The sequence below is a fragment of the Lepisosteus platostomus genome, chromosome 7 (assembly GCF_059453375.1).
Source record: "Lepisosteus platostomus isolate fLepPlt1 chromosome 7, fLepPlt1.hap1, whole genome shotgun sequence".
In the NCBI taxonomy this organism is placed as follows: Eukaryota; Metazoa; Chordata; class Actinopteri; order Semionotiformes; family Lepisosteidae; genus Lepisosteus; species Lepisosteus platostomus.
The window spans coordinates 3,452,315-3,513,262 of NC_142617.1; the positions used below are offsets into that span (position 1 = coordinate 3,452,315).

Sequence of the window (60,948 nt, forward strand, 5' to 3'; positions counted from 1 at the left end):
GATTGTGCTCAATCGTATGCAATTAGGCACAGCTGCTAAGAAATGTGCTGTTAAAAGGTTGTGCTAATTGTGCATATTTGTCTAGGTGAGCTTCAACTTCATTCCTTTATCCCTTATAGAATATGTACAACCTATGCCCAGGGTCTAGAATGTCATGATGTGATGTTCTGTCTGAGCTTCCACTATAAGCTTCCTTAAATGAAGCTCTAATTCCCTACTTGACTCTTTTTCTTGATATTTCAAACAGTGACAAAAGAACTAAAAAGGAAACTGTGTGTTTCTTCAAATGTATTTCTTCAGGGGCTCCACCACAGGTGACAAGTTCAGGTGACAACAAGATTCGAATCTGAACGAGCTACACACAAGGCTTAACCCTCGACAAGTAAGCAGTAGATGTAAGAAGAAGGGAAAATGTTCCTAAGAACTGCTGCGTCGCTGAGGGGTTTCGAATGGGAGGACTGACTCTGGGCATCTGCTGCTGGTTCTGTTCTGGGACCGCTGCCAGATCAGCGCCTGTGAAATCTGAGGCATGGGCTTCTCTATATTTTATATGAAATATGGCCCTGGCACAGTGTTGCTGGGGTTTGTATTTCAACTTGTCCCTAAATGAACCTTACTGGACCTGTACAATAACAGCCAGAGGCAGGGGGAGGGGATGAGGTAATGTTTCTGTTCCGTATCAATTTTTTATCATCAGAATTCTCCCCTGGAAACAGAAACAATGCAGTTTTTTGTATTGTTTGCCTTTTCTCCTTTTTTCAGCGCTGCCAGTTTTCATGGAATAGTTCCGTCTGTTAACTATTGAAGTAGGGGTTATTTACAGGGGCTGTTCCAGAGAGTGGGGAATTAGTGCAGACGTGTGGATAAGTTTAAGCACATACAAAGATATATCTCTTATTGTTTTGAACTTTCTAATGTTTGTATGTCATTTCACAAAACACATTTTCATCCGTTATGTAGTGTAATGAGCTTGCCTGACCAGCAGGGGGAAGCCTTGGTATATAACCTAATGCGTCTTTTTCAATGCGATGATTTACGACAAATACGTTTATTACTGTTCATTTATTTATTGGTGTTCTCTGATGTAGGAAGAGGCGTGTACTTTATTTATTTAAATGTGTTCTATACTGTACTCTTCGTTCAAACTGCAGATTTATTACATTATTTTAATAAACTACCACACTGCTTAATAATATTTTATAGATGCCTTTTTTATATTTGGTAGTACACTATTTCTTAATTTGATCGCAAATGAAAATTGTGATTTTGTGATTGTGATTGTTTTTTTAAAAAAAATAGCATTCGAGATGCGAGCATTGGGAATGAATTGCACAAGAAATAGTGTTGCCGCTTTTGGACAGTAGGCGGCGCCATATACCTTTTTAAAGGCTGGAGCTCTGAGCCGAGACGGATTTTTGATTAACGGCTTAGGTCACCTCTGCTGTATGGGGCGTTGTCTGTATCTCATTGTAACAGTGGGAGAGGCTGGTGTGATGTGAACAAAGAGCACCAGACTACAGCAGGGCGTTTCTCCCTGCTGTAATGCGTCTACTTCTGCAGGAGAGACAGAGAATAAGTCAAGAAGGCTGAAGCTACAATTTACTTTCCTAAGAAAAAGAGCGTTCGGATTACCTTATGAGAAACAAAATTCCTGCTGCTTTAATCAAATGCCATGTTGATCTCAGTGCATAGGCATTTTGGTTGAGCTACGATAACTGAATTGCTGAATTAAATAGATCTCTGCATCTTCTAGGGTTATGGTATGTTTTGAAAGCAAACTGTGGCTTGCTAACTTTGCCTTTACATCGCAAAGTGGAATTAAAGGTTTTATTAGGCATTTAGGCAGTCTTGCTTCTCAGCATTGTGAAACAGTACAGGCAAATGAATATCTAAACCCCTATTATCTATCACACAACTGCTGTTATAGCTAATTAGTTTGTTCGCCCATACCTTTTCTGTGGTATAAACATGGTTATTTCGAACAAAGAGACCAAATGTTTTATTGGAAAGAGATAAAGGGACACTATCACCCCTGATTAACGGAGTGCTGTCCCCTGAGACCCTACCAGAGTAGCTTAGCAACTCGAGAACCAACATGTTTTTTTTTTTTTTATTAGGGAGGAGCAGACCAAGGAACATTATCCTAAATTAGCTCCTCATCTTCCGTGAACATTTCCTTGCTTCCTGATGTTGATCACTGTCGTTAAGGAGGAAGATTCTGGAGAATTCTGGTTTGGGACCACACCTCAGAAAGGAAGAATGTTGTAGGTTAAAGAAATACAACCCAGTCAATGTGCTTTTGAAGCTGGGGCTCATGTTGACCTTACTAGGGTTAAGGTGTGCTCCTTAGTACCACATGTGCCATGTTGTTTGGCACCACCAAATACATTCAGTTTAAGATCTTTTTTGAAAAATAATCTGTCTTAAAAAAAAGTTCTATATAAAGCTAAGAAGCAGCCCCTGCTAGTAATCCTTTTTTTTTGTATTCCTGCCAAACCTTGTGCCAAATGAATGGGTGTCATTATGATATTCTGGAATTGTCTTGGAACTGCAGCTGCAGGGCTGTCACATTGGTTGCATTGCTCTGGGTAATTTAAAAATAAAACTTTCTAAGTCTTTATTGTCCTATGATAAGCCCGTAGTATATACAGTACCAGGCATATATTCAGAAAAGTGAATTGAATTATTCGCATATTTTTGAAAGTACAATCATGAATGAATTATTATATTTTGTAAACGTTACACAACAATTTATATTTTTTTGTAGGAAAATGAAAAGCGTTTTATTATTATACTGTATATACAGTATGGTAACAGTAATATAACAGCATTTTCCCCTTTTTACTGTAGAACATTTTTAACCGTTTGTTAAAATGACTTGCAAAATAGAACCCCTTCACCTTACTTGGGTCTCCAAAGCGTTCTTTGTATTAATCGCTGACAAAATTAAAGGCAGTTTGGTCTCTGAAGCAATCTCCATAAATAACTCCTCCACAATTTACCACACAGTGAAAAAAAAATATTTGAATCTTTAAATCAAACGTCTTTCTATCTTGGCAAAATGCCATTGGTGTCACAGTGAAATGGTTCCCCATTAAAGAATAAATAATTGCCCACTGTCCAGAGTGGAAGCAGAGAGCCCCAGTGATTGGTTCCATGTTTTATTGATTAGAGTGCTGTGATTAACAGTCCCCGAGGGGGTTCCTGTCTGGACAAAGACAGACATCAGTGAGCAGAATTTTAATGAGGACGTGTGAGGTGGCTCAGCGCTGCGCTGAACTGGAACGGAGATGTCACACTGGCACAGTATAGAGCAGAGCTGCACAGCAGCAGGTGGTTCCACACACGTTCCTGCCAAAACTAGAAGCCTTCCGGTCCTCTTGAGGTTTATTTAGGGAGGGATGGGGGTGCCAGAGCTGCCACTAATGCATTTAACTGTAATTGTTCATGATATACTGTGCCAAATTGCTTAGCCAGTTCCAGAGTCATAAATGCACGGAGAAAAGATCAGACTCAATGCAAACCATTCTGGAAGCATCGATCTGTTGTCTGACTGCAGACATACAGTACACATGACGGAAAGGGTTACATACACCAAGTCATGTTTTTGTATCCAGAGTATGGACGTTACTGAATTTGAAAAAAATCACTGCAACGCGTGTGGTGTCGCAGTCCGCGCTGTGGCCTCACAGCACCGCTCAGAGCCCCGGTTCCTGTCTGTGCTCCCAGAGACATGCTGGCCACGTTCGCTGGACCAGGAGTTGTCCTGGTGAGCTTGTGTGAAAGTGTGTGCGAGCTGTAGTCTCGACTTGTGCTGGTTTTTCCAAGATAGGTTTCAGGTTGCTGTAACCCTTACTTTCTGTTACTTTCTAGTAACAGATGGAAATTCATTATCTTTGAATCCATTTGTTACCTAATTTGATATTTTATAGTGATATCCAGTTCCCAATTACATCAGAGACCTTGGGTGATTTGATGGGCCTGTAATGTTGCTTTTTTCTTCAAGGTGATTGTAAAGGGATACGTGATATGATCTGACCAAGCGGGACCTCCTTCCAAGTCTGGCAGCCCTTAGGTCTCAGAGACCGGAGACCAGAGTCCCCAGCTGTGATTCTCTCTACTTTTAGAGCAGCTCCTCATTTTTCTTGGGGGGGGGTCTTTCTTCTTTCGTGCAGACACATCCCGTCAGATTGACTGACTTGAGGAGACCAGGCTGAAAGAGGCTGTGGCTTCAGGCTAAAAACAAAGTGAACTGCCTGTTTCTCCCTGTGGTATCAATTGCATTTACTTTCACCTCCATTTGGCCAGATACAATAACAGTTTCAGCATGGTGGCGTTTCATTCTTTCCATAATTTATCATCGAAGTTGTGAACATGAACTGTGTATGTAAGTCTATCGCATCAGTTCTGAATGTAGTGTTTTTTACTGAACATTTCCTATTACCTACAATTTTCTGCTCGTCATTTTCGCCCAGCATTAATTTGTGTTGATTAAACTGCACAAAAGACTGGAATGAATGGACTTGGATTCTGCTTCATTAAGACAAAATTCTGTGAAATGGCAAATGATCTTGTCTTTTTCCCTTTTTTAAGACCGTACATCTTCTTTGGTCTGAATGAGTACACCTTAAGTAAAGGAAATGTGTTTTCGATATGAATATGCTTCACATTTCATAAACCTGTTGAAAAACTATAAACATTCTTATCATTCTGAATATTCATTTTAATGTTATTCATTTTCCATTATAATTACAATTTATGAATTTAAATGAATTTAAGATGGAAGTCCTGAAGGTTAGATTTGTCATTTTCAGTGTTCTCATTTATTTATTCTTCTGTACTTTGAAGCTGTGAAATATCCACTTGATATTCTGGTTTTGTTTTCATCTCATATTCTATTTTAATCAGAAGCAATAGTGCCAACATGTTCTTGAACTTTGAACTGTGTGTCCTGGCAAGCAGCAAGTACAGTAAGCCTTTAAGCATGGAGCATAATAATAATGTAGAAGAGCAGCTACAGAGCAGGGTGAGGCTGACAAAAAGGGTGTTATTGCACAGATACCACAGGGCATCTCTGGCAAATGGGTTTGCAGTACCTTCCATAAATAAAGCATTTGACTCATTATTGAACAGGTATGTGTTTCAAAATTTAAAACAATCATGCTTATTACCAATATAGTCTTTGTAGTGCTTAGCACTTGCAAAGAAGCAGGTACAGTAGTATTGGTCATCTAGATCACATCTGGTACTTCAAGATCTCGGCACAGTGGTGGTGGCTCTCGAGTTGTGTTTAGATAACAAGGCAAGCCTGACATGAGATGGACTTTGTGTTCCTGTTCCTGGGTGGTTCTTGAAGGTGGTCAGTCAGTGTTCCTCTTTGATTAATGGAAAGATTTGCCAACAAAGGGGCAGGACAGCAGACTGAACTTAAAAACTAGGGCGCTAGTCTGGTCTTACTGTTTTCCCAGCAGATCTCATGCCTGCTGTTCCTAACACCAGACTTCAGGAACCCGGGAGTTTGCACAATGTACAAATTCAAAGTTTACACTTGGAAAGGGAAGCAGTTTTTTTTACATTAACACCTGGCCTCTGTTCTGTGCTTGTTTTTCAGGACCGGGGACAGGGAAGGACATTAACGGGTCGGCTTGCCTCGCCCAGTCCATGTGGCTTCTACTGGCCTCCATTGCCTGCCTTTTCTTCAAGTGTTAATAATACCACAAACCCATCGTACGGAGTTACATTGAGACTGTTTGTATAACAACAACCTGCTGCGATTAAGCGCAATCAACATGAGGAAAAAGAGAATGGTCTATTAAAATAATCCTTTAGTTAAACACAAAAACAAAACGGATGAACAAAGGTTACTTAAGGAACAAACGGCGATGTTCTTGAACTTCAGTTATTGCAGGCTTTTTATTTCCCTCATTTTGCAAAATCTTAGCACCGTGCTTTCCTGATCCTTTCAGTTTTATTTTATTTGACTGGTTTAGATTAAGAAGTAAATTAAAGTAATAAGAAAACATGTTGTCAACTCAGATATGGCAGGGAATTCAAGTCACGTACAGTAGCCATGACTGACAGCTCAAATCATTGTGTTTTTTGAGTTTCAAAGGGGTAGATCATAGACATTTATTTATAAACAAGGTGACTGCAGTCGTAAATTCAGTCTCATTCGCCTCCACGCAGTCATTAAGTTTCTTTCCCAGTTTGTAAAGAGCAGTTGAGCATCACTCAAAATGTTGTTAATTTTATGGATATACATTTCTGTGATGATATTTCTGCCTTTGGACCATATGAGAAAAGATAAAGGCTACTAACTAATGAGAGCAACTGAGAAGTTGAATAAGAAGCAAAATAGCATCTAAACCCGCATACAACATACAGTATTGTACTGGAAAGCATTATAGGACTGAAAGAAAAGAGTGAGGTTTTAAAAGAACAATACTCTGGGCATACATTAGCCTAGTCATATATCCTGATTTAAATAGATGTAAATATTGTTGAATATAGCTCACTGATGGTGCTTGTTAAGTAGTTCCTCACTTCAGAAAGGCCTCATGTTTTAATGCTCTAGAAAGCTGTGGGGCTGCAGCATCTGTACGTGGAGAGTGATTTGTGATGCACAAATAGACTAGCATGGGACAAGCTGAGTGATGTATATCTGAATTGCACATACTATAGCCTATTATTTTATTAACAGTGAGATTCATTCCTGTGAAGAGGGCTTGCAACAATTAACAATCCTGTACAGAATTAATTTGTAAAAAAAAAAAGTTTTTATTTGAAAAGCAAACAGGTTGTGACCAGTTTAAGAGCAGCAATCCATGTTAAAACATTGACAAAATTGCAGTTGTCAAATTGCTGTAGATATTAAAGGAAAAGGCTAACAATTCTGTGCATTCTTCTCTGGCAAACTGTATTTAAGCTTCTGAAATTGCCTGCCATATTTGCTGTTGCTCCTTGAAAATGCCTGCTAGTGAGGTGAAATCGTCTTAAGACAGGTTATTTGTAAGAAACCTGAATTGGAATGACGTACTGTAAACCCATAAGATATCAGTGTAACCTACACTGTTCCCCTATTACTCTCTACCTAGGACTTTTTACTTACTGAGAATACTGAAGTTTTAAGGAATGTTTTCCCCGTTTATTCATGTACATATTTGAAAACAATGTCCATATATACAAATGAAAGATTTAATATATGTCCACATTTCTGATTAGGTTAGTACTATGTTGAAGATTAACCTTTAGTGGTCTATGGTAGCATAATTTTGCACCATCTGTTAACAGGTTGTAAGGAATAACATTTAAAAATGGGATTGCTGCAGTTATGTTTTGTGCTTGTCAAAGTTGTACCTTTCAGATTACAAGAAAATCTGATCTGGATTATCTGTTAATCCAACTGAAAGAAATAATACATTATACAGTATATGATGCTGAGAATAGTACCTGGCATAGATACAATACATCACATTAAGTATTAGCATAAGTTTATCAAATGCCAGAATAAACTGTGAATAAAGTTGTTTCAAGTGTACAGCAGAGCCCTATATTGGTTAGGAAAAATCTCTTGTTCTCTAATTTCTGTCAAAAAGCATTATTCTATAGAAGTGTAAAATGTTTATAAAAATAAAGTATCATGAATCTATATTCAAAACAATGCACACATAATCTTTTTCAAACAATAAGCAAATACATATTCACACATACATACACTTGCTCAAGAGGTTACTTACACCCATATCATCCCTTGCCTGTAAAGCAAAAAGTAAGTCTCTATTTTTCACCGAATTTGCAATTTAAGACACGAAATGCAAATCTTTGCCTTAGACTTTCTTTACTGTCTGGAAGGCCAAATGTGGTATTGTTTAGCATTTTCTCTGCAAAAATATTAGACTTTTCTCAATTTAAAAAATAAATCCAATCAAAATGAGAGAAAAATGAACGTACTTTTCTCTAAATTTTCTTAAAATGCAAAGAGAGGGGTTCACAAAAAATACAAAACCTCTAGGTTTCAGTCTGAGCCTGGACTTAAAACTATAAAATAATCATTAAAGAGTGTTGAATGTCATACAGTACCTCTGTTTTACACAATGTTGTCTTTGAAATGGGGATTTGAAAGGTAGATCTCAAATCCTGTCATGGTCATCTCCTTTTTTTCCCTATTTTTCATATTGAACAAAATCTTTGTTGACCTTTTAAAAGTTCTTGGAAGTAAAATACTGTACTTAAGACCCTTTTCATGATTAAAAACAGGACTGTTTACATTCAGTCTGAATTATTTTGATACAGGAGTAAAGAAAATACTGTAGTATTTTTTTCCTTTATGAAGTTAGCTAGAAAGTCTTACAAAGGTACAAATGTTTAGTGCCCTGGAACATGCAAATAAAAATAAATGCATATTGTAGATCTCATTTGAAACGTCCAGCTGTTTTGAAGGTGAAAGTTATTTGTTATTTATCTGCTGTTTTCACAGCATCGGTTTGATTGTTTTATTTCAGATTCACATGCTTAACAGTACATTTCTCTAGTAGTTATATTACATGATACTGCAGAGGGTGATTGTAGAAAAAAATATATATAAAGGATTTTAAGAGATGTTCAAACAAACCCCATCTACTATGTCTGTGTTTTTGTGAGTATTCATGTCTAGTATTGAACTCTCTGTGTTTACATGGAAGACCTCAAATGTTATGAGAGAAGAACATGTATCTGTCTTTTTACATACAGTATATGTACAGTATACAGTACAGTGTATACATGTGGCCTAACAGAACCCATTTCGGATATGTTCCCTTTTCTTTAGATATTTTGAAATTTTATTGGTACAAATATTATTTTCCCCACTTTATTCTATAAATAATACATACACAAAATAATGTATTGTGATGGTTTACTTAGTGGACAAGCAAATGCAAGCATGCAGTGTATTGCAAATCTTTATTACAGTAATGTAGAATCTTCTGAATCTCTAATTCTCACCCTAAATTCAAGTGTGTTGAAGTGCCATCATTTTTGCTTGGTTGTTACTTGCAGAGAAATATGAAGTATGAATAAAATGATTTTTACTCATTTTCAAAACTGTCTCCACCCTCCCGACATTAGCAAAAAATAAATCCTTTATTTTCTGCTTTTGGGTCACAAAGTGCACCCTCATTAACGGCAGCGTTTGAGTGATAATTGTATTGTGTGTATCTGTGTAGTAACTATTGCAGTAATTGCAGGTATGCTGCGTGACTGAGTGACCGAAGGTATATTTATATTAGTATCTTGATATACCTGATTACATTTTATTCTGCATTATGAGCCCTCTGTAATGTAGTCTTTGATTCATGTGCTACACTACTACCGTGAAATAGTTTCTATGTAGAAAACATGCAAATAAGCATTGAATTAAAAAATAACTTGGAATTTCAGTCATAAGAACACCTGGTATGTGGTAATGTTACAAAACGAAGAACAAACGTAAAAATAACAGAACTGGTCTGAGATTATGATGGAACCAAATTTGACAGACTAAACATCCAGAAAATAGATGCGTTTAAAACTAATTTAATGCAAAATGTCTGTGGAGCCAGTTTTGAAAAGGACATTTATGTAATTATTTTCAGTGTAATTCTTTCCCTTTTTGGTCTCTGGGTGTGAACTATGGCTCCGAAGTGGAAGAAAAAGTATTAGAGGCCATAAAATGTCTTTATTTTGCTTTATTCCTTAAATAGAATTAATTATAACAATATATTATGATATGAATAATATGAATATTATGATCAGTTTGAGTTCTTTTTTGAGTGTAGGATTAAGTCTTATTTTGTCTTTTTTTTAATTTTGGTTGAGCTATGCATAGCATCTGTGATTGGTGTAAAGCTTTTTTGATAATGATAATGGGACATGGTCTCAAAAAACAGCTCTAGGGCCAAGCTGTCAGGATGGCACTCTTCAACGCCCACAGTTTTGGACTTCACCGTTTGGGTATTTTGTTTGCTGTGGCTTTCAAAGATTTCCCCAGAATGTTAAATTCACATTTCAGCTTTGCATAGACCTGTAACTAATAAGTTCACGTTCTTTCTCCTGAAATATCGCAGTCATCACAGAAATATTGGCAAAATAGATTTGTGAACTGCAGTTTGACATTGCACACATTTCAATAATTTATTTGGACAGAGTGTTTAGCTTCAAAGAATGATGAGTGTTACTCTTATACTTTGCATGACCAGCATTGACAAATAATATCATCAGCAGACATTCAGTTTTTCTCTTCTGCTAATTTATCGCTAAGCTAAGGATTACATACAGTAGCCAGTTTTATTTTTTTTCTCTTTTTGAACTTAACTCTTATAAATGTATTAATATTGTAACCTAATAACTGAATAAATGAAACATGATTCTTTCCCTTGTAAATGTAGATTGTTTGGTATAAAACTTGATATCTTCGAAAAACAAGCTTTGAGAACCACCTGAATCATGTTTGGTTTTATAATCGATTTCATTGTAATGGGCTTAATCCTCATCAGTATAAAGGTTTGGCTCCTACCAAAAGAATAGTTTTTGAAACAGGTAGTCAGCGGTACAACATCGAGTCTCTACTGCTACTGTAACATAGCGCTGTTTTTTGTGTACCCTGACTGTGTCCCAGCATCCTTTGCACAGTTTCTGTGAGATTTTCTGTGTGATGAAGAATTTATTCTGTAGAAATAATTGTGTATAGCAGGATGGATAGCTGACTTATAAAATGTTGATATCTGGAGCATGCTTTGACCAATCAAGAAAAAAATATGCAGCTGTTAATAAATAAAAAGGGGTACTTTCAGTAAGGCTGACAGGAACTAGTGTTGATTCAAACTTTCTCATTTCATTATTCCTTTATGTGTTATTCTTTGTACTAACAAAACAGTTTAATCCTGAATAGTCAGGAATTTCTTAACAAGCCTATTATGCACAGTCACATGTTGTATAATAGTAAAGATGTGTCTTTTTTATTCAGTTATTTTAAAAGAAGGTTATAATCAATAAAAGACAAAGAATGGGTAAATGCCATGAACATCTACATATACTGTTAAATAACATAAACCTTGCATATTGGCCATTTGAATCTGAACAATGTGAAAAACTGATCATGTGAAAATACAACATATGAAAAGCCATGTGAAAAGTCGAGAAGATGGGTTTTTTTTCTTGGAATCTGTGAATGAAGGACTGTAAATGACTGACATGCTGATATTGAAAAACCTGGGGACCCGAGTAGCCAAGATTTGTGGCCAGCCAGCTCGGGCAGGAGCACTGCTCCACACTAGCTCCAAGATGGACATCCCCAATGGCAACATTGTTACAAGCAGACAAAAGCTATTGCCAGAGGTTTACTCCTTCTTCTCTGTTTCCACAGTGAGTTTCTACCAGGCCTAGTTCACCCACATCCTTCCAGATTTACCCCTAGCGCAGAAGTATATTACACTCTCTGTACAGCTGCCAATAAAACATCCACTTCGTACAAGTGTGTTGCCGATTCCTATGTATATTGTGTGTGTGTGACTCTAAACTTTACTCCAGTGGGTGGATTTTTTTCTACTCTCACTGCTTTCCACGGGCTTGTGTTGCTTTGGGTTTGCTAACATAAATAAATTTTAAAAATGTTTTAAAGTGACTTACGTGATTTTTCTTCTGGATGGATTAGGACTGCGTCACATGATCCCTGTTAGAGTACAGCAGGTGTGGCCACCCCTGTTCCTGAGTCTTGTAAATACCTGAAGCATGTGGGAGTTCTCGTCAATTTAATCAACCATTAGACGTTTTTGTGTTCTTGATATACTGTATTCATTTTCAGTCCAGTATTTTCATTTTCATCAAAGTAGTACAAACTGCACTTTTTTCATGCCCTTGATAAGTTTGCCCCATTGTGTCCCAGTTTTCTGTGCTAGGAGCCAAGGGAGTTCTCTTCTCCAGCTTTGTTCTGAAATTAACTGACTGAATAGCTGTCAAGCTTTTACAGTGCCTTTTGACCCCAGCTTCCCAGAACCTGCTTTTTGTCCTTCCTGCGCCTCTCTTGTCATGACACATTCACATGTTTCTGGCATAACCTTGGAGCAAGATGCTACAGCAGATAGAACAGGTTTCAATGCATATATTTATAACTTCTTAAAGCCTCATCTCTGTGAACTTGGGTGAACTTGCATCTCTCATTACATTCAGGAAAAAGTGAACAAAGAAGAGTTTTTAAAACAAGGAAACAAAAGGTTAACTGACATTTTATGTTACCAAGTCAGTATGTCTGGTTTCACAGGTAAAATATTATTCATTTGTATTTTTGATTACATGGCTTGACCCTAGTGTGTTTCAATGCGGCAAAATTAAAATAAATCCCACTGCCTTTTCATTTCAGTAGCACGTGGTGTTTAACTTATATGGCAGCAATTGCATATTTGAATGTTTTATGTTGAATTACAGGATTTTAAGCTGTTTGAAGCCGAAATTTGAAGACCTCAGTAGACGTCAATTAGCAGCTGTGAAAGACAGGAACATGCTTGGAAGAAACCTTTGCTCGGAAACATGAACGTAATAAGGCATAAAGCAATGAGGAGCTGTCAGGCTGGGAATGACGCTTTCTCTGAATGATTTTGAGGATGAAGCATTGTGAGGAAATGAAAAAAGTTAACTCCCAAATACACGGCAGCTTATCTTTTCATACGATAAGCTTTGACTTGGCAATGATATATTGTCCTTAGCTAAATAAAAAAAACCTTAAATAAGAACTCTAGGTATACAAGTAATAATTTTTTTCTTATCAGATTTCCTCAGTGTTCTTGCTTTGATGTACAGTACAGTACTTCACGAATACATGCCGGTACTTCAGATAGAACACATTCGTTCTCACTTTACCGCTCTTCGGCGCAGCCCGTAACAGGTGACTTGTTGGACTGTTTGAGAGATTTTCATTTCAAGCTGCTTATTTTAGTTTTTTTTCAAGCAATGCCATTTGTATGAAAGTGATAGCCCCCCCCAAAAGCACACTTGTATCATCATTTTAGGCTCATGCAAAAGGGGAATTTCTTTATTTCTATTTACTCTATAAAATCAAGTTGTTAACTATAATACAGTTGATAAAAACGAACATAAAAGGTGTTCAGGGATTTGGGGTGATCAGACAGTCGGCAATCAGAGCAGTTTGTTCGAGGGAAACACTGCGTATTCCTTATTTGAGTAACTCAGAGGAGGAATAACTTTATCAGACTAGCCTTGTCTGTTTATAGAAGGAAGTGGAGGTGGTATTTCCACCTCCCTGGAGGCCCTATAAGGACGATGCAGGTACAGGATGAAGAAGGAGGCTGAGCTTCCCTCCCAGCGGCAGTATTCCTGCTGTCCCAGCAGCCAACAAAGCGCCGGCCCCGCATGTTCCCTCGCAGAGCACTTTGTGCCAGCAGGTCCGTCATTAACAGTACAACCACATGCTGCAGCAGACAGCTCCTTCCTCACTCGCCTACGCAGGGGGTAAGAGCAAGGGGTTTGGTTTTTTCATTAGGAGACAGGCGGCGCATATACATCTCTTGCAGAGATATACAGGACATCATCACAATAGGGTTTGTAAAAACAGTGAATAGGAGTAGCTCCTAAACTAATAATTATAATAAAAGAATAGTAGGGCTATTAGAGTACGTCTTGAGTACTAATGATTATTTCAGTAATAATTATTTGAAATTGATCCGCTGCAGGGACAAACTCCTATGATAGGTTTCATTAAACTACAGGAATGTTATTTTAAAAGTAATAAAATTAAATCACCATTTCTTTTGCTTACGGCTCTCTCTCAGATTAAAAGTAATCAGCTTAATCAAACCCTTTGCACAAAAAAAAAAACAACTGTTCCTATCCAGTGTTATTTTTTTAAAATATTTTTGCGGTACATTTTCCAACTCAGGACATGGGAATAGGTACAAATATGGTTTGGCTTGGGCAGCATTGTGGCGCATTTTTCCAGATTCCTCCCACAGTCCAAAGACATACTGGTAGGTTAATTGGCTTTCGTTAATTGGCTTTTTGGTGTGAGTGTGTGCATGTCTGTGCTTGTGAGTGCCCTCTGATGGACTGGCGTCCTGTCCAGGGTGTATCCTGCCTCGTGCTTGTCGCCTGCAGGGATAGGCTCCGGCTCCCCCACAAATCGGAACTGGATAAAGCAGATGGAAAATGGATGGATGGATGTTTTGGCATCTTGGCCTTCATCAGTCGCACCAACTGTTTAAATAAATTAATCTGAGCGTGATAGTTTAGGTTAGTTTACAGTGGGGGAAAAAAAGCAAGAGAGCTGAAAGAATACATCTAATTCTGCAGTTAAGTTACCAAACACAGAAAAGAAAAAAAAATGAGTAAGAATAAACTGAGTAGGTGCTTATGGAAATCAAAGCTGTAATTTAAGGAAGCTTATAAGAAAACAGTTCACTTTTTATTATCTTTTTCCTGATTGAATATGAAATGATTGTCTAGAGAAATCAAGCACTACAGTATGTCTGCCCGAAAGGTCTTAATACAGTACGTGCTTCGTGAAACATTACACTCATTTCATTTAGAAGCATTTTAAAAATAATCTGTGCAATAAATGCACTTTACACATTGCTGTAAACAGTTGCAAAACCTCCAGACCATGGGTGGAAACAGATGCAAAGCCATTACAGGTGCCTGGAGAGGAGACAGATAGTTCACTTCTTTAATTGCTTTGCTTTCAGTCAACATGGTGCAGACGTGTGATGAAGCCAAACACAGAAGACAGACAAATGCTGACCACTCAATGGCTCCTGGCTTTGTAGGGTTTTTTTCTGCTATAAATCTTTCCTTGAACATTATTGAAATGCATTTTTTCTCAAAGATGAAAGTAAAGAGCAATCCTTGGCACAAGACTTGAAAACTTGGCATACATCACTGTAAACGAGAGACGAGAAAAAAAAGGAGAAAAAAAGGAGTTGGAAATGATCAAGGGAATATCAAAATACCGCAGCATTTGATCAAAGCATGGGTGAGCAAAAGGCTCACAGTTTATCTACTTCAGAATGTTTTCTTTGTACAGTTCTAGTTTTTAGGCTGCAAATGACTTATCAACCAACAGACTGAGGATTCGAAATAACTATTACAAGTACCACTGAAAAAGATATAGGTTTAGGCCTTAATAATATTGTATACAGTAAAATTCCAGTTAGGTTTAAAATGAATTGTTTAGATTAATCTACTTTAAAGAAAGATTTCTTGCACTGCTTGTCCACGCTGTTTTTTCTATGCGTTAGAAACAGGGGATGTAACGGCCACCAACCTTAACATTATTCCTAGTACCCATTATTCTGTATTGATTCTGATTTCACATTATGATTAAAATGAAAAAAAAATAGATCAATTGGGAAAGCTTAAAGTACAATGAGGTTAAAACATTTGCCTTAGGTTAAAAAAGCACATGTCCGCACAATGATTTTCTCATATTTTCATGCAGTGAGCTTAAGATGTGTATAAGCATTTTTTTTTTGTTTTTTGAAAAAGTACCATGGCCAGAGTATACTTAGTGCAAACACATAGAATACATATGTGTATTTATTCTGTATACATGCATTTTCTTATTCCAAGCCAAACAGAACATTAAACAAGTTGCACTACCCATGGTCAGTTCAAATGTGTTCTTTGTGACCACAAAAGAAATAAGATCTCTCCCCTGACAGATTAGATGGTCATTCATACATCTGAGATTGACATGGCACAAGATGTTTAGGCCTCAGAAGAACATAAGCTGTAATGCTACTGAACAATTAGTCTGAAGTCAGATCATTCAGAAAGCTGAGGCAACACTTTCTTTGTGTTGATTGATGCTGATGTGACCAAATTACCAGTAGAAAACATTTGTCAGACTCTAGTCAATACAGAAACACGTGAAGGAATCAGCCTGATGTTATTGATTGTGTTACAAAGGTCACTGTTTCTATTACTCATTGATACATTCGGTCTTTCACCTCATAAGGTATATTTTTACACCGTGTTTCCGGGTCTTTCTGCTTCACATGTGGTGAAGGAGACCAGCTCCTACCATAACGCCAGACCTTTCAGATTCCAGGACCTTCATGGAACATAGGGTGCGGTTGTTGATGTTTCCTTGGGAGTAGTAGGTACCTCTTTTTATTTAATGAGCAATATTTTGTTTTCTTTCTTACATTCACTGGTATCCAATGAAAAGGTTACACAGAAACCATTTGGTTTTATTTCAGTGTAAGGCCATGTTTACTAATTTGGTGAAAACTGCTACTATATTGTTACTATATAACCTGTGAAATACAGCTGATAACCCCCCACCCCAAAAAGTCCATGTACTGTAATAAAGTGCTTATAGATTGAGAAGAACAAAACGCAACAGGCAGAAGCTGCTGCATTAGCTTGAGATTGCGATATTGATTCATCACCAGTGTGATGGTGAAGAATACAATATTAGGGGAAACGCAGAATTTCGGAGAGGCAGGACGGATGAAAGAGGTGAAACAATATGACTCAAAAAAGCATTCAGGCACAGCAACCTAACCCAGATGAAAAAGTGTCTCAAACTTAGAATAAATATTCATACATCAAGCTATTAGGTGTACACTACAGTACAGACCACCAAATTCAGATATCAATTTTAACGCAGAAGTATGAAATCAGGAAAATATATTTGCATAAAGAAACAGTTATCATCATTGGAGATTATGAATTTCCCCTCCATGATTTTGGGAAAAGTCTACTGGGACATCAGCAGGTGAACCTGAAATGACTAATTAAGGCTTTTTTTTTTTTACCGAGATTGTCAGAACACTTACTAGAGTTCTTCTGCAGGGTCGTCCACATGGATTTAGAAAAGGTAGATCTCACTTTAATTAACTTATGCTGGGTACAAGCAGCACATATGATGTGATACTGAGATTTTCACAAGGCATAATCCTCACCTATTAGTGCTCAGATTGCATTCACATGGAATGGTTAAAGGATAAAAAAAAACAAGGAGTTCAGATAAGAGGTGAATGCTCAGATTGGGGTGATGTAATCAGTGGAGTATATATAATTCATAGTCTAGTGAAGAAGTTACAGTACGTTTGCAGATTATATCAAAATAGGAGAATAATCAAGTATTCTAAAATATACTGTACAAACGAAATTCCATCCATCCATTCACTAAACATCATCCAGTACAGGGTTGCGGAGGAGTCGGATGCTAGCTCAGCAAGCAATGGGCACAATGTGGGGTAAACTCTGGATGAGACTCCAGTCCATCCAGGAGAACAAACAACATTCAAGAGTAAAACTGTAAAACCGCGAATCCGGGAAACCTACAGGTATATTGAAAATAGTCAACTTGTAGTTTAGAATGTGTGCAATTGCGTTTACTGTGTTGTAAAAACTCAACAAGAAAGGATATTGGTGCTCTGTAATACATTCAGAAAAGAGCAGCCCACTGCCTGCAAAGTCCAGGCTGCCTCTCTAACTCTAATGAACTGAAAGAATGTCTTGAACACAGAACCTTATGTGAGACCCTGATTCAAGTATTTAAAATCCTCACAAACCCTCCTGCAGACCACGCAGTAAAGGACACAGGTGGAAGTCAGATTGTGGGAGCTATACTGTCAAAACTATCCCTTCTTTCAGGATAAGGCTTGATGAGAACCTTGGATCAAAGAACTACTGACAACCAAATGATGGGCCAAAGCCCTTCTTTACTTTCTAACCTTTCTCATGTTCCTGTGGTCTTGACCTTACAAAATTAGAACATTGATCACGGACCTGTAAATGCTTGTGAACGTGAAGGAATCTGTTTTACATTATGTTATCACATGTATGTTTCAAAGGTCAATTCTTTCTGTTGTCTTGTAGCCATGTTTTTCCTATAGTACTTACAGAATTCCCACAAACTTCACATTTGTTCAAAGAATGAACAATCATCATCATGACCATCATCATCATCAGGGTTTGAGTTTGCCCCAAGCTAGTGGGTAGATTTAAACTTATTAAGTGGGCACATTTGGTCTCAGTTTGGAAATGTTTTGTATTGATCTGTGCCTTTTCATGTTTCCTGCTGGCTTTTAGCATTCTTTTTCTGGTAGTGTATTTTCAGAGATTCCCTTCTGAGGCAATCCAAAGAGTTTTCCTGTTTCACAATTATTTTGCTACTGCCTTGGCCTTGCAGTTTCCTCTGTTGCAACTACAGTTCTCCAGGAGGCCCTTTCAGTTGGTCCCCAGTAGGTTTCTTGCTGCCAGGAAACATCAACACATTACCTACAAATTATGAGACATCCTCATCAGGAAGTGTTCCTGGTTCTTTTAGAATTGTTTAGCCCACAAGATCAGGCTCCCAGCAGTATATCACATGGATGAAGCTAAGACTAATGCACTGAGGGTGTCTTGTAAGCCCTAGGTACACCCATAAGGATTTCACTGTACAGCCATTTCTTTTTTTAGAACGCCATAGTTGTGGTCCTTGTGTGAAAACTCTAACGGGGCGCGTCCTGTAGGATCAATAAAAAAACAAAACAAACTAAGCTTTTCCCCCTACCCAAGATGGTGGCGCGCAGATCCCGGTGAGTCGATGGGCCCAACGATCACTGGAGCAGGATCAGCTATAAATCCTGCTCCAGACAGAACAAATCGAGCGCCGTGTGGAAGACGGTGTTGGCGACGAGTTGATTCACAGACGCGATGCTGCCCGGATTTCTCTTATCGGGGGGTTTGCAGAGAGGCGTTACCTGCCCGAATTCGGGTGAGGAGTGCGGCAACCTTGCTGCCGAGTAACTTCCCCATCACTGACGGGAAGAGTTGCTCTTCTACCCCGTGTTGTTTCCCCAATTGATAAAAAAAGCAGTGCTGCTACTGAAGTTTATTTCCCCCAGCGCTGCCGCAGCGTTATTTCCCCGGCACTGACAAGAAGAGCTGCTGCTACTCAATATGGCTTTCTCCAGCACTGCGGAGAGAGCGGTGTTGCTGGTGAGAGATTTTTTTCCCAGTCTAGGCAAGAAGAGCGGCACTCCAGCTGGGCGTTGTGTTTATTTTCCCCCCCTGGTGTGGACTTTTTTTTTTATTTTCCACAGGACCAGGCTTATTTTGTAATAAAAACTTGTTCCTTTCCCTTTCAATTTTGTGTTTGCGGTGTGTGCAAAGAATCTGTACCCCTATGCGTGCGGCCCCATTTTTGGTTTCAGAAATTAGAGTTCGGCATTTTCTTTCACAGGCAGAATTCCTATGGAGAATCAGGAATTATACATGTATGCATGAAGGAGGATTATTTTTGTATATGGATTGTCATCCTTAGAGATGTTGCTAACTGATGAATACCCATAATTCTGGTAATCTGGTCATATTCGAATAATGATGAAAGAAGCCAGTGATAAAGGGATAATGTCTTTAGTACTTAACTCTCCTGGCTGAGCAAATGACAATCCAGTGAGTCACAACCCTCTTTCAAGAAATGAATTAGGGAGCTCCTGCCATATTGAAGTTTGGATGGAGGGAGGGGGGCTTGAAAAGTTGAGCACAAGTTCTGAGTAGCCAGAGAGTGTTTATATCGAGGAGAGAGCAAGTGTGAGGTTAGAATTGGACTTTCCCTCAAATGTCTATTGTTGATGTTAAATAACACTATAAAGTAAAACTATAATGTTACTTCAAGAGTCACTGGCATTATTTGCAGAAAAATTCAAAACGCTTTAGATTTCAATGAAACGATACCATATAAATGGTATCTCCCGATGCTGGTTTAAAATTGTCATGATCTTAATTACAACATAAGAAGTGCAAATCTTTTTTTGGCCAAAAATAAATGTTTGAAAAACAAAATGCTGCAATGAAATCATGAAGGTTTGCTATCACAAAAATGGAATGACCATAACGGTATCTTAATGTTACCATTGAAAAGCAATATTAATTTAGTGTGCCCTCACACTTGCATTTGGTTTCTTTCAGTGTGTAGACTTCCTGGGTATTTATGAAATCTCTTTTACTTTTTATGAAAAGTTTTCTTTGATCTAGAGAGTTCAAAAGAATAGCAGAACAATGGAAAAGAGTATCACAAGAGTTATTAATGATAATGATGAGCAGTAAAAACAGCTATATTTCAGACAGAAAAACGAAACTCACTCTGAATAATTGGCACATTGCTTTATTTTGAAAACAAACAAAAAGTTGTTCATTCCCATCACATTGAAATGAAACCATTTGTTCACTAACAGTTTGAACTCCTTATATTTAAACTGAACATTGCACGCACTGGAACATAGAAAATAGCCAGGATAATTTTGTTTCTTTGTTTTTTTTACAGTGCAAGAATAATTCCAAATGATTGGTCATATCAAACTGTCATAACAACACCAAGAACACCTAAATGAAGCCACACGTTTTTTTTTGACTGCAAAATTTTTCCGCCAATTCTTAAAAAATCTTTGCCACACAGAAAAAAAAAATACGAACGTCCTCACAATCAGAAGGCTAAGAGTGGCCTACTCTTTTACTTATTTTTGTTATTAGTAGTAGCATTATTTCAGACATTCTCTTGGTCAGCCTTGATGTCTTCCGCCTTGGTTTCCTCTGTATGGTCACTTTCAGCTGGTTTGGATTCTTCTACAGCATCTGAAGAACAAAAATACTTTCTGTTTAGCCCAAGCAGCTGAAATTCCCAGTTATACCCATAAACAACCCTTAAAAAAAGCTTCTTAATCTGCAGATTCCTTACATTGGAGAAAATCCCTAACAGGGACTAATTTTTTCACTGGGGCTCAATGTTTTTTCTTGTATCTCTGTGCTGTTGGTTTTCAGCTTTTGAACTACAGTATAATTGCACAGTGGCTTACTTAATTTTAACAAAAAAAAAATGCATTACATTTTTAAAGTAATTATATATGCATGATAAGAAGAATCATTACAGCAACTACCGTCCAAAAACATAATTAATGCAGACTTCTAATGTACTCAAGTACTATACATTTATGACCCAATAATCCATTATTTTAGCACATTAATCATTCAAGACATTTAAGCCTCAAGGAATCACAAAGGGGTAAGAAAGGCAGTTTTGGTTTCCAACCTTTTTTTTAATGAGAAATTATTGTACTTCTGGTGGAAAAATGCATATTTTTTTCTCAGTACTTAAGCATTATTTTCTTAGTCTTCTTTGCTGGGGAAAAAAGGCTTATCAGTTCATTCTAAAACTACCAGACATGCCTCCAATGGGCTTTGTTCCCAGGGCTTGACAATTCTCTAACGAATTAATGAATAATGCTGAAATTGGGCCTCACTCAATGCCAGAGTCCTGGCAAAAATGCCCTCTTGCGAGAATCTCTCTGATCACCGTGGGGCCAATTAAAGAGAGGATGGAGCCATGTGCTGACCTCTCCTCTTTAAAACAGTACAGCTGTAAAATACACTTGAGATTAAATTCCCTTTTGACACAAAATACTAAATCTACAACAGAAAAGTAGGGGTGGCAGTGCTACATTTTTCTTTTTTTTGTAGTTGTTTTAAATCCCTCGAAATACGGCTGCAATCCTTCTCCCTCCACTTTCTTCAGTTGCCTCTGTTGCCTGTATGTGCCTGCCTGCCACAGGGTGACACTATCTCTCTGCTTGTGTCCTCCAGTCAAGCTCCTCAACTGATTCTCCCTGTTCTGAAGTTCTCAATATGCCTTTCTTAGAGTGGTATTGGTGCAAATCACTGCACACATTCTCCTGTTTGGAGAGAACCAAGTGCATAATGAAATACAAACAAGGTCGCAATGATGTGCAATGCTTATTATTCAACAACATGCACCCAAAGCCCTCTTCACCAAGAGCAACAACAAACAGGTCCTAAATATTTTCTATTCTCGATTTACTTTAATCATGTATAAAAGTTCATCTGTGTCTCAAGAGGATTCAATTTTTTTTATTTTAGACATTCTTGCCTTTAAATGAGTTTAATTAAAGAAGTTTAACATCTCTCATCACAATATGTCTTAATGGGATATGCTGTATATATGATATTTGATATGTCACACCAAGATACTAGTTCAGGTGTAGCAGGTGTAACCAAAAATGTAATGTGGTTTTTATTAAGGACAGTACCAGGCTGGAGATCATGAGTCTATGTGGCCACTAGGGGGCAAGTCCCACACAGTGCACTGGCTGTTCTGCCTGTTCCTTTTCCGAAGGGCCACTCCTATGCTAGATACTTCTCAGAGACATTACAACACCAACAATGAAGGACTTGGAAAGAGCTTTCAAAGCTGTGGGAATTGAGGGAGTTTTCAGATGTTGCCAGCTTTATAAATAATGTAATGAGGGTGTCCGTTGCCGGAAATGGGAAGCACCCCCGACATCCATTTAAAGATAACAGAGGCCTTTCTAAGTTAATGACGAGTGGGTTTTCAAGCCTGGGAAACACATTGGAGAAGCTGCCAACTGACTAAGAGGCTTTTTAATTTTTAATTCTTTTCCACAAGCTATCAGCCAGCTCAGACTTCTTCTGCCTACAAGCCTTTTGGAGTAGCTGTCAGCTACACATGATGAAACTAGTGCAGGTATTTGATGTACAGTACAGCCTGAAAACGTATGGTTTTCAGGTAGAGATGTTTGTCTGAAATGCAGTGGTGAATCAAAAAATATTTATCTGTCAGTTTATATACTGTGTGCGTGGAAGAAACAAGAGCAGATCAATTGCTATACCTTACAATAAAATTTAGCTGTTCAGTATTTCTCTGCTGGAAATCATAAAGGTTTACGATTTAATAAAACTTCAATAATTTTACATTTTTTGGTCTGTAAAGATTTACGCAATGAAAAAAGACAAATTATTACCATCATACAGAGAGTTTGTGCAGCTACTGTATGTTGTTTAATTGAAGCAGTGCTTGTAGATCTTAATACATGTTAAGGAACAAGTAAATGTTTGTTTCATCCTGAAAACAGAAGAACAGAAACACAACGATTCAGCTGTGGAGCCTTCTTTGGGTGTGAAGAAATGTTGTATTTCTTTTCTTCTCTTCTTATCATGAAATAAACCTTAACTTGTTCCTGTGCAGCCTACGCATGCTGACGCAGCTCCCTACTTGAAAAACTTAAGTTTTATATCCTTTGACGTCTTTGGGTTTTTAATCAGAATAAATTGTACTTCCACAGATTGTGATTCAACAGTACTTGTGCAGTACCATACAGTACTGTATGTGTCTGTTATGTGGCTGGATCGTCTCTGCTTTTTGTATGAGTTCTTTAAAACTGATATGAAAAGGTATCACTCTGCAATATACAGTACAGAGAATTTTTTTAAAGGATTTCCTTATGGTAGAGACATTTTCTTAAACCTTCTTGAGAAGATTGTGCACATACAGTATTTCACCTCCTCTCATATTGCTTTAATTTCAGTTTCACTCTGAGGAGCACTGTAAATTCATGTTTCATTAAGTTTCAGGTCCTTTTTCCAGTGTATAACAAGATAACAGTTGAAAGGAGACTTATTCCACAAATGCAAATCAATACCATATGATCCTTTGAAACACATGTAGCCAATTGAATATTTAAGAGTAAAAATGATGGATTCTTTATAACAAATCAACATCTGCCCACAATATAACTGTGTGTAAGAAAAATATAAAGTAGAAAGGTGCAATGGCAGAATAATGTTTGTCTGTCTGTGGTAGGGACACACTTCTAAGAAACCGCTGAAAACTCTGGGATTTCACTGTTTCAACTACCAGAACATTTGTTTTGTACATATCAATGTGTTATTAAAAACAATAGTTTAATTTTTACTTATAATTGTGTTTCATTGACCTTGAGTATTTGGAAGTGCTATTAATATATTATACCATAGTAAGAACATGTTAATAACATAGCAATAATACATTGATCATTTGTCATTTGAAACCAATAATACAAAGTACATCCCAAAGTGGCTGAATGCACTTGAAGAAGCTGGTGACTCAGCTAGAACTACATTTATTACATTCAGCAGAGCAAGAACCGATTGAGAAATGGTCATGCATGTTCTTAATCGGCAACCAGCCTTCTTGGTCTGGCCTTAGGGTTTTGTAAGCATTGCAATTGCTTGCTTTTAACTTGAGTCACAGGCTAACAGAGGCAGCCGTAGAACAGTGGTTAAGCACTGACCTCCAGATTGTCATATCCTTGAGGCAGGTACTTCACTCAAATCTCTCAGTGAAAACTCTCCTCTAAAAATTGTAAGTGAGAATTTGCTCTCCATTGACTTATCTGGCTTAACAAAAGATTACATTGAAAAATAAAATAAAGTAAAGAGCATGTACAGTATTTGCACATCCCGGTTTTGCTGGCCTATTTCTCTTAGCATAGGCTGGGGAATTTAATAGCGAGTAATAAACTTCATAACTGTAACATGTTGCATTCTTTTGTTTTATGCATTGTATATTTTTGCATGTTTTTTTAAATAATAATTATAATAACAATAACAATAAAACAAATGGTTGCATTGTTTTCCTCAGTGTATAGCTGTGCGAAACCCATTGCTGTGTATAACAGTACAGTAAATTAGCATCTTGGAAGCAGGGAAGCCAGACTTTGGAGGCTTAATTGCGAGGCACATCTTGCCTTGTCTAGACACCGACAGCACTGTTACCACGGCAACAGGGCACCTCTGGCTGGTGCGCTGAGGTGTCTCCTGGGAGCTGGAGGAGATTCATTAGGTCGTCAATTCAATTTCCACTCTTGTTGCTTCCACTACAGCTCACTGTATCACTGGACTCTTTAATGCCACTGGCTTTCTTTCTTCATAGTTTTAGCCTAATTCATCGCAACTGTTTTTAATGTCTAGTGTGGTCTTTTTAGGCCTTTAGATGTTGTACACCTTCTGCAATTTAGCTTCAGGTTTCCACAGAGACAGACAATTGTAGGATTTTCCTTTTCCCTGTTTAGAGGAATAAGTTGAAAATGACTGAAACACCGTGTAGGTTATGCTTTGAATATTCATCTTATTTATTGTTCTAGTCTTCTTATTTATTGTTATTGTCATCCTGTAAAGCGCTTTGAGAAGCCACCTTTAAAGGCGCTATATAAAATAAAGTTTATTATTATTATTATTATATTCAGCTCTGCACACCATGGTTTCACAACCACTTCCTAGTATCATTGCCTAAACGTTTGAACCACCTTGGGTACATTTGTATATTTATAAACACATTTATATAAAGTTCTAAACATGAAACAGATGCAAAGCATTTCAGAAGTGTTCTTCATGCCGAAGAGCAAAGACAGGAGCCTTTTGACGGAGGCCTTCTCCTTGAGCATGTAAAAACACGAAGCATTGACATGCTCGGCACATTGCCATTCACTCCGGTTTTAAAAATAAATCACCAACCCTACTGTAGGCACCAAATATAAGACCTTTGTTGTTTCATGTTGTAGGCTGGAATAAGGGATGCACCATATACAGTACTGTAAATTGCAGTAAAGGAAAAAATGTAACCAAAGCTGACTGCACACCAGGAAGCACAGAAACAGGACAGAAAGCTTTGATAGCACGAGACACAGTTTCAGCCCTTGGGCGGGACACCATGTGTGTGTAAAACTGCCCTTGCAGGTTTGCCATGCACTGCAGATCACTGCGCCTACACTCTTGGGTTTTCTTCGGCATCCCCTCTACTACAATGCTGAGACTGGCACAGAGGCACTGGCAGCAGATCTACTGTAAATAAGGTGCCTCTTTAAGCAGGATGTATAGCAAAGTCTGGAACATTTTGGAGACCAATCCTGTCTCGTTCTTCTGACAAGGTCTCCTTCAGCTGAGGCTGTGATGCAGGTCATGTGGTATGGGATTGAATTGCACGTTCCACCATTTTCCACCAAGACTGGAGACTGTCCTGATCTGAGAAGAAGATGGTATTCAGTGTAATGATCATCACGTCAGCCATACACAAGGTTATCGTCATTTCCCTACAGTGCTAATACTGTACTTGGCCAGGTTAGTGTGCTTCTCTCACAACATTTCCCATTTGTCCTTTCTCACACATTTTCTGTGTGCATGCTTTTTCTTTGTCCTTTTAAAAAAATCATAATTGCTATGCCAGTAGCACTGCGAATAAGCAGCTGGAAGGGATTTGAACATTCCCCACAGTAAGATAATGAACTTTCCAAAGGAGGTCCCTCATTTCATAACGGAATTATCTCTACAAGAAGCTAACTTAATGAATTCTGTTCAGTGAAGAAAGTAGCAAGTTGACTTTTTTGTGCTTTCTTCTTCCTGTCTCTTTGCCTGCATTGTGTACAGCTGATGGCATAAGAAGACCTGTGCCCTAGATGTTTTTAAAACCCACAACTCAGATGGGTAAAGGTAATGGAATTCATAGCCGCACCAATGAAAATGTCACTGCAGTGTGAGAATGTCAATGTAAGGCAAACCATTCAGAGATGCATAGCCATGTCTCTGAAAGATAAGAAGGAAACTGCCTGAACCCCTGCAAAGATTTGCACAGCCATCAGACCATCAGATAAGGCTGCTCCATCTTCTGTAACAATCAGTTATCCATGACAAAGGCTAAGGAGGCATCACAATCCAATATTGCACATTTAGAGTCTGCATTGTGTGTTTCTTCTCCTAATGCTGCAGACCACCATGCTGTATAGTCTGCCATTTGAAATTATATTTAATGCTAATGGACATCCTCATCTTTATCAGTATGTGTAGTATGCAAAAAATGTTCTTAAGCTATCTTTTTTTTTTGCCCAGAGCTTAGTTCAGACTTGCTCCCTGTGCTTCCAGCATGGGGTCCAGGTTACCATTACCCTCTGATGATAAATGAATGGGTGTATTGAGTAATGGAAAATTCCAATCTTATATGAGTGTTGAGTGATGCATTCTGTGTCATAATTACGCGTTTATTGTTCTTTTCTATGGATTCCTAAATTAATTGATGGCATGGACTCAAATTTTAAACTGTTACGGTGTTTCGTGCATTTATGAAGGAATTGTACAATAATGTTTTATTTTAAACAGGAACTGTACAGCTACTTAATAATAACATTAGATTTATCTGTGTACAATTCTCTATACACAAATAGAACAGCTTACAAATCATTGACATCAACACATGGAAAAACTAAGGAAGTGAAGTGCGGACAGTAATTAGTGTTACACCAGGTCCTGAGTCATCTGATAAAGGGTTTCAGTTTGGTTTCAATGTAATCAACTTCCACTGTACAGTGTTCAGCTGCACAGTCTCTAGGGAGTCTTTTACTGAACTATTTTTACTGGTGTGACAAATACCACTGTAGAAAATGTCACACAGAATGTCTAATGGAATATGCATAGTCGGAGAAAAAAAAGTAAAACAAGGACTTGGCACAATTAATACACTTTATTTCAAAATCCGACAGACCGAAAATGCATTTATTTATATGCTCCTCACTTCCATTGACTCATGCTGACAAGTGTTGTTCACTGAAAAGGTGTTGATTAAAAGGAATGAGAAGCAAATTAATTTGAGTTAATTAAAAAGTACACCCAGCAAAAAATGAGGCTATTTATGTGTGAAGATGGGAGCACATCAGCTGCTGTTGTTTGGGGATAACAGGACAGCATTGTAAAAACTGTAAATTCAAAGTGAACTCGGTGACCAGAGGAATGTTGCCACATAAGAAATTTACCCTACATGACCATCTACTCCTGATGGATTCTCCATCCTAGAAGATGTATCTACCTCTTATCCTTTCTTATTTCTATTTTAATCTGATGGTCTACTTGATTTTTATATCTGCACCTGCTTTTTTTTTTTTTTTCCATATTGTATTGACGGTACTTGTCAAAGAGGTCCTGACAGAAAAACTAAAACCATATGGCATGACTCATTCAAATGCCGTGGAAGATGTCATTACATTAGAGCCATCTTGGTTTTTGGAATGATTTTTACACCTTAATTGCTTAAATCTTAGTATATGTAATAGAAATACTATCAACAAACTCTTAGACAGACATTCTGCCAGGACACCCATTTTCTCTAAGACACAAAAATCATCAGATTCACCATATCAACTAAAATTCTGTTGAGACGCTCAGGAAAGTTAATACACATCAGTGAATGTTTGAAACAAATGTTTTACATTTCTCAATTTAATTAATCAATAATAACTCAGCTAGGAGAAACTGTAAACTATGTCATGAAAGTGTTGCTTTAAAGTGTTTCAGGAAATGTTTAATTGTTGTATTTACACCTAAGTCAAAACACTGTGAACTGTTAAGTCTGATAGAATCGTTAGTCAAGTACAAAATGGTGTTTGCAATTTACAAAGACGTTTTTTTGTTGCATTTAATAAAGCTGAGAGGCTAGCCACTTTTTTGGAACATGTGCTACATTACTGTATTTGTTATATAAAGTAACAAAAGCAAAATATTATATATATATACACATGATTGCAAATCTGTACTGCAAAAATAATTCACATTCAAAGTTAAGGTACTCAAATTGAAGGCCTTTGATGTCAACCTTTGTTTGTTTTATACAGAATCCTGTTTCCCTCATTTAAGTGTTAATTAATAAGCACTGTTTTTATTCCCTGACTGAAATTCTCAAGTGACAATATGACTGCAAAAAACTGCCCCTCCTTCATCACACCCGCACACATTTCTAAAGCTATTTCAATATGACAAAGTAGGCTTAGCTTCTCAGAGCCATGTTGCCATAGAAACGCTTTCTGACAGGTATTGACCTCCGAAAGGAAAATATGAAACAGTGGGCAAACATTTCTGAAATCAATATTTTTCTTTCTTTAGTAATATTTATGGTTGAATGATTATAATGAGCAGTTTCAATAGCTGGCTTTCTTTATCGACGCAGTGAACATACTGCTAACAAACTATATTTAGAAAACACTCCATCATAGATTTTGCCAATGACCATTTAACAATAGTACTGTAGGTTAAAAAAGAAACCCAGATTCACATTCCTTTAAATCACACGAGTCATGTTGGTGGGAATCACTCAGTTTATTTTGAGAAATTCTGTGCATACATGTTGGCCACATTAGAACAGAATTGACCTTTGTGTTTAACCTGGTGATTTCAAGTACTGGGACACATTCGCTTGAAGCCCGTCTGAGAGTGTAAAAGTTTGGTTGCACATCCCTGTGAGGCAATAACTGTGTGAAGTCTGTGGATTGCTGAGCTCACCAACACTTTGTCTACTCAGTTAAGATGCTTTGCCAAGGCTCTGCTGCAGCCACTTTGAGTTCTTGCCTATTATGAGGGTGTTCTGACTTTTTTATTCAGCCTATAAAACGCACGCTCAATTGGATTTAATGTCATAGGCCATGACATTACCTCCTCCATTTTTCACAGATAGGACAGTGTTCTTTGAAGCAATTGCAGCTCTTTTCTTTCTCCACACTTTAACCTTTCTTTCTATTTTGGTGAAGGTTTGTTTGATCCGATCTGCCCATAAATCATTGTTCCAAAACTATCCTGGCTCATCTTTGTGCTTCTGAACAATCTCTAATCTGTTTTTTCTATTCTAGGTGCTGAGGAGAGGTTTATATTTTGCAGTGTAGCCTTTGTAATTCTGCCACCTTATTCTTCTCTGAATTGGGGAATTTTGATACCTTCACCCCTACAGGCCATTGGTGATTTGACTGACAGCTGTTTTAAGGTTTTCCTTGTTAGCTCTGATAATTTGTTTGTCATCAACTGCAGGTGTTTTTTCTTGGCTAGCTTGATCTTAGCTGATTGATAATTACAATGGGGTTTTTTTCATCAGTATATTCCAGATTATTCAATTTGGTGTGTGTGATAAATTTTTCTTTGCTCTCAACTTCAATCCTGATGGCTTTTATTTCACATCAAGTTCTTTGGTTTTCATTTTGACTTTCTAACTACAGACTCCAGTCACTGAATTCAAAGCAACAGAAAGCTGACAAAACGTTCACAACTCTTTTATTAGCCCAAAGTCCCAACAACAAACACCTGACCAACAAGACACACCTGCCAGCCATTTGTAAATTTGTTTAATTGACTCAAGAGTATAGAATCCCATTAAAAATATTTTAGAGCTGTACATATCAGTCATCAGTACTTCATCTTCAGACTTTTCACCAGGGCAGGGCAAATGTGAAGGAGAACTGTGATTTTAAGACACAGTTTCACATTTCCCTCAAGTTATGAATTCTGATTTAATAACACTGATTGTGATTTATTGATTGTAAAATAGATATGAATGTGCTCATTATTAAACATGTTTTGAGCCAAAATCAAGGTCAGACCCAGCAATGTCTTTTCTCTGTTGCCTTGGAACACAGTGTAAGTGTAGCAAACATTCTGACAACAGTGCAAACAAATTATAATGCAACTCATATGAGCTCAAGTGTATAAGCAGTAGTTAGAAGTGGATTCATATCAAAAGCACTACATAAATATGTTCACATGAGAATATTTTTGTAACTTAAAATAATCTGTATTTAATGATAAAAGTCTGTAACTTAATAATAAAGAACATACAGTATGTGCCGAATGGCTTAATTGGATGCATTTGTCCTGTGTAATGCAACTGTAAGTTGTCTTTCATAATCTTATATAGTGTTTTTTGCAACAAATATGATTTATAATATCAAAACAAATAAAAGTAGTTCCAAATAATAATATTTATAATATTAATAGCATAGTGATGGTGGATGTTTAAAAGTGTCCAATAGCCCTATTATTATATTAGTGCCTGTTAAGTTAAGTATCTGAACATGATCACGGTGTCAGCCTCACCAGTCAGCTACAGCCTAGTTGTAATATTCCTGAGTTAGGGCCTCTGTTCGTAAGGCCGTTCTTCCAGACACTGAAACAGTTGGCTCAACAGATGCAGTTGTATTTGATGTTGGCACTTTCATCTGTGCACCTCTTCCTGGATGTGTTTGATCAGGATAAGGTCAAACGAGCTGGATGCCCACACTATACCTTTGAAGTTGTGGCTGCTGCCTTGATGCACTGTAGGACAGCTCCAAGTATCCTTAAATATCTCCATATACACTGTCCAATAATTGCAGCACTAGCATCTGAAAGTTCAGGGAGCCTGCTGCAGGTGAGGCCTGCCTTGTCACCTACTTCCCCCAGATTATTTGTAAGCTATCAAGACAGACTGCCTCTGGTCTGTCAGCTGCATGAGAGTCTACACAGCTTCCTACACATGTGCGTTTCACTAGCAGTTTTTACACCGCTGCTAAGCCACACTAGTTCCATCTCTGAAGGGTGTTCTGGTCTGCAGCTGTGGAAATATCATGGCCTTCTCAACTTTTTTTGAAATTTCTTTCTATAGCGCAGATCCTGACCAAAACGTATTTTTGAACGTATTCAATTCCGTATGCACCACGTCACACTGTTTAATTGCCTAAATTCTATTTTAGTTCCTTTATTTCAGTGTCACGGAGTTTATTAAATACAATGGCGCTATGCAGTGACGGCAGATGAAATACTGTAGCATTCCAGACCAGATCTTTTTTGTGATGCCCTGGTATGAAGAATGTCTGGGGGTGTGGAGCTCATTGTACTTCTCCACTTCAACAGCAAGCTTCACATTGTTCATTTTTAAATAATGTTTTCAACTAAACTTTTCACTGAAAGCAGCTGGCATCCCAGATGTCAGCTGACACCTCTCCTGGTTTGGTTGGCCATGACCTTGGCCAGTCATTCGCCTCCGCCGTAGAGTTTCGACTGACAGCAGCTGGGCTCATTGGCACCCCGTACCCCTTCTTTTGTTTTGGGGGGGGGGGAAGTGGGCTACTGGGACACAAAACTGAGATAGTAGAATGAAAAAACAGAAACATCTGCATTGCATTCTATTAATAATTTATGTGTTTTTACGCTCCACTTAAGGTGCTTAGAGGCATAAAAATAGACTTGAAGGGTACAGTATAAAAACGGAGCAGGACAGGTGACCTGGAGCTGTGCTGAGCTGCGGCTGTGGCTGCACTATGCACACTGCCAGCGTAGACTGCAGCACTGCCTACAATGGGCCTGTAGCAGGACTGGCAGACAGCCGACAGACACATTGAAACGCATCACAAACTGGCTGGTATAGCACATACTTGAACATATTGCACTCCGACTGAACGCATGGAATTCAGACAGAATCTAGCATAACACAGAGATTTCTCTGTCTACAATAGTCAAAGCAACTGTCCCAGATTTCTTTCAATATCTAGGTCATCCAGACAGCAAACCAACCTGTGCTCTTTAAAAAATTCAGCATCTGTTTAACTTCCACATTACCACAAGTGGTCATTCTTTTCCTGATTAAGTCCAAAACCTTGCAACCATATTTCTTTCACACTTGAGGATGCTCCACTCAAATGGTCAGATTATTTTCACCCCTCATTACTTCTCGCAATGCGCTTACTGTACCTGTAATCAATCAAAATGACTGATAGGCCAACAAAGGAAGACGAATTAAGGCCCATATCCTCTCTTTAGAGAGACAGAGGAAAAAAAAAACAGCTGTCCCCTGAGCTCCAGCAATGCTGAAGCAATGTCCCCTGATAATAAGCAGAACTAATTAACCCTTTCCCTCCTTGAAACACTAAAAGGGAGAATTTTCGTTTTTCCAGGGAAATACAGTGTCACACAGAGCAAGTCTAAGCCGTTAATAACCGGCTGCTTTCTGATTCCAGTGGAGGATGTCTGACAATCAGGGCTCCAAGTGGCAAGATCAGTGGTTGCTGAGACCCCCACAAAGTCTTGAGATCCAAGAACCACACTGTGCAGATGCGCTGGTAACTGCTCATGACAAAGATTGAGAATGCAAGCTGGCATATTCATCCATAGTTTTCAGGAGTTTCAACTTGTAACACTTCAGGGGAGGATTAAAACCTTTAAGTCTTTTTAGTAATTTAGGTTGCCATCTGATTTATTCACAGTCAGGGAGATGTCTATATAGTTGTGTATTGTGTTTGAAAAGGTGCAGTACTTACGATTTTAAGATTTCACCCAGCCAAAATGGGCTGCTTGGTGTTCAATCCCCTTGAACTTTGAAAGTAAAGCTTGCAGTTCGTGGAAATGGAAATTATGTTTCGATTGAGTCTTTGAATTTGTGGATAAAGTATCTCCAGCTTTTATAAATTATGTGCTCTAAAAAAGCTTCTGTTCTGTCTTTTGACCTTGACAGATTGTGATTAGAGTCTAAATTGGAAAACAGAATTTCAATTTATTTCAGCTGCCCGACGTCTGTCACCCCTGACCCCAGTGGTTTAAGCACATGTTTATGCAGGTATGGAAAAATCCATTTATCTTGTCCATTTCACAGCATTATTTCACTACAGGTGTTGTTTTAAGAGGATCCTGGGTGTTCAATGAAGCAATTGTGGCAACACCAGTTTATTTCATGATCTGTTACCGTCCTCGGTGTGAATTGTGCTGCACCGGAAAATATGGGGTATTTTGTCATTTTTGCAGAAGAGTTAATTTTTCCTTAGGTCCCGGGGCATTTAATCTTGCAATTTTTTTATAAACAGGTCACCAGTAATACCTACTGTACTAATGCACTAAACATGGTTCTTCACATGGTTCTGTGAAATAGGGAACTCCTCATGGGAGTATGGAATAAGCTAACCAGTCAGTCTGATGAAGCCAATACCCTGGGTTCTTTAAAATATGAAACCACCAAACAGGCTAAATAAGCCTAATGGTCTCCTCTCTTGCATAACTCTTCCTATGTTCATTTATATTTCACACATTTGACGTGAATGTTCTATAACTTCAGAATGATACCGCTCAAATCATTATTAGTTGATACAAATCCTACCCACTTTTGAGAAAATCAGAGGATCTTGGTAATAATTGCAAATGTAATTTAAAAATATGGAGTTGTGTCAGGATTCACTCCTAGCAGGAAGTAACATTTCCATTGGAAATCAGGATCTACTCCACAGCGAATTAGGGAGAACAATGTGCTACTTGTAATAGTTTGCCTGATACATCAAAGTAATAAAGCAGCAGATTGAATTACTTACTAACCTCATAACTGAATTCTCTTTAATTCACAACATATCAATGGATGGCAGATTGCTGTGATCTGAAACTGGTCACATTGACTTCTATCAGAAACCGTTCTGCTGTCGAAACCATTAGTGGGAATCAGGAGAAAAGGTAGAGAGTTGTACTTTATACAGAAAGCCCAAGGGAATCCTAAGGCACTTGCTATGAAAGCAATAAAAAATGAAGCAGAAATGGGCCAAAACCTAAGCGATTACACTAGTAGCGACTCACATTTCTTCTATTACAAAGTGGGGGGTGGGGTGGGCTTGGAATAAGATTTTCAAAAAGACTTTTACTTCAAAAATATTTGGAAATGTCATGTATATAGAGGCACAGTAAACAGTATCTGGAAATTATACAATTAAATAGCATTACTGTTCGTAAAAATATTTTTAAAGAGAAGAGCAGAAATAGTCATTCCTAATTACAGTAACAGGGCAATGGTAGCAAACGAAAATGCATGATGCCTTTTTTTTAGTTTTATGGGGTTTAATTATTTGCAGTTTAATTATTTGCAGTAGATACAGCACATACAGTATCTATTGACAGGATAGCAGTTGAAATATTCAAAAAGGCACAATGTTTTACTTTTGAGCCTACAACAAAATTTAAAGAAAGCCTCATCAAGTAAGGGTAAAATAAACCATCTTTGTTTGAAAACATAACGTGTATCCTGTCAATCACCTGGAGACCAAATGGAGGAAAAAGGGAATAATCTTTAAGTGGATATATTTAAAAAGTCAACATGTCCATTAACAACAAGTTAACTATTTATTTTACCAAAGATTGGAAAAATTGAAAAAGGGCCAATTTTCCCAGAAGCCAATTAATTCACCAGTATGTTTTTGAAAATCTGCCCCCAGTATTTTCTTCATTTATTCGTTTAGAATTTACTTTAGCAGTGTACTTAGAATCATAATTCTACTTTAACAATAGTCATTGGTTATCTTCCAGATATTATCTTTCATTTATTTTCTAAAACACAGGTCTTCACAGAAGAATAAAAATCACTTAAGCAACTTTGGTGTAGCATGTCCTTCTCCTTGTGCACAGGTGAAAAACGGACTGAAAATATTGCATGGGATGTGGAATATTTCTTCCTTCTGCTAAATCCCCTTACAGATCGTCCTTTTAAATTCAACCAACGGCAAGGGAACTGGAGATGTATTTAATACTACCTTCTACTGAGGAACCTGATTATGACCTACAGGTGCAACACGTTACCAACACACAACGTACAGGTTCACCGCCATTTCCCTTCACTCTGTCAGCACATCAATCCCACAGATCCACACGGCAGTCTTTGCGGTCTCTATTCCAGAGGATCGTCATGCTTTATTCACAATTCACTGAAAATCTTCCTAATGGGTAGTTATTGAACAAATGAATGCAGCTTTCTGTCTGTAGGAAAAATTCCTTGAAACAGGCAGCACCCCTGTGAATCCACCAGGTGTTAGCAGGAGGTATTACTTAATCATACCCAGCCCAGTGGTGCTGCAGCAGGCCCCACTCCTGACTTGCTCCCCTGCTCCACTGACAGCAAAAGCTGTGAAGAAATGGCAGTGTGAAATTCAAGCCCCCCACAGCTATTTACAACCTGTCTGAGTCTCATTTCCTCCTGCCTCCAGAGATACTCTTCCATTCCCCTCTCGATCCTGACAGCTGTCTTTTGTGAGGAAGGCTCCCCTGACCTTTGTTTCTGCGCATCCGTAATGAAATTCAGAGGGTCTGTGAAATAAAGCATTAATTGGATTTGCTGTCAGACAGCAGATACCATTTTTATCTGAATATACCCACCCACCCCTTGGAGGGCTAGCTGAACATACTTGCTGAACACAGTACATCTTCCCGTGTCATTGTTTATGTGCCTCATACCTGATTTGTAGTTTATTTCTTTGCACTGTTTAACTAGAAGGCAATTTTAAAAATAAATATTTGCAGTCCGTCATCCAAGGCCTGAAGGCAGAACTGCCAAGGTCCATTACAGAAGTTAAAAACAAGCTGTTTCAACAGGCACTGCAGAGAACCAATTAGGAGACCCTCATCTTACTTATCTTTACAAAATGCATAAAAGAGTCTGGATTTGTGCCTTCATTTTAATGAAGAACATGATGTTAATGAAGTTTAAATAAACATAAAATAATTACAGCAACAAAGTTGTGGTGCGAGCAGGAAAGTGCTTTGATGCCAACATGCTGTATATTCATTTTTTAGCGCATGACAGCATTATTTTTGTGAGTGAGCCCTAGCTCTCAGCATAAATACTATACACGTGTATTTGTATTGTAAATACCTGTGTCCACAATTGACAAGCACTTATGTCTGCACAGTGCCATCAAAATCAAAAAGGAAAATTTGATTTTCCTTAATTGTCTAGTAACCAGTCACTATGGCACCAGCACATCCAGTGTCAGTAGTTTACGGTATAGACTCTATGGAGTTTTAATCATTTGCATGTGAATGGCACAGTGACACAGTGATTAGCACTGGTAATGCTATATTCATGTGTTTTTCCCTCTGGGTGCTCTGGTTTCCTCCCACAGTCCAAAAACATACTGGTAGGTTAATTGTCTTCTGAGAAAATTGGCCTGAGATGTGAGTGTGTGTGTCTGCCATGCGATGGTTTGGTGTCCTGTCCTGTATCTTCCCATGTGTCCATTGCTTGCCGGGATAGGCTCGAGCCTCCTAGCAACCTTGACGTAGAAGAAGTGGTTAGAAAATGGATGGAGGTGAAATGATGTGTAAAGACATGCAGTAGGACTACTGGTTGTGCCTCTCTCCCTGCAAGCTCACTGACAGCGGGAGTAAGACAACTCTGGCTTGTTTGAGGCACCCGATGTGTTACACACAGCATCGCCATCAGCAGTCTGCAGCCACCTGTCGTGCTCGCGAGCATGCAGACCCAGCAGGGAGAGCCTGGTAAAGGGAACAGGTCAACCTTCACCTGTCAGAGAGAGCAGAGACACTGGAGCCATCAGCACTCAAGACATAAATACTACACAGGCTGACAGGTAGTCAAAAGCCTGGGTATAGACCCTAATTTCTTCATGCCCACTAAACATGATTTGCCTTTTCTAAAGTTTAGATTTTTTAATAGGATCTCACATGACCAGAACACAGGTATCCCCATCTACTCAAGGGGCAGCTTGCCACAGCCATTTAGCACGTCATAACATAGGAATCAACCTCCATCTCTTCACTTTGTTACCTTGGGGGTGTAGTGGATGGATGGAACACTGGTGCGCTATTTTATTTTTTAGTATGTTTTGTACTCAGCTTGTAGGAAGAACAGGCCAATCTCAATAACCACTACACAGCTATGTGTTAATAATGATAATATGGGAAGAAATTGACTTATTGTGAATGCAAATTGTGGCATTTGCAGGACGATTATCTGAAGCCGTACCCATAAATTGACATGACAGTTTGTGAAACTCACACCGTGCAAGATATCCTATACCCTGCTGGCTAGCGGTTAGTGTAACTTGTTGAGGCATGCTGTACTTCAAATGGAGTTAGGATGTCATAATGTGTGAAATGAAGGAAATGGAATTTATTGTTAATACCACCTTGTCTTGGCAGGGGCAAAAGCATCAGAAATGCTGAGGGGGTGCTCCTGTAGCCTCGCCCAGACTGAGGACTCAAGGCCCCATTGAGACTTGAGCAGGCCCGTCTTTAACTGGCTCACCGCATCATCACAGATAATGGTCTCAAATCACGGCGGACAATGTGATCAATATGTTTTCTGTCTCCTTGGCATTTGTACAGGATTTCAGCTGGCTGTCAAGGTGATGTCTGTGTTTAAGAGAGGTGTTGTGACGAGCCACTGTGCTGGGCCACCTCACACCTGTGCAGGAACAACTGCCAGAAAACGCAAATATAATATAAACTTCTTTTCATCCTTTAAGGATGAAATAAAAGTCAGATCATGATATAGATTCTGTTTGAAGTTATGAAATCCTCTATGATTTTTAGAAGATTTGTTTCTGTCCATTTCATATTACATCTGTGCATCATTTATGTATTTTCAGTTTTTTTTGTTCCAGGATCATCAATAGGTGTGGTTATAATTAAAGTTCTATTCCAGGCCATTTTACAGAAAGGAGGAATGATTTAATTGGATCTCTATTGTGTTGCAAATGTCATTCGTTTTATGAATTTAAGCATTTTTAGAAGAAAACGATGCAGGGTCCAAGTGTAAAGTCAAATTAGGTTTATCAGGAGTCAACACTAGACAACTACATTGCTGGGAAGGACAAAAGAAAACTGCGGAAAAATTCTACAAAACCAGGACATTGATAGCAAAAGAACTCTGATCTGGGAACACACATTAAAAATGTTACTAATTATTGAAGACATATGCTTCGTTTTCATTTCAAAAGGAAACACACCAATGACCAGAGCCAAAAAAAGAGCAGATTGCATCGTATCTTCATGCCACAGATGTGTCTGAGCCCTTCTCCAAAGGAAACTGCCCATCCAGATACAATGTGATTCAGGAACAGCAGGGGAATTTGCAAGCACCACAGCAGGGAATGCCATCAGCCCCTGATGGGAACTGTTTCAGCCCCTTAAAATGACTGAATTAGATCAATCTTAGCCCTGATTTTAATAAGTAATGTTAATTTATTTTACACCACCCAGTGCCCTCACTTACAGGGACAGGAATCCAACTCAAGTGCATTTACATTTGTTCTGTGTGGTAATGAAACCCCCATGTCCTACACATAATATCTATGCCTGCCTATTTCTATTTATATGTGATTATAGATTTCTCTATGTGTGTAAGATGTTCTTAAACTAAGGGGTAATTGCATGCAGACACAGTATGTCCCAGTGATTCATTGAGTGCACTAATATATCAGTTGATTGGGTCATAATTAACTTAAAAAAGCATTTATGTCTGAATACAGAATACCGACACTGAATACAAATAAATTTAGGTACAGTATGTGTACTAAACGTTAGTGTGTTCTATAAATTACCTTTTTTATTAATTAAAAATGTGTTGGATTAAACAAAATGTTCATCTGTAAGGCTAACATTAACTTTTCAGATTTCAGGTAACATTTTCAAGTGTTTCTACTAGAATAGAATTAATAATATGTCTTTCCTATTGCTTCTATTTTTAAGCATTTTATATCAAACCAGTGAATATCTATTCATTGTGTTATTTTTGTCATTATTCAAAATCTGTCGATGTTGCCGCTATAGTTACTACAGAATATTTAATTGATACAGACTGTTTACCACGGCCATAGCATTCCAACAGTAATTATTCAGTGTTAGAAATTTTCAATTAATACAGTGCTTGAGCATGATAGTCTACCTGGCAAAGACACAGTCAAGCAGTAAGATTGCTGGAGAAAATGTACTATGCTGTCTTGTGAACTACACCTCCACAGTATTCTATCAATGATACCTGTGTCTGTCGGGGGGACTCTCAATCAAGTGCAAATATTATTAACTATATATATATTAAATATATTCACATATAGTGATTAACATATAAACAGAAATAAATAGGCATACATTAATATTTGTGGGGCCCTAACTGAACATATATTGGTTTGGGATCTGTTTAGAATGAAAAATCCCTTTATGAATGCAATGATTATTATTAACTCAGCTCTCAGTATCAACCTTTTTAAAATGCAGCTTCTCATTTGAATAGATTATACAGTATACTTTATGAATTTCAGATATAGGATAGATTTTATATATTAGATACTGTCACACAAACCACAAACAGACAGAGTTTAGATTTAGAGCTTCTCTTTATGCACCAACAAGAAAGCTTGCATTGAAATGAAATGGTATATTTTAGAGTACGTAGGCTCCCATTCACAGAAATTAGAGTCGTCAGCATAATAGATTTTCTGTAAAATATATATATTTGTGTAGCATGAGGCAAAAACACATGCTTATAGTAGTGTTCCTGTGGGAGCTATTTATGAGGACTAAAGAAACAAACCAATATGTTATTTGTAATTGGTCCCATTACCTTAAAAATAAGAATCTTATACAGTAGGTAATTCTATTTCCAGGTAATAGTGGCCACAGTAAAAACTGAATATTGTACAGATAAGCACGTCTGCTGCATAGCCTCATTGCATTTACTGTATGATGAACCAATACAGTACCTCTGGAATTAATAAGATATAAAATTAAAAAAATATATTATTGTGCTTTTCCGGTAGAGTTAGAATTAGAAATAGAGTATAAAAACGTATTTTCAAAGGTCATTATTTTTTAACTCAGGCTATGTTTCTTAACATTTTTTCCATTTTTAATTGTGATTACAGAGGACTTGAATCCACTGCGAGAGTAATATGTTTGTGTCCACTCATGCTGTAGTTTTAAGGAAATATCTTCTTTACAACCTACAGTATCTAACCTCAGTGATTTTCAAAAAGAATAAGAATAAGAATGAATTTTCTATAGTACCTTTAATGACACAGCATCTCAAGTTACAATAAAACAATCAAAAGACTACAAATTATAACAGTAAATTTAACAGGCAGCTACATAAAACTTTGGATGCCATTGATGTTACCATAAGCAACACCCAGCAAGACGTTTCATGAATGTTGCTGACACATAGTAAAAGAGCAATTGAAATGAACAAAGCATAGAAGCCTGTGGTTTATCATTCCACTGCACCAATGTAATGGCACCTTTCTACATCAAGAGGTACAGCCGATCAGACGTGATCTTGGGCAATATTAGGCATTCACATTTTCCGCGCTCTCTAAATTGTCACAAAGTTATGGATCGAACCAAGAAAAGGTACCATTTGGGTGTACTGTTAGCAAAAGCTTTCAAGCTTCAGTTTTGATTAACACCAGCTATGAGATAAATTGCCCTATATTTTGTAAATGGAAAACAATTCAACTTCTTTACTCCACAGATGTGAAAAAGACTGAGGAATGTTGTGCAAATAGCTTCTTGGGAGCTGGTTCCTTTTATGTGGTTATCTAGTGTTACCCTTTCCTCTTAAAACTGCATGCAAATCAACTGGAATTCCAGGTCTCTGTGTTTTTACATTCAAAGGATAAGAAAATGTATGATGCATTGAAAATTAAATTAAAAAACAGATCTGAAAAGCAGTCCATGCCACTTCAAAAAAAAAAACCAAGATAAAAGAAGAAGATCATTTTGAAAGACAGAAGGGAACAAAAGAGAAAATATACAGTGACAGCTTTTGAAATGGTGCTGTTATAGGAAGAAAGTGGTGCTGTTCAAAGGTTGATATGCATGAGCGGATCAGGTCTCTATGTGTGCGATTACCACTTAAAGGTCTTGACACGAGTATATGAAGTGTGTCAAGCTATTACAAAAATAAACACCAACCCACCTGAGACTCATACCAACTTCCGATTTTTATTTTTTCTCAGAATGAATGTAGTCTTGAAACACATTGGATATTATTAGAAACCTGCACTATAGATGTTGAATTCTAATAGGGATTTTCTCAGTTATTGATTTTACACATGGGTTGATGGTAAATTATTTGCAAACACCAGACTCTAATTACCATATTGCCATTTTAATTATAGGCCCATTTCTCTGACTACACACTATACAAAATGTTGGCTAAATAGCTGAAGTTGCCACACAGACAATTGCACCTAACTAGAGATAAAGTTATAGTTTTTTTGAACATTTAGTTCAGCTGAATGAAACAAAGTATGTTATGATTATACTTTTAACATGTTTTCAGTATTTTTTTATACAGATAGATTGCAATTGTTCTTGTGACACAGACATTGCGATGTCTGTAAGTTTACATTTAACATAAACGATTCACATTGTTAAAATACCCAGGGCGTGCATTTCTCCCCTGCTGTATTTTGAAATATTCTCCAAAATGTTCATGCGATTGTGAGAGGTGCTATTCTTTAATTTTTGCATCAATAATGTATTTCACAGGTTAACCCTTTTTGGAGTTTGTCTTATAAACTAGGAATGAGGTACACAATTAGCCCACATGTTCTCCATGCTCCATATAATTCCCTAAAGCTCCAAGAAAAAACGTTAAATGTCACAAAAGATCACCTTTGCCAGTGGCATGATAAAAAAATCAATCATTGTATATGTGCTGTACTATATTTTCACATTCCGTCTCCTCTCCAGGGAAAACTCTTCTTTCATCCAAATGCAAAATCATTGCACACAGGCCTCTTCAGACGAACTATATACCATCTGAGGTTTAAAAGGAAAATAAATCAGTATTTTCAATGTAGGTACTGAGGTTAAACCTTAATCAGAAATGTTGTTTTACATCTCAGATGCATTCCCCGAAACCCATGGTAGTCTATTAGTCAATTTATAGTTCATTAATATATAGTTTAGTGCATTGTGTTTTAAAGCATTTTTAAACAAATGGTAGAGGTTAAGCATGAGTATGCTTCCAGCAGATTTTCCTATTAATTGTGCTTTTTGCTTTTTTTTGCTGGACAGCACCTGTGTGAATTTTGATTGTATGTTCTTCTTTTCCCTTTTTGTAGAAGGAAAGGTCCACATCTAATTTGGTTTACCTTGGAAAGTACATTCTGAGCATTTACTCATAACGTTAAGGAGGATCTCTGACTTCTGATTGACTATGGGCATATAGTGTGACTTATTTGAAAACCCTGGGAAAGAACGTATCCATGCAAAACGTGGAACACAGCCTCACCTTGTTTGTCTTGTGGTTGGTTAGAATCAGTCTCTTCGCTTTGGACCTTGGGTGTCGTCTCACTGGCGTCAGCAGCAGGCACGTCGGCTTGTTGGGGCTCCTTCTTCTCCGCGGGTTCCACAGCATTTGGCGATTGGGCACTTTCAGTGGAAGCACTGGTGGTGGTTGCACTTTCCTGGGCAGGTGGGGCCTCCTTGTTTTCGCCCTCTGTCGCCGCCGCTGCCTTCTCTTCGGGGGAAGCTACGTCCTTGGCCTTTTCCGAAGGGTCCGTGGCGGCCGCAGGCTTGGCCTCCTCCTTGCTGGTCTCCGCGGCGTCGGCTTCTTCCCTTTTGGCTTCAGCATTTGCTGTGCTGGGCTCGTCCACGGCCTCAGCTGCCGGCTCCTTGCTCTCCGCTGCTGGGGAAGAGGCCTTCTCTTCCTTGTTTTCCACGCCGTCGGCCGCTGCCGCCGCCTCTGGGGCGGCCGTGCCATCCTCCTTCTTCTCATCCTTGAGCTTTTTCCGGATTATATGTCCGCGGAAGCTGGCCTGAATTTTGGTGGCCGCCTTGTGGGCCTTATCTTCAGGTTTGTTGCCATCCTGCTCGATTTTCTGGTCAGCCTCTTCATTCTTCTCCACCTGCACGACATCCAGGGACAGTAAGCCATTGAAATACAATACCTACCAGAGATGTTGAGTGATTGAGTGAAAGTGAACAGAAACGAGACATGGAGTGGGAATTATGGCAAAGGAGAATATGCTGAATTAAGGTTCCATGAGCCAATTATAGCAAACCTGCTATTGTCTGATTCCTAAAAAGAGCAGAATTACACAAAGCAAGTCAGAATATCTGTATTATTGTTTCTGCGTCAAACACTAGCACCTATTTGTCACTGTAAAGTTATCGCAGTAATTATTTTCAGCTTGAGAACAATACCACAATTTCTCCAGATAAGTCAAAGAATTAGCTCCCTTATTTGGAAAATTAAGTTTGTATTGCTAAGATGTGATTAATCTTGATGAAGTTGTACCCATTAGTAGCTGAGGAATAAGATACAAGCACATCTGGGATTAATGATTTAATAGGATGAAGTTATTTTAGATTCATCAGAATTATCCAGTAGGCAGTGATTACATATTCATCTATTTAATCTAATTAATTAGCTGTTTGAGAAGTGCTAAATCCTTCACTCTCAGAATATTTTGATAATGCTATTTTCCCATTCTCTAGATAATACTTCACTATAATTGATTTTTTGAAAAAACAGTTACATGGGAATAGGTATGCCAGAGAATCATGGTGTAATACTATCTCAGTTATTTTGAAGTCAGTGTGATATGCAAGCCATATTGCCAGAAAGACAACATACATAATTAGCGCCTTTCCTATAGTTACTTATGAGGACTTCAATTCATTTCCCTTAAAAAATGTCGTTCCGCTTTCTTTTCCAGATGATACAGAAGGAAATACATGGAACCAGTGGTGTTGATAGAGCTGAGGCATGTTATCCTTAAAAGCAGATCTGATATGAGCTTGTGTTTTTTTCTTTCTGGAAGAGAGGATTAAGCACCACAGCTTTGCCCGGCGTAGGGAATAGATGTAACTGTCTAGTCCATTTTTACTGATGTCAGTGAAAGATGTGAGCTGGAAAACGGCCGAACCACACGCTCCCACCTGGTGCTTGCAAGTTGCATTTTATTCCTTGTGAGGAGGGGAGTCCAATTTATTAAACGTTTATCACCAAGCTTACACCTGCTTTTCCTAAACACGCAATGACACAACGAAGTGGAAAAATGTCATATAATCCTTCAGGTTCCCAATTTCGAGTCTTCACAGGCGATGTACTCAGTTTTTAACGTTTGAAGTCTGTTTCTAATGCTCTGTGAAGTGTAAGAAGGTTAGTGACAGACAATGCTTCGTGAGTATCCTGTAAGTGAGTGGATTGGGCAACAACACACAAGTGTTTTAATGCTTCTAATGGCAATACAAAATGAAGGGGGTCACTTCAATCCAAATTGACCAGCTAGTTTTGCCCTCTCCTTAACTTCCAATTATTTATTTGGTCATTTTAATACTGTAATCTCTAGATAATTTCAGATGATCATTTTAATGATTTTTTTCATTGTACTTATGCTAAATCCTCCATATACTGTATCTAACTGATGCAATAATAATTAAATGAATTATATAATTTTTGCAGCAAAATGACTGGAGCTTATTTCAGAAATACAACTTTTATTATTAAGAGCAATAACACAAAGTCATGGTACTGTATCTAAACACTGCACTAACATTATTGGAGTTATCAATAGTTTTGCAAACACCTGTCAGCAGGTAGTGTAGATTCATTGATGGATGGAGTCGCATGAAAATTCAAATGTAAATTTCTCATTCACTGGTCAATCAGTAAATTAGGATTCAAACCACACTATTAGAAGGCACTATATGCAGCTGTGTTTCATTTTCAGATGGGCTTTGAATTTTCCTCATGTAATCTGAACCTTTTATTTCTCTTCTTCATGTGTGTTACAAGAACTCAACCATTATTATGTTTGCTTAGCCAATGTGGGAAATTCATATGCTTTCATCCTTTTAAGATTCAAACATGGATTGCCTAGGTAATGGAAAAGGCAAAGAAAAGAACTCTAGAGTATTTATTTTTATCATTGATTAATCAAGAAGCAATTATAAAAATGGGTGAGCTTCAGCTGCTCTTGATGAACATGAAGGCACTTCTCAATGAAATAGTATAGGACAAAAAGGAAGACCTCTAAACCAAAGATCTTATCCATCCAGAAGGGATATGAATGTAAAACTGCAGACGTGGGCTGTGTTGTCTGATAGGCTCATCAGGCATTATTACAGTCTATAAAAGCTTTCGCTTGGTGGCTATTATTTTGAAAACTGATTACTGAACAATGGAAGTCTCACAGTGCCAGGGCTATTAATAACCTGTAGTAATGATGGTTTAGAACGGGCCTGGGACTGCCTGCGCTGCAGAAATGCATTCATGGGAGCAGAAATCATTCAGCATTTCTTATATATATATATGTTTTATATACTCAAATAATTACAGGAGCGTGTTGAAACTTAAGAAGAACAAAAAAAAATTAATTCTTATTATTGATGCCCACAGTCACATAAAATTTTGCTGAGGGCATTCCAACATATAACAACTTACCACATGACTGCAGTGCTGAACATTGTTACCCCAGACCTTCCATGAGTGTTACACTACAATCAAGCCCCTGAGCTATCATTTTCTATTCCTAAAGAGGGCATGCGTGCTAGTCTGCTTTATTACATTGTGTCAATTTGATACACAGTTGTGATATCCAGTGTAAAATTGCTGCAATAATTTATGTCCTTAGTAATAAAGACTGTGTAACTGCAGGGCAAAGTATTGAATTTAGCCCTGAGCTTTGGAGGTGGTGTGTTGGAAGGAAGGGTACCGTGTCTGGTACTCCATCCTGAAGAAGAATCCATAAAGCTAAAGATAAGATGTGGCTTAAATCACTAAATTTCCAACATCAAGTGCATAACTGATTCATTTCTGTATAAATATTAGTGAAATGATGAACTCACTATCCCAAAGACATTTTCTGATACATTCCCATTATAATATCATTCTGCTACACAGTGTGTTACTGAAGCACACTTCTTCATGGCCTGTAGTCGTATAGTCTGATAAAGACCATAGGTCACCATTACATTACCATGCCATACTGGTAAAAAATAATATATCAGTCCATTTTCGGTAATATTTTTTTTTCAGAACTACTGAAAAACTGAAGCAGTACTGTAGATAAACAGCTTCTTGAGTCGTTAAAACACTACTTACAGTATATTTTCTTACACTCGCACCGTGTCTGAGATACACGCAATTGCAATCACACATTGCACAGAATTCAAGGATTGTTGGAGGTGTCCATCTCTACATCCCTTAGATGGAGACATTCCATTGTGGATTTGAAGTTTTGCATAACCTTATGGATATGAGGTTGGAGTTAGACCATTGTTCTTTCCATTCAGTTTTGGCAACTATGATCCCAGCTGGTTCTTGTGTGTTATCACTGCAGATTCTAACTCTTGGCCTCAAGCAGGGTCAAAGGTGTGGACCGACTTCATGCTGCAGCCTACAGATTTGATGGAAATTTCCTTTTGCTAAATTGAATTACTACTTAGCAGAACAGGAGAGTAAGTGGATCTCATTATCTACAGAAAGAGCAAAGTATCAGTAAATCACAGCAGCTCACTTCACTGATCCACCAGTGCAATGGCTACAGGAAACAAAATGTCAGTCCTTGTTTATTTGAAAGTACAGCAGAAACACAATACATTACATTACTGTTAAAAAGTGTGATACGATTAACACTTCACCAGGACTGTCTCTTGGCGAAGAAAAACTGGTGATTTTCATTCAGCTACGTTTGCCAGCAGATGCATGGTTGAATATAAATGAACAGACAAAAAGAATACCTGGTCACAGGAGAGAGTACAGCTTGGGAGATTTTTTTGCATACACTGCTGGACAGATGACATGCAATTTATTTTTAAAAATAACTTTTCGGTTTTTGTAATTAAATGAATAGCATAGAATGTTAACAGCACAACGGAGGATTGGGTAAAAAGCATCCTAAGTAAAACTCGAGATTAAAAGCAAGTTTCACGCAGTGAAAAGCTACGCATGTTCTCCATGCTCACTTGTGCTAGAGTCCCCGTCATTCTCAGAATCTGGGGTTTGGAAGAAACAGAAGAGCTACCAGTGATCTCTGCTTCTTGATTGATCTTATTATAACCCTGGCTTTCAATATAAACACAAAGGAATAAACTGGAGGGTCATTCAGCCTGCTGAGGTATGTTGCCTTTATTGTCCCAACCTCAAGCTGGCATCTAATTGCATCACATATGCTGTTGTCCCACACTGGCTCTACAAGGCGGAAACACGCAGCACTCAGTAATTGCTGCGCTTGATATATTGCAATACGCTGTCAGTTATTACATTGTTACAAATGGGGAATGTGATGAACCTACAAAATAAGGAGGTTATTAAATTAACATGCACAAATCAGGTTCTGCCACCAATCTGCTCGTCAAGCAAGTTTTAAAGATTGATAATTTCACCCCTGAAAGTCAGCATCTACAGTAGATAAGACTAATATTCATTATACAACATACATTGTAAGCAAAAGCTACACTGTGCACAGCTCTTTACAATTTAGTGAGGTGGAGGATGGATGCTCCTTCGTTTTCTCTCCTCCTTCTTCCTTTTTATAAAGGCTATTCCTGTATTTACACTATGTACCATAGACTTAATGGTAGAGACTTAATAACCTCACTTGGAATGTTCGTGTCAGAGTTGAATTTTATATTTCAATATGGCTGATTTAATGCTTTACCGGTGACTTTCTTTAACTGGAGCAACACCTTTTGATCAGCCCTGTCTTCCTCCATGCTGACTTTCCTCATGATTCAATGACAGCTATGTAAATTTAGCAAAACAGTCACCATTGTCTTAAATGTTCAGAATGAGATGAAAGCTGGAAGCATACAAAATTTGCTAACCTTGCTTTATCTTTTTCTTTAATCTTTTCCCCAGTCAAAACAATATTGATCAAATACAGTGCATTTATCATTTGGCATGTGAGTTAATACTTTTAAAATCCTTTTTTCACAGCTAAAGCAACAGCAGTGTTTTTTGGCCTTGTGTGCAAACTCAAGGTAAGCAGTCATCAATTCAGGTTTCTCAAAAAAAGCAACTTGGTGGCTAACATAAAAAAAAAATTCCTTCCAGATGTATGCTGTATAAGCATATAATATATTAATTCAGGTGGGTAGCTGTGTCAGCAGGCGTAGGCTGCAAAGAAACAAGTAATAGGTTTATTCCATGCTGAAAAGAGAAGAAAGAAAACACAATGTTTCGGCAGTGGAGACTTCTTCAGGTGTTCCTCGCACCTGAAGAAGGCTCCACGGCCGAAACGTTGTTTTCTTTCTTCTCTTTTCAGCATGGAATAAACCTATTAATTGTTCCTAATATATTAATTAAAATATATATTCCAATTTTAACCTAATTTCAATTTATTACGGTTAAAAACTCCCTTTATACTACTTCTGCATGATACACATTATCCCAGTGAGAAGAAGCCAATGAAAGGCGCTTTGGATCAAAGTGTCAGCCAAAGAATTTACTGTAGCAAGTCAGGAGAATAAAATACTGTTTCAGATCTCCGGATACCTGGATTAAGATTCCTGCTGGTCGTCAGTGTACAAGGCCTGCATCTTTGCCTGGGCAACACTCTGGCACCCAAAGCACTTAGGGAAAGGGGCTCCTCCCTTTGGTCCTGCTTGTGCCCCACCACCAGCACGTACATCTAAACACCGTCTCTTGGCCATCGATCAGGTTTACACTCCAGGCCTTGACAAATGGGGCCAGTTTCGGCTTTAGAAATCGAAAGATACTTCCCACTGTCAGCCTTTAATTCCGTGAGCGCCGGCCTGTAATAAATGGCAGGTGATTCAAGTGCATCAGGACTTGCGTGCGGCGGGGAAGATTCAGCATGGAAGTGCGGCCCACGCCAATTAGCATCCTCCCCCTGAGGCCCTGATGCAACCTGAGCACTGCCAGCTGGGGGAGGGGTGTCAGGCCAGGACCTCCCCTCCCAACAGAAGATCAATGACCGGAGCAGGGGCCACCTTATGAGGACATACGTTATACTAACAAGACAAACACACTGTAGTGTCCATGAGCACACATGTGCCGCAGCAAATGCAAAACAGCACTTTGGCACATGAAGCTGGATACAAGCCTTGCTAAAAGCACTAATAAGCAGATTGTAGCCTTCAGCACAGCATTGTACTGTAAAAGAAAGGTGTACTTGTTTTGTACAGTTGAAAACAAATACTAACAAATAAAATATTGCAAATCACCCAAATGTGCCATTTTAGTTAATATTTTAAAGAAGACACTTCTCATGAAATAGATTAATGAATAAATAGAAATATATGCATTTTCAGTCCTTGGAATGCACTCATTCAAATGGTGCAGTACAGAGCAATTGAGTGAATATGATAGACGCAGTGTAATGAATCTAATTAGCTGTCAGCCAACAGACATTGCAAGGAATCTAAATGATCAGATAATTCCCCCAATTAGTTCTGCAATATTATTTGCTAAAACAACTGCAAATATTAGTGTTGTTTAAAAAAATAAATAAAACACTAATTCATGACTGGTGCACGTAGACTGTTCAGCAGAGACTTTCTCTTTCTGACATTGTTGTTAATTATTCTGTTTTTATTAATGCACATTCCTGTGGGTTTTTCAGGAATAAACACTTGAATGCTGCCTCTTAATTTGAGAAAGTGACACGTCTCACTGTCATTCAAAGCTACACCACCTAGGGCTAAAGGGAGGAAGAGATAGAAGAGAGAAAATAAAAAGGCATCATTTCAAGATGAAGATCAATAACTCACATTCCCACTTGAGCTCTGAGATTTGAAGCTCATCAACCCAATGTTTTTGCAAAGCACAGAAGGTTAAACATATTTCTGCAGTATATTTGCTTCATTAGAGAAACCCCTTTCCCATCTCAGCTTGAAACAAATACGTTAAATTTTAATTTTAAGCAGAAAATGTAAATGGTGGCAACTTATCTGTGTGGCTGACAAAAAGATTTTTGTTCACTGTTTAACAGTGAGATTGGATAGTGAAATAATCAGAAAATCAAGCAATCAAAATTCAAATCAAAAAGTATATTTTACTAACAATCTGTGAGTGTGATTTTTTAATAAAGCTGTGGCAACACATGTAACCTGATTGAAACATCTGATAGGATAATACAGTGTACTGCATAGCATGGTAAAGACATATTGAAATTTCCATTTGATTAAGGAAAAAATGAAACCTGATCTGAGCAGCCTTCACCAGAAGGAATAGTTTAAAATTATTAAGAAGGGGAATTAGTCAGAATCTAAACCGAGTGCCTGACAGCAGGTTTAGGAGGAGAAAGCTGGAAAAGAAATAACCGGGCCTGAATTTGGTGTGATGCTTGCAGCAGGAAGTGAAGCTGACAGAGCAGTGGGAGAGACACTTCTCTCTAGGCGCAGTAAAGGGATGCCTGCTGCTGGCTTCCCCTCGGCTGTTAGGCAGCCCTGCATGTGTCACAGACATGAATGATGTATTCAGATGTTTCATTTTCATCTGCACCATACAGCTACAATAAAAACCCATTCATGTTTATTGGGGCGGAATAGTAGACGGAACTGTTTAATATATAAAGAGATACTAAAGATACTTTTCGCTATTTTAATCTGTACTGCTTTGTAAGTAGGATGTGTTGAGACAGCTCATTCGGTCTGTCACCTTTTGGAGGAGACGAGATCCATTGTTTTACCCAAGAAAACCTGAATTATTTTTGTAATATTTATATTGATTAATATATTTATATTTCAAATTTAATAAAGCTAGGAAATGTACTGTAAATAGCTGGGTCCTGGTAATTAATATAATTTGGCTTTTTCCTTTCTCTAGCTGTTGCTGTTAGTAGCGGCAGTATTAGATGAAATTTTTAGTAGAAATTTTGTTTAGTTTTCAAGTCAAATGGCTTTTTTACTTGTGTATTTAGCAGGTAGATAAATTAAAATGTATATATGGGGAAATTTCAACACCACACCCAAAAGGTGAGATGAACAAGTTCTGCATCAGTTCTCCATTATTCTCTTAGTTTAGACTGGTAGCAGTTGGGTTTTACTATATATCCATTTAAAACATGTAGGGCTACACCTTTTTTATTTTAAAATGATTAACACACACATCCTCTCCAAGCCCCAAATACAGCATTTACACAGTATAATTTCTTTGCTTCACTGTAAAGCCAATTATATTCAATTTTTTTTTTTCCTATAATCTGCAATGATGTTTTTTCGGATTGTATTGTGTCATATTAAGAAGCCTTCTCCACAGCCGAAACGTTGTTTCCTTTCTTCTCTTTTTAGCATGTAATAAACCTTTACCTGTTCCTTTGCAGCCTACGCATGCTGACGCAGCTCCCTACTTGAACTACTTGTGTCATATTATATATTTATTGAGGTTTCAATACGTTATCTGTTAAGTAAGGAGCTAGTATTGTATATCAACAGAACTTTAGTATATTTAAATAAATCATAGCCTAGCCAATAGCTACAAACCCACAGCAGAGCTGAATTCAACTGCTACCCCAATTAACATTGAGGAAACATTGATAACATTGACACACTTTCCACTGTTAAATACTACAACTGGTGAATTCTAAAGGATATTATTCTTCACATTATGGTGATAAGATCTTTAGATGTAGATTACATGCTTGAAGCATTACGAAGAAAGCCATGGACATTACACGAATGAATGATCTGATCCTTGCCAAGGATTCAGGACAGCAGGCATTCTCCACTGCGCCCTGTTACAGCACCTGGGCTGGTTGTGAATGCAGCTCGACCATCTGTTCCCATTTTGTGAATCTGATCACCTGGATCAGCATTTCTAAGAAAGCAGAGCATTACTTACTGACAGATCATGGCTGAGAAAGAAAAGTGTGGAGACTTTTATCTACACTGTGCCCTGGCAGTAAAGTCTTTTATCAGTATTAATTGAAAGATAATTAAAAGGACACTGTTATGTGATGGTGTGTGATCTATTATTAATAAAGTCTTTAGAGTTGAGTCAATATGCTGATTTTTCTTCCCTCTAGAAGCACCATGTTTGCATTACAGATTTTTGATTTTTCTTTGCTTTAACCGCATATCAAGGCTGGGCTTAGCATGATAGATTAAACCTGAAAAATGCCTGACTACAGACTACCTGTACTGGTTTGTATTTTCAATTCAGTGGGAGGGAGAAATTCTCTGGGTTTGGCACTATTCTAATCTTTTGGTCCGGAACCTGGGGCACCACCCCTCTCCCCATAATCATTACAAACCAGAGAGATGTGTGTGTGTCATGGTTCCCAGTCAGATGTGTGGGGACTTATTTATTGGGGACTGCACATGAGGTTCCCATTGCAAATGGTCTTTTCCAGGCTTACAGAGCAACATGTAAAATCAAGGCTCTCACTCACTTTTGACAAGGCCAGCCATTCTTCTATGAATTTTTTTTCGAATAATTAATAGCAACATAATGTTTAACAGCTAACTTAAAAAGGCCTTCTAATTTCATGAAGCCACTTATTCCTGGCCTGTGTCACAACAACCAGGAACCAGACTGGACTACACCCAAAATGTGCAGGACACACAAACACTCGCTTTAGAGACACAGTATGACTGTGAAAGGTTAGAAGAAAAAGACATCTCAAGAAACGATTGAGAACCCATGCTGTGTAAAGTGCATTACATTTTTTGAAAACTGTTTATGATAAAGAAAAATCCTAAACAAATTTATGAACAGAAAAAAAAACACAATTATGTACCATGATATTTTACTCTATAGGGCACTAAAAGATGAGATGCTAAAGTCCCTTCACCAGCTATTTGATCTATTTGTTAATAAAAATTAAAAAATATTGTTTCAAAATGTTACTTTTGCCGACATTTTAATTGATCACAACAGTAAATGAAGACATAATTCATGAAATTTTTAGCTGAAATAAATTGCTACTTAGCAAGGAATATGTTCAAACACATCTTCCAATGCTTCCAATGCATGAGAGAGGAGATGTTCCAGGCCAGAAAACTGGGATGTAATGTGAAACAATTTTGGTGTGAAACTTTGCGTGCAAGATGAAATAACGAGCATACAAACAGCACAACTGCAAGTGCCAATCCACTGGTGGACCAGTCAGTGGAAGCAGAATCAGTGTGTGCTTCTGGGCAATTACTTAACTGGCAGAAAAAAGAAACAATGTATACTGACACACAAAGAAAATGGAACAGTGTACATTTTATATCAATAGTTCAGTCAGCACTTTCTTAGTTCTATACATGCATAATGCTTAATGATGGTTACATTGTAAATAGTGAGGAGATTGTGATTAAGTATTATTGCTCCTTTGGATAACAAAATACTGAGCTCCAGTCCTGTAATTTCACAGCAATGTCAAGTGCTTGGTGTTAATGTGAAAACTGCAAGAGATATGGCCATGTCCCTTTTGCATATCTTGAATGAACATGAATGGCTGTTATGAGCATTATTGTATACAGCCTGTCTGGGAAAGAAGATGCCAGGAGATCTAGAGTTCTGCTTCAACTTCAACAGACTCATTCTGAGAGTCCTGTGATGGCCATGACACATCATGGAAGGCAGAATGGTAAGCAAACACTATGTGGCTGCACGTCGTCCAGTCTATCTGCAGAATCATTTACAGGCTGTAGTGGTCAGAGCACGAGCAATTCCAGAACATATTAACCCACACATCAACAGAAGTTCTGCATGCAAGTGATTTGCATACTCAGAGACCACTCATGGGAAATTGCTGAGAAAGGAAATCACCATCTTCTGTGTTTCCAGAGAACCTCTAGGGTGGCGGCAGAGAACATGGTGGAGGTTTATATTCACTAGTTTTGCTATTTTTATCCTTTTTAGACCTGATGAAAGATACTGTGTGTGGAAATGTCAAGATGATCATAATGCTGACTGCAGTTTTATTCAAGCTAACCAGCGGAACAGTGGAAGTACAGTATGATAATATAAGATCCCATTTGGTTCTTAAACCAGCAAGCCAATACATAGGTGTTTGTTTTCCGGCTCCTTTGACAAGACTTCATCTTCAGAAAACGGGGTGACTTTAGTATTCTTGTTGACAGTTGAAACATATATTAGAAAGTTCAGAATGCTATTTTTACCATCTATCTAGCCAAGCATTGCATGGTTAAGGTCATTGCACTACCTGTCCAAGTTAAAAACATTCATACCTGTATGTGTTTTTATTTCACCAAGATTACTCTTCTATACCATCCCAATTACTGGGGTATCCTCCTAGCCATTAAGTAGGCTTATTGTGTCCACAATATTGTAGTTTGCTCATTAAAATTACTCTACACCTGCATATACAGTAGATTCAGTCCTTTCTACATTGCAGGTGCTCTCTGCGAGCTTTACCTGCTCATGTTTGTGGTTTTGAATGATGTGACTCAAGGTTGTTTTAAGAATCTACTGCACGCTCTCAGAATTGTCCTGCTTTGAATCTGAGATGCAGTGGGCGAATGAGCCTTCTTGTGTGCAGGACTTCGTCCAGGGAGTTCACTGCTCAAACCCATTACAGCCTCTGCCACCGGTGACATTTTAAAGACCCGTCTTCTATCTACAGCTTTTAATGTGTGATTTGGTTTTACTTGAGGTCGTTAATCTGCTGAGCTTCTTTTCCACAACTTTTCATTTCCTTCTATTATGTATTACGGTTGTGCTACTGTTCACCACTTTGCGTTTGTTGTACAGTATCGTTCTTATTTTGTAGCACAGTATCAGAGTAGCTCATACTGGAGCAGTAAATCAAGTGATAAAGGATCTGTGCTGTTAATGTATGAATCAACTTGATTTTTGCAAATTTAACAGACAGCTCAGTGAAGGTCCTGCTCTTAACACCAAAACGCAACCAAAAACCACGTGGATCAAATTAATTTGTTAGTAGGAATGTAACAACTACAAAAGATGTATATGGTCTTTTGTGGATGATAGCTATTTTTCTAGTCATTGACGTCACAGATGCCCAAGCTGCTGTCCCAGCTGTCACTCAGCTAATGCAGTAAAAATATACAGTATAACAGTTATATATTAATTCCTGTTATCCTACATATAAGTGAATATACAAATGGGACAGTAACTACAGCACACAAGACAGCCCACGCATTTAAGAGATGTAGAAAAAATATTTATCCATCAGTTACTTATTGATAACATTGATAAATCCCATTGCCTTCATTCTCTCATTAGCTTTGCTAAATTGGATTTTTAGGTGTCTTTGTCCGATCTTTATACTCTGTTTTAAATTAGAGAGGTAATGAAATCAATTTGAACAGCAATAGCATTATGCACTACAGTCCAATTGAATGAATGAATATAAAGTGCCAGTGTGATATTCATCACGCAAGAGGAACCGAGAATAGAAAATAGATTTTTTTGGAAAAAACTTTATCCACCAGTATCTTTATATACTTTTCTCAAACTGTGAACAAATTGGATTTCCACAAAGAGTTTGACACATGTAGCAAAAAGCTCACTAGAGCCTTTGTTCCTGTTAAAAAGATCAAAATAGAAAGAAACTTTCCCTGGGGAAGGACTGTTTCTGCTCCCAGGAAGTACACAACATCTACACCAAAATAACTGAAAAAAACAACATTTTGGAACAAGGCTTAAAAAACTGAGCTAAATTTCCTACCACCTAAACTTCTCAAAACTTAACACATGTCATAATTTGGAAATGTGCAAATAATGAATAAGCTGGTGGCTTTAAAGAACCTGATCCTAAACATCTTCCTAAAACAGTAGAAATATCTTAAATGGATCAAGCTGTATAAGGATTATTTCAACAGGCCATGTTGGTGCTGGTGTCTCAAAGCTAGGATTTCCTAATCATGCTTTCACAAAGGATAGTTAAGATTTATTTGTATTTAAATTTTTCCATTTAAATTTGAGTTCACACCACCGTATAGCAAGAACATTTAAAAAAATAATAGCATGTAGCTTAAATAATAATGTCTTATGGTTAAAGGCTGTGTGTTTCTGTTAGCTTTTTTTTCAAAGAAGATACACATTTATATTTAATTCTACAACTCTGCTACATACATATGAAAAATGAATCACAATATTAAAATACATGTCACCGATGTTGTGTACCAGTATCATAAATATGAAAGTAAGTAACCATCTAGCCAGAATCATTTAATCCTATCTTCATTTTGAAGGAGCATATTGATTTGTAACCAGGCCATTATTGACACTTCTCATTTTAGTCCCTTCATTGTCATGTAAATCAGATAAAGGTAAAAATGATAAAGAAAATTGCAAGACTCCTACTGTATGTAAGGCCCATTTCTCTTAGTGCTTCCAATGTGAAAAATACCATTCGTTCGTAATTAAAAGAGTTGGGGGTTTCAATTAAGACAACCTGCGTACACAGCATTTTTTAAGAAAAGGTAGTTTAGGGACATTGGTATGGTGTTGATTTTATTGGGGCTTAAATTCCTGTGAGAAAACTCAGCATCTTGAAGCCCTTTGTCTTTACAGTGGGGACTAAGTGAGCAGGAACGCACCACACCCTTGTGTAGAGGCTGGGCTTTCCATTAAAAAGGCTTGGGGAGCTTTTTCTGCAATGACATCTTCTCGCCCGGCTGAGGCCTCCAATGGGGACCTCATTGTGGGAGACAGCAGTATTAAGTCACACCGAGTGCTAGAAGCATGCCAGATTTGATGCTGCTACTGGGAATTCACATTGGTTACAAATCATCCTACTGCCATTAAATGGCGAGAGACAACATGCATGGATCAGCTTTCATTTGCTTTTCTGCATAGACCCTCTCCCTCTGCTTTCTGCTGTATTAATCATGTGCTACAGTATCCGATGAAGAAGAGGTCCAGAGATTCTGTTAGCATTTTGGGTGTTACCGTAGATCTTGATGTAATTCTAATCCTTGTTTAGGATTAGGTTAGCAAGGTTAGGAGTCCCTGATCAATAGCAGAACATCACAGTTATTCAGTTTCTCTTTTTTTTTGCTTTTTGTTTCAGGACATTGTACAAATGAAGCTTATATTTTTTGCATATTAAAATTAACAGATCCTTAAAAAAATGTTTCATGCTTTACATTAATGTATGGATTGGATACTGTTTTGGTACAGCCACTTGCAGTTTTTATTCGGACATTGAATTGTTCAATTTGATTGAAACAATGTGTTTTATGAGAGTATGTGAATCGAACGCGTTGCCAGAGAATCAATGCAGTCTGCAGCTGAAGCCCTCCATGTGCTGTGTGCTGTATAGTGTGCCTACTCACACTGCACCACACCCTTTCTTCCAGATGCCTTCTGCAGGAAAAAAGAGCAGGGGGCTTGATCACATTGTCCTGGAAAGATTTTATGCTGATTTGTGTTAGGACTCTAACAACATGGTCAAACAGTTCTAATTTACAAAACAGCATTTTTCCTTCTTATTTCTTTTCTATAAATGCATGTATGAGTACATACTTTTTTAAAATGAAGATGTATAATAATCTTGGAATAAACCACTGTTAAAACTTGATCTTCTTTTTTCTGATTACTTACTTACTACTTTCTCATTATTAGTTTCTTATTTCAGCAATACACAGACAAACTGAACCCAGGCTCAGCACCTCTGCCAGGAACAAAGGTGCCACACCCACCCTTCAGATATCTGTAGTCTCACCTCAGCCCTCTCTATCTCCCACAACTGCAACCTGATGGATTTTTTTCCTTCAACAATGAATACTGGGCTAAGTGAATTTACAGCTGCATTTCCAAATTAAATGAGCTGTTAAGATGCTGTTGAAGCTGCATTGCAATTTTGGCTGTTATGCAAAAGCAAAAAAATTTCAGTGAATTCTTGGATATTCAAGAACAGAACAGGAATTCACATATACAATGCATAACTTTCTTCTTAAAAAAGAATGTGACATCTTTTTTTAAATAGTGTCTAATGTTAAATGCAGTATGGGTACACTGAAAGAAAGATGCCTCACCCATTCTCTTGCAAAGTGCACTGCATGACTCATACCAGCTGACATTTAAAAGACAATCAGGTGTGCTATAAACCCTCCAATATTAGCCTTGACATTTGGCTCTTAAGTGAAATGGTCAATCGAGCATTGCAATTTTAAAGCAAACCCAGGCATCTGTGATGAAAAATGCACCATGTAGCAGTTAAAGTAAGAAATGGTCATGCACAAAATCACACTCTTTGATCCAACAATTAGCAAGCATCCAAAAAGTAATTTGCAGATACAGCAATGTACATAAATTAAAATGGTAAACCATTACAAATTAAATCACATATGAAGACATTTTTCAGTTCTCAAAGATCTGCCCTATGCTTCCACAATGCATATCGTTTTATAGGAAGCAATAACCCTAATATATGAGATGCTAATAAAGAGCAACACCCAAAACCAGATGCAGGTATAATGAAGTTATTCAAGATCCTAACCTAAAGCAATAATCCTGCAAGACATTGATTCATTTGTCCACGCCTGCTTCCCCAGACTACCACCAAGTCCTGTGCACGTACATTTTAATTCAGATATAATTTCTTTTTTCCCATGTATGTTTTACATGTGATACTGCACATTACAGTATATTACTATTGTAATGTCAATTTGCAATCGAAAGGTTTACTGGTGTTTTCAACTTTTACATCTCAAACCTGAGCTGTGATATAGCTCAGTAAGAGGGGAGAATCGGAAAACATTAGCATGGTTTTCTAAAACTGATTTGTTACTATTACTTTACTGGTTACTGAACATTAGGAACGCTAATAATAACGGGAGGTGTGGGTGATAATCGTATAATTCAAACAACCTATCAGGCACATTAAAATAAATAGGACTAATATTCATTTTGTAGATATACTGTAAAAACCCATACTGTAGAAGCTAGGTTCACAAATCATTTTAAACATGCTGCCTACTGCTAATACCGGCACAGCAAACAGTATGTCTGCCTCAACCACAAGTACCAGAAGTTAATATTCCAATATGACTATTTCTTCCCTGAATTATTTCTGAAACAGTGTACTGTCAATGTAGCCTGCAATCTAATGTACAACCATTAACAAGCATGCTTCTAAAAGATATACATGCATTATTTAACAAGAATGTCAAATATTTTAAGAAAATAAAATGAATACATGTAAAATGGCAGAAGTCACATTTTAAAGATCTGGATCAGTTACCTGTTTTGTTCTCCTAATGCAGCACAACATGATTGTAGTATCCTCCTTTCCTTTCTTTTCCTTCTCTCCCTGTTTCTCTCACTCTTTCCTCCCTCTCTCTCGCTCTCTCTCGCTCGCACTCACACACACACACCCTGGCTGTATCAGCAGCTGAGTCGCCTAATGCTTTTACTCATCACAATTTGCGCACACACTCTCACACAGTCTGGCTCCCAGCGCCTCACTGTGACTTGCTGGCTTACAATGGCTACAAGCCCACCCCCTCACCCCCTCCTGACTGAGCTGAAACCCACCCAACCTTCTCCTCAATCCCCTCCTCCATTGCACATTTACCTACTCCCAGAGCTGCTACCCCTCCCAGTCTTGCTGTCTTTATGAATTATTGAATGCCTCCAATCTGGATTCAGACAATTCACATTTTGCAAGCTTTTTAAGGGGTGGTGGCTGTGAACAAATCCTGTTCAGGAAAAGGGGTATCCCCATCTAAATCATTTGATAATTTTGGAAACACAGTTGGAGCTATTTAAAATGTCTATGACAATATACTGTACATTATATTTTTAAAGAAGCAACAATACAGCCCTCTGTTGCAATTACCTATTTTTACTGCTTTATGCTGTAGAGTTTTTGCAAAACACTTCAACAGGAATCAATTATATATCTAGACATATATGTAAAAAGCAAGCAATTCACACACCATATTTATCGACAATGCACAGGCACATATGCATTCACTCACAGAAGGGAGCATGCCCATTAGAAAGTAGCAAAGGCTTTAGTCTTTAGTATGCGAAAGATTTTCTTTCCTGATGTGCTGCAACTGAACCGCCTTCCCATCCAACCCCTCCCTCTGGCCGGTCCACACACACATTCACCTGCTCGAGACGCCACACGCCTTTAGATTTCCTCCCTGGGTTTTCCCCTCTGTGCAGAGCTTACTGACTAACCCCCCCCCCGAAAAAAGAAGTGCAGTTCCTCTGCTGAGATTTTCAACATGAACATTTAGTCATTTCTGTCTCCATTAGCATGGACACACAGTCCACAGACCTGTGCTCGGTTCAGCTGTTACATTTCCATTCCTCTTCCAGTCCATAATGGAGAATGCGGTGGCTTTCCTTTGTTCCTCAGTCCCGTTACCCCCTCACAAGATGCTGCCTTCCAGTCAGCGCCATGGATCACAGCCATCAGAAGTACTCAGGCAGCCCAGTTCAAGGAGTTTTCCCATTTAAAAGAGACTGCTCATGGAAACTAGAGTAATGACAGTTCAGTGAGAAAAACAGAAAAAATAGCTTTCAAATATATTGGCTATGTTGAGAAATCTATACAATACATCATCGATTATATCAAAGGAAATGAAAATGTGTAATTCTATTGTATTGATTAAGAGGTTGTCAGAAGCCCACAGTGTTTTCATCTTTTAGCTTTGACCACAATCACCAAGTTATTCATAATT

At 38.0% G+C, this 60,948-nt stretch overlaps 2 protein-coding genes across 6 annotated transcripts in view; one reads left to right on the forward strand and one right to left on the reverse strand.

Annotated features, from left to right (window-relative positions):
* Positions 1–11,634, forward strand: part of lsamp (limbic system associated membrane protein) — a 628,278-nt gene extending 616,644 nt beyond the window's left edge. For all 4 annotated transcript variants that reach the window (XM_088638498.1, XM_088638501.1, XM_088638497.1 and 1 more), the window contains one exon: positions 5,612–11,634. In XM_088638498.1, coding sequence (XP_088494624.1) covers positions 5,612–5,709 — 98 coding nt within the window. In that variant the 3' untranslated portion in view covers positions 5,710–11,634. The remainder of the gene's footprint in view (positions 1–5,611) is intronic.
* Positions 11,635–20,112: 8,478 nt separating this feature from the next.
* gap43 (growth associated protein 43) lies at positions 20,113–59,753 on the reverse strand. 2 transcript variants are annotated; one of them, XM_088638502.1, is made up of 3 exons: positions 59,496–59,749; positions 42,650–43,265; positions 20,113–20,595 (listed from the first exon to the last, which is right to left on the reverse strand). In XM_088638502.1, the coding sequence occupies exons 1-3, from the start codon at positions 59,523–59,525 to the stop codon at positions 20,507–20,509; spliced, it is 735 nt and encodes a 244-aa protein (XP_088494628.1). In that variant the 5' UTR covers positions 59,526–59,749; the 3' UTR covers positions 20,113–20,506. The 2 variants fall into 2 exon arrangements, with proteins under 2 accessions (XP_088494628.1, XP_088494629.1); XM_088638503.1 differs by lacking the exon at positions 20,113–20,595 and adding an exon at positions 40,400–42,174 and having other exon boundaries at positions 59,496–59,753.
* Between the last annotated feature and the right edge of the window lie 1,195 nt (positions 59,754–60,948).

Coding starts and splice junctions, on each gene's coding strand:
- gap43 (XM_088638502.1), bottom strand. CDS start 59,525: ATGTTGTGCTGCATTAGGAGAACAAAACAG. Junction 43,266..59,495: donor GCATTAGGAGAACAAAACAG/GTAACTGATCCA, acceptor GATGTCGTGCAG/GTGGAGAAGAATGAAGAGGC. Junction 20,596..42,649: donor CCAACCACAAGACAAACAAG/GTGAGGCTGTGT, acceptor TTTGTTCTTCAG/ATGCTGTAGAAGAATCCAAA.